At 37.7% G+C, this 61,857-nt stretch overlaps 1 protein-coding gene and 1 long non-coding RNA gene across 9 annotated transcripts; one reads left to right on the top strand and one right to left on the bottom strand.

Moving 5' to 3' along the window:
- Window positions 1-15,722: 15,722 nt before the first annotated feature.
- Window positions 15,723-50,021, top strand: LOC132050251 (pentatricopeptide repeat-containing protein At1g10910, chloroplastic). Of its 5 annotated transcripts, XR_009413306.1 has the most exons (13): window positions 15,723-16,044; window positions 16,174-16,258; window positions 19,611-19,874; window positions 20,321-20,623; window positions 23,158-23,262; window positions 35,593-35,692; window positions 36,585-36,904; window positions 38,011-38,187; window positions 38,274-38,402; window positions 46,772-46,831; window positions 47,763-47,954; window positions 48,205-48,406; window positions 49,319-49,455. XR_009413306.1 is itself a non-coding variant. In XM_059441409.1 (11 exons), the coding sequence occupies exons 1-11, from the start codon at window positions 15,806-15,808 to the stop codon at window positions 49,547-49,549; spliced, it is 2,013 nt and encodes a 670-aa protein (XP_059297392.1). In that variant the 5' UTR covers window positions 15,723-15,805; the 3' UTR covers window positions 49,550-50,021. The 5 variants fall into 5 exon arrangements, 2 of the variants coding, with proteins under 2 accessions (XP_059297392.1, XP_059297393.1); XR_009413308.1 differs by lacking the exon at window positions 46,772-46,831; XR_009413307.1 differs by lacking the exon at window positions 48,205-48,406.
- A 3,353-nt stretch (window positions 50,022-53,374) lies between these two features.
- On the bottom strand, window positions 53,375-56,675 carry LOC132050250 (uncharacterized). Of its 4 annotated transcripts, none has more exons than XR_009413303.1 (3): window positions 56,324-56,675; window positions 55,427-55,581; window positions 53,375-53,761 (listed from the first exon to the last, which is right to left on the bottom strand). It is a non-coding gene; the product is annotated as an uncharacterized LOC132050250 (long non-coding RNA). The 4 variants fall into 4 exon arrangements; XR_009413302.1 differs by having other exon boundaries at window positions 56,297-56,673; XR_009413304.1 differs by lacking the exon at window positions 56,324-56,675 and adding an exon at window positions 55,896-56,273.
- Between the last annotated feature and the right edge of the window lie 5,182 nt (window positions 56,676-61,857).

The raw sequence follows: 61,857 nt of genomic DNA, 5'->3' as shown, positions 1-61,857 counted from the left end.
TACCCCTAAGCCGCCCCCCCGGCGGTGGTGTCCTCCCAACTAGGCCGGTATAATCTATAAAAAAATAAGCATGCAGGGAGCCCAATCAAAGCTGCAATCATATCGAGTGACGTAAGGTCGGTGACCTCAGGTGTGATATGGAACATTCATCATCACTATGTCTCACCTTGAAGGAGCTAATATTATAAGGTGAGACAACAACAAGAAATAACATCAAGGGATTCATGAAATAAGATTGTTGACTCATAATAGCATCATCTCATAAGCTTCGGAATCTCTAAAAAATAGGATCATTATCATCATCATTATCATAGAACATATCTTGTCTCTAACTCATAAGGGACTCTTAATAATCTTAGACTTTCAACTTTGGAATGTAAGAAGGTTATGGAAATATAGAGGGGAAATCATAATATAGGAGTCATACCTTTGAAAGAGAGAGGACTAGCATTAACATACCTTTACGTCTTCTTGACCACTAAACGTTCTCCTTCCAAGCTCAAGACTCTACATTAAGAGAATTCGCACTAAAATTAGATAATTGAAGATACGCTTAAGTTTAGGCTAAAGCAACCAAAAGCTAACGAAAATTGGGCAGCATTTCCTTTGTTTCTACAACTTTTACCATATAGCAAAACAGCTCCCAAACATCATAGCAACACCCGCCAATATCACAAATCAATGGATTTCTCAAGTTAAACATTATACAATTCTCACAATTCCCCTTCAAGGGTATCCATAACCATAATTACAACACAACGTCATATTCATTCACATGTAATGCTTCTTCAACATCCTTAATATCATTCATAACAAGATTAAGCTCATGGCATAGCAAGAACTATGATTCATGTCATGTTACCATTCAAGAAGTTCACCTTTTTCCATATTTGCACTTCATACTCTATTTTCTTCTATAATTCAAGTCTTTCAACCGTCGATACTCTTAATAACATGAAATGAGCGAAAAACTCACCTTTGATTACATAGGAATGGTCTTTGGATGAAAACACTCCCTTGAGAAAAGCGACTTCGCACCAGAGGTTCTTGGCACGTCAACCCTAGTGAATATTCTTTCACTTGATTTCCCTTGATTATTGGTGTTGGATCTTTAATATCTCTTTAATTTGCGTTGGTATGGTGTATATAATATTCTAGAGTTCTTGAGAGGAGTGGGGAAGATGGAAAATGAAAAATTAGAAGTTGGGACTTATATTTATAATTGCAAAAATCTGACCCGTAATGATTTTATACGGACACTTATACGGTCCGTATAATTTTATACGGTCCGTATAAGTGACCGTATAAGTCCATTAGAGACTGGTCCATTCTGTGGCCGTTATACGGGCCACTATACGGACCGTATAAAGTTATACGGACCATATAGTTGGTCGTATAACTCACCCTTTTTCGAAAATATTCTCGTCGATTCGTTTGATCTCCGATCCTTATGGAACCTTCTTAACACTTGTCTAACACTTCATTAACAATTTAAGGAACCTTATAACTCATCCTCAAGACCTTACTAAATAATCGTTAGCTCGATAATTACAGAACCTTTCCCAAACACAACTTATACTTCACTTTTCTTTGACAAACTTAGTCTCACCAATTCATATAACTCCACATTCTTATCGCATACACTTTTAAAGCTACCAAATATCCTTCTTATGGTCATAAGAGCTCCATGCTCACCTTATGCTTACTCTAGTCTACTCGCGTGCGACACCCGATTTTTTCGAGGTGTCACGTGTCCGAGATGGTTGGGCAACATCACGCCCGAACCGTGGCCAGCGTAACACGGTACTCCTTTTGCGTGTGACCGAGCGAACCACGTGACTTCTTTGAATCATCGTCAGAGGTATATATGAGCGAAAATATAACATGAAACATGATGGGCTTGAAGAAAATACATTAAGTCATAATAATCTGTAAAATACTAGTTTAAACCATGAACACCGATAATATCATGACCGAGTCAAAATGGCTAACCGACTCTGAAAGTCTGACATGACATACTGGCTTGTCTAGTCTATGAAACTTCTAACATGAGTCTGAACATGAAAACATACTTGTGTCACGACCCGACTAGGGGCCATGACGGGTACCCGGGCCTAACCACCGAGCACCGCTCATACTATTACCCATCGTACATATCGACGTTCGTTCATTAATCTTATACTCGAAATCATGGAAAACCATTTTTTCACTTTGAACATAATTACCTTTATATACATAAATAGATACATAAAAATAATATACACACAATAAGGACATCGTGAGACCGTACTACTACACGTACGTACCTACGAGCCTCTCTTTAGAGTGCTAGACATAGGGACGGGACGGGACCCGCCCAGGTGCCCGAAAATACATATACACAAAACAATAAGCAATGGCACCTGGGAATAATGGAGTGCTCTCGAGCTTTGCTAACGACTCTGCAGTACGGATCATCACTGTTTACGTGAGCATGAACACGGCGTCCGGGAAAACGGACGTCGATCGAACATTGTGCGGTATGTAAGGCATGAATGAAATGAACATAATAGAGAAATCATAAGACATAAGATGAAGACATAACTTTGCTTAACCTTTAAGAGTGGATGCATTTCATACATATAACATAATCGTAGTACATATATCATCGTAACACATACATCCGCCATATCGTATATATACACATCATCTTTAACCCTCGTCGGGTAACCATCATACGCTTCCCCTAGTTGTGTCGTGCCGGCCTGCTAGGCTCGGTGTAATCATAAGCGGCCCGCCTTAGTGGTGACATGCCGACCATCTAGGCACGGTGGAATCGTATGCGGCTCGCGCCACGGTGACATACCCCGGCCATCTAGGCACGGTGGAATCACAGCGGCCGCCTTCACGGTGATATGTCGGCCGTTTAGGCACGGTGGAATCGTATCATCATGTGCTCATCATAGACTTATCATTATCATACACCTCGTAGACACGTCGTGACACTTATCATAAGCTTATGCGTAACCTTATCGTAAACTTAGCATCGTAAATACATTTATCGTTAAAACATATATTAGAACTTGAAGGCAACTATAGCTATGTCGGGGTGACGTAAGGTCGTGAACCCCCGATTACATTATGGAATGATCATAATCATCATATCTCGCTTGAAAAGACTACCATTTTAAGGTGAGTGTACACACATGAACAACATCAAGGGATCGTAAATAGGATCATTAACTTCATGGACATCATATCTTGCTTTAGAATCTCTAGGCTTAGACTTATCATCATTATTATCGTATTCATGACATATTTCTCATCTTTATCTCATAAGATGCTCTTTATCAACGTTGACTCATAGTTCTCGGAATGTAAGAAAGTCACGGAGAGGTAGGGAAAATAATATCATAGGAATCATATTAGGATCATTAGCTTCGTAGGAATGTCATATCATGAGCTTTAGGACTTCTAGACTTAGATTCATCATCGGTATTGTCAATACTCGTAACGTATCTCTTTTCTTTATCTTGTATGAAGCTCTTTATAATCGTAGACTCATAATTTTCGATATGTAGGAAAATCATGGAAAGATAGGAGGATTCATGCCATAGGAGTCATGCCTTAGAAAGAAGGGACTAGCCTTACATACCTCTTTCATTTAACGAGTTCCATCGCTTGATTGTTCTCCTTGATACTCGCGTTTCTGCCTTGAGAAGGTCGCATTAACATTAGCTAATCGATTATATGAACGTGCTTACTAAAGCTAGAGAACATTGGGCAGCATTTCCTTAGTTTATACAACTTTCCTCATATCATATATCAATTCCCAAACGTATGTAATAACATTCACAACATTGTGACCAACAATCTTCATTCATCTACATTACCCGCATTCCACGATTTCATGATTAAATCCATAATCATGGTCGTAGTATACTAATATGTTTTCTCACATATAATGCTTATCCATGTCCTTAATATCATTTATAGCATAATCATAATCACAATATATCAAGAATCATGACTGATACAAGAACGGATACGCGGAAACGAGAAATTAAGAAGACAAACAAAAGAAAAAGAAAAGATAGATATTTTGACACAACTTAAGATTCAATTTAGCAACCAAAGTTATATTAAAACTAAGACCTCTAAATTATCATCAAAAGAAACACCAAATTCTTAAGGTGACCTCAAGGGAAACAAAAGCAACCAACCTTCTCGACAAAGAATTCAACCAAAAGCTTGATAAGCTCTCATCTCTCATGCTCCCCGATGGAGTCTTACAATTTCACAATTTCAATATTTCATATCATAAAAGTCTCCCCTAATGAAATAAACTAAGGTAGTATTTATACTAGATAGAAAAGGAAGACAACTACATTATTACAATAATACCCTTAATGAAGTAAGGGACCTTGTTTGGTTAGTAGTCTTCTCAAAAGATGAGAAAAGGCCTTCTTCTCTCTACTTCATCCAAATGAGGCCTATACTTCCATTTTAGCATATTCTTGAGCTTCATGCCTTCAATCCAAGCACCTAGTAAGTCTCCAAAGACGTGATCCCTAGCTCGGCTTGATGTGGATATTCTTGATGAAGCTCGGCTTGTATCAATGACTCATCCCAAGCTACTAATCAAAATCTCATTATTCTCATCTTTATAACCCATTTTCTATCTCCTTTCATAATCTAAGTCTTTCAACCTCTCAATAGCTTAAACAATATGGAATGATCATAAAACTTACCTTAGATAGTGTGGGAATGAGCCTTGAGTGGAAAGACTTACTTCGGAGGCAAAACCACTGATTCTTTCCAATGGAATTTCTTGACTTGGATGAACTCTAATGAGTTTCTTACACTTGATTTCCTTGGTTTGATGAAGTTGATCCTTACTCTCTCTTGGATTCTTGTAGGTGAAGTGTGGAGAAATGTTTAGAGAGTTCTAGAGAGAAGGGGAGTGAAGGGGAAATGAAATGAAATGAACTTGATCCCATTAATAATACCTGATCTGTCCGTCTTGTTTACGGACCGACGTACGGTCCGAATAAATTATCTTGGCCCGTATGTCGGCTATAGATTTGGTCCGATGAATGCGCCAATGCGGGCTAAATATACGGCTTGTATAATTTATATGCTTGATATGTTGGGCCGTATAATCTCTATTCGATTTCATTCTCTTCGACTCGTTTGATCTCGATCCTTATGGAACCTTCTTAACACTTGTTTAACACCCTAATTAACAATCTAAGGGATGTTATAGCTCTTCTCGAAAACATCATTAAGTCATCATTAATTCGTTACTCATAAATCCTTTCAGATACATAACGTATGCCTTGCCTTTCTTGGCAAACTTTCTTATTACCTCGAATGCCTTGAAATCTCAATTAGGATCATCCAATGCTATTTCTTACTTATTGAAACATCGTATACTTCGTGTCCCTCGTTAGTCTATCCACTGTGCATCAACGAAAATTTTTTTGAGGTGTAACAACTTGTTGGAACAAGGCCCCCAGCATACCTTTAGATGCAAAATCTATTAAAGAAGGACAATATCTAAACCCCGGATGAGATGAGGTGCGCAATAAGGCGGGTACGTGCGGATCAATGAGCGGGCGTCGTCGTATAAATCGATACTGCGTCGTGAAATGCGAGGCCCCGGCAATAAAAGGGGATGTCGGTACTTTGAATGTACTTGGTATGTAAACACGTGAGAGAAATAAGCGGGCCGCATGTAATATATAGACATGAAACTGAAACTGAACATGAATGCGGCGAGATCGGCCGAACATGAACATGAACATGAATCGAAAACATGAAATAATAATGCTTCCCGAGATGAAAACATGATATCGCGCATAATGCGACATGAACCACCACGGGGAGAAACGTGGGTCGATCTCGGCTAGATCAACTAAGCGTCTTGTACCTTACTGGGTACGAGAGACAAAACATGACGTGAATGGATCAAAAATCCCTCGGTGGGGAAAACGTGAAGGAATCGTCCTGGCGGGGCGGAGCGATCCTTATCGTACGTTGGCATACGTAGTTTCGAGCTATCTGAGCCTTCTCGGTATTAATACAACTCCCGAACATGAAAGATAACTAAAGACAGCATTTCTGATTCTTAACATGAACATGGATACATAAAGACATGACAACAAATACATATATACAAGCTTTTCATGGAAATAAGTATAATATCTCATATCTTGTGTTATAGAACTCACGGGATGTAAATTATAGGTTTTTCATGGATTACAGACTGGGTCTCAATCACAAAAACAGTAATTTAAGACTAATCAATGGAATTATAACTGACAATATAATATATCATGGTTCAAGTGTCTAGGGTTTATCATGAGTATACCTAGAATCCTAAACCTAGTGTGTGTAAACATGGAATCTTGAAACATGGGGAAGAACAAGGATGTTCCCACACGTGGATGCGTACGAATGCACAGTAATGTTCCGATTTTGCAACAAAATCTGATCTTGGAAGAAGAATCCTAACCACTTGGTCTTGAATTCCTATAATTGGGTTTTCTTGAAAACCCATGTTAAAGCATGAGATACACTTAGGATTGAGGAAATTAAAGGGAATTCACTTAGGATAGTGTTAAGAGGCTTACCTTGATGCTTAGAGAAGGTTTGTGAGGAGAGAGTTTTCGTGTTAGGGCTTGAGAGGAATGGAAATAATGAAATAAAGCGAAATTCTGAATTCTTTTACATTTGGTCGTGGCACCAAATTCACCGACGATGTTACGGTCCGTAACACATGTTACGGTCCATAACACTGGATCGTAACATGGGCCAAAATTCCAGTGATGTCTGATTTTATGAGGTTATGATACGCTGCCACGTTACGGGCCGTAACACGTGTTACGGTCCGTAACGATGAACCGTCCTTTGGTCCAAAAGTTACGAGACGGTGATTTTCCAAGCATGCCTATTACGGTATGAGAGACAGGCCGTAACACATGTTACGGGCGTTCCCTTGGAGCGTAACACATGATTTTCTAAACTGAAACATATTTTCGATTCCAACACTCTCCTTCTTGGGTTTCTAACCTCCTGAGTCATGGATATGGTTTAGTACGGATTTTATAAGGTGTTACAGGAACATTATGTGAAGAGTAATTGGCCACCACTGGATGTCCTGGCCACAACCTTGGAAATTACCAAGAAGGTAGGGGTGAAGCTAGTTTTCGGGACATGACCTTAATGGAACTCGTAGACACTAGTGTCCAGATAAATCAACCTAGCATCAGGCTTCAACATATGAAAAGAATTGCTTAACAAGGAAACAAAGAGTATGCACTTGCTTATGGGTTTTGTTTGACTTACATCATGGAGCACTTTCAAGTGCTAGTTAACGTCTGGCAGTATCAGACTTCCAAGGATGTCATCGGGGTCTTGGAACAGGTTGTTCAATCGGATCTACTTGAAGGGGGTGGGGGGGGGGGGGTGGTGAGGCTACAAAACTTGAGAGATCAACTTGAAGCCAAGGAGGCTGAGATTGCAACACTGAAGGTTAAGCATCAGCAGAATATGGATCAGCTTCATATCAAGTATGATCTTGAGCAAAAAGGATTAAATGCTCAAATTCTGAGTCTGTAGGCTGCCCTAGACAAGGAGAGATAAGATTACACCAAGACTATACAGTACTTGGTTAAAGCATTTACCAAAGACTCTTTCTCGACCCCCAAGCCTTCCTCCCAACACCCCTGAGCCTACTCTTCTTCTATAGTACTTAGCGCTGCTTTAATGAACCCTATTCTATGTTTTTGATTGACCTGACTGTTTGCTTTTAAATGACTGTGGTTAGATGATACAATATCTTCAAATGGAAACTGTTTGCTCTCATATATTTTTGTGTAACTAAAATATTCAAGAAGATATAAATTGAGCTAATTTTTCTATTATGTGTAAATGCGATAGCCCCAGTGACCATGAGTTCTCTATTGCACAAGTTTATTTGATCCTTACTGATTTGAAGCAACTCTTTAATGATGCCAAAAGGGGGAAGATTATACTGTGTAATGCTTATAACCCAATTATGCTAACACGATTCAATCTTAGTGTTGGTGTTCATTTCTAGGCTGGGAGACGTTTGGAATAGCTTAGACAGAGGCTTAAGGGACATGCGTTTGTCATCATAAAAAAAGGGAAATTTGCATTAACACATGTATGTTTTGATGATTGACAAAGTGAATGAACAAGGGGAGTGAACAGGTCTGTGGACATATTCTATCTTAGAGACAGATACAAGGTAAAGTGAATGAACCAAACATAGATGCGAGATGAACAAGACGAATGAACAAGGTCTATGGACATATCTTAGACACTTATGCGAGATGAAATTGAATGGACCAGGTGCTTGGACATATCTTAGACACTGATGCGAGATGAATGGATCAGGTGCTTGGACCAGGTCTGTGAACATGTTCCAGCTCAGAGTTCTGCTACGAGTAAAACACTTGAAGTAAAAAGATTCTGTGAGATAAAGACTTGGCGGACAAGCTACAAGGATTTCTTGCCATAATTATCAAGATATGCTTTAGACTCCAAAGGAATACTAAAGCCGCGTGAAAGGAAGTGTCACGATGACCCGTGATAGTGACTAGTGCGAAATTTTGGGCACTCGTACGCATCCGTCAACTATAACCATACCATAGCAAACATAATAAGAACTTAAACATACGGAAAGGCACGGCGTCGCGTACGTATATACAAATCGTACATAAGCTTGGGAACATTTAAAACACAAACCTGTTGAACGGTGACTACCCGCGGCCCGCGTATGTACGGACCTAAGAGTAATAACGAGAATCATATGACGGGACGGGCCCGCCGTACCCACTGAATAGACATAAACATATACGACAAAGAGTACGTACCAAAATATGGGCTCGGAACAAGGGAGCACTCCCAAGATGGGCCGGATGAGAATCCTAAGCGGCGAATCACAACGTGTGTACGCCCACTGCCCGGGCATGAAACGCGACCCCGAAGAAAGGGGTCGGTGCGGAATATGTACGAGCATGTAAAGCATGGAATACGATAAACGGGATCATAGCCGGCCCCGGGCATTACAAGAACAAGTATGATAACCGAGAAAATCAAATGACTTGCCTTAGAGACATATATATCATGTCGATATCATATCATCGTATCGTATATATATATATATATATATATATATATATATATATATATATATATATATATATATATACGTGCCGACCTACAGTGAGGGACTCGGTGAATAAGATCATCATATCATCATATCGTCATGTCATATATATATATATATATATATATATATATATATATATATATATATATACCCGGCCCTACTAGTGAGGGACTCGGTGAATGAGATCATCATGCCCCGTCCCCGCCGTCCCCGTATCATCACGTCATCATACATATATATACGTGCCGGCCCTACAGTGAGGGACTCGGTGAATAATGCAGATGAAGCGTGCACGAATACATACCCGGCCCGGGACTCGGCGAAAGACATATTGAGGGCTTGCACGAGCAGAGTAGTGAGAAACCATATGCACGCATCATCATTACGGACTCAATGGATAAGTAAGTAGTCGGCGCTCGAGAGTTAAAACGGAAATCATATTAAGTTCTTTCAAAAAAAAAGTCGTTAGGACTATACAAAGGAAAATCTCGGGGACCACGGATATGCATCCAACCAATCCGGGCCCGCCCATGAAAGTTAACGTCATTACACGTTATAGAATTATTTGCGAGCATATCAAAGCAATCGGTTCAAGTCTATGAAAGTTACGGACGTTTTTAACATAAAAATCCTTTTTTGGAGCAAAACTCTTTTATACACATTTGAATTCAATCATACAAAGACATAAAGACCATGGTTCTACCATATTAAGAATGCTAACACTAAGAGGTGGATAAGGATCGTAAATATGCTCGGATCATAAGAGTAGAAGTTACCGAGGATCGTATCATAGCTTACTTACACTAAGACATGCCAAAAGAAAGAAAGGGTAAGCTTCGTATACCTCGTCCGCTTCCTAAGCTAATCCAAACTCAGTCTCGGGCTCCCCAAGATCTAAAATACGTCAATAAATACCAAACATTAGCTATAGGCACTTAGAATTCAATCCTAAGTTAGCATTTGTCTACGAAATTTGAGCGCATTTCCCTGTTTATATCGCCGAGCCCGAATTCTCAGATTGATCAACCAACAACACCAACAACAATACCAATAGTATTAACATCATTTCAATACCGACGTATGCCATAAAATAGCCATACCTTTTTTTCTAAATTTCTCAACCAACCAATTTGCGATATAACTATTTAATAATTTTATTTCAGTAAAGGAGTCGAAATTCATATGAACAACATCAATAACAACAGCCTTCACATTTTACAAGGTAAATACATTTATTTTCATCCAAAATTCTCTTCAAATCTCCTTCGTAATTCACAACACCAACACACGAATTTATCGGACTATTCCTGGTGCTAATCGTTAAATTCTAAATAAACTCGTTAACAATGAAAAGGAACCGTATTCATACCTTAAGCATGCAGCCCCCACGTTATCACTCTTATCTTTGGTTGATTTTAGCTCAAATTGAAGACAACGCGAAATACAACACTTTTCTCTTCATGGGCTTCGGAATTCGGGGCTCGGATTTTGGTCAAAATTGGTTTTTCTTCTCTCCAAGCTCTTCTCTCTCTCTTTCTAGAATTTTCTGGTGTTCTTGGTCTGAAAAATGAGAGGCAAGGGCTGAAATTTCACTTAAATAGGCATGGGTCATGGGCTTAACCGATTGGGCCGGTTTGGGCTAGCCAGCTGACACTTCCGCCTTAAAACGTCCATATCTCCTTATCCCGACATCACCTGTGGGTCAACGACCTATGGTTGGAAATCTAATTCAATTATCTACAACTTATATCTTTAGTATTTTTCCAAATTCTAAACTTATAATACGTTCGCCCCTCGAAGTCGGATCACGAAAACGTTACTTAAAAATATTTGCTTGGAGGACTTCCACTTTGATTTGGCTCAAGGGTCCTTCTTGAGTTATGTTTAACTTCACATATGTGATTCATATAAATTGTTGCATGTCCCAAAAAAAATCTCAATGTGTGGGCCCCCCCTCGGCTTGCGAATAATCGACGTACAAAAATACGAAATATAATAATGACGTGAGTTTAAATTATGAAGCAACAACATGATTGTCAATTTTTAAGCACGTTAATAAGGACCTTCAATTGGTTGGGCTGCTAGAAGAAAATAATTTTTGTGATCACTATTCATGGTCTTCCATCTTAGCTTGCCTTGGCCAAATATGGCTCCTTTGGTTTCTCAAAGTTTCTTGAATTTTCTAAGGGTGAGAATGATGAAGATGATTTAATTAGTCATCTTCTAATCACATATATAAAACATCCATGTGGCCCATGGCCCACGCCGATGTGTACGGCCACTTGGCCATTTTTTATTTCATGAATTTTAACTTTCCAATATTCACTTTTTACCCCAAATTTTTCCTTAATATTCCATGCCAACAAAATCATAAGCAACTCATGTCTTAAAACAAAATCGTAGTTAAAAGTCTCCACTTCGCCTCCCGGAATAGTCTTGTCCTTAACTTATCATGGTTAACTCGGATTGTCCCAATGTACCAAACACAGGATATAACAGGAAGAAACCCAAACCAACTCAAACCCTAACTCTCATAATGGGCCTCATTAAGTAGGGTTTGTGTTCAGCTGCGTGATATACATCAAAGCTATAGATATCCAAGTTCTTCCATGAAGAATCTAACGTACTCACATAGAGAGAAAATCAGAAATTGAGCGAAATCAGTCAACGCAATAATTGAGAGTTCTGATTCCTGAAGTGCCGCCTGGTACATAAAATAAGATTGAAGAGCCTATTTCATAGAGTTATGCTTTATAGTCATCAAGTCTAGAATTGTGTCTTAGGATTATTTATCGAGTTATACCTTTATTAGCTTTCTTAGAAGCAATTGTGTTAGGTATAAACAATTGTCAAATTCGGCTTCAAGTTGAGGGCAACTTGAAGTGGGCTTATTAGTATAGGGAGATTAGTGAGATAGGAATTAGGGTTTAGTTCCTATGTTACAAAGTTTGTAACTTGAATTTGCAAAGGCTCACGACTGTAGTAAAGTTCGGGAAAAATACTACAGAGGTGTAGGCCATGATTTTTTCACCCTTGTGAGCCGGGTGGTTTCGACGTAACAATATCGTGTCCTTACTTTCTTGCTCTTTATTATTCTGCAAACGTTAGCTTAGAACAGGTAGAGTTACGAGGTCCATCCTATAGGCAAAAATTTGGTATACTGTAGGATAGATATTTGGTCGTGCAAAATATCATTGGTATCAGAGCGGGTTCTCTTTAAAAGGTTAACACCTTAAGAGAAGATCACGATGAACGCTGCACAAGCAATTGGGGTTAAATATTGACAAGAAAATTCATGTGAGAACTATAAAAAATGAAACTATAAAAAATGAACATTCTCCCTTGTATATAGTAGTAATTCATTTACCAATTCTTCTTGAAATGTTAATTATTGAGATTAAACATCAATTAGTATGGATATTGTGGTAAAATATCCATATCAATTATTGTTTCTTAAAGAATGTGCAAAGTCCAAACTGGACAAGCAAAAACTATTCATGTATTAGTTATTCCTTCTTCTATCCTACATAAAGTTGTACATAGGTTTCGTCATAACCAATATATATATATATATATATATATATATATATATATATATATTAGTTATGCGGGATTCTAAATTGCAAACCGCACACGTTATCAGGTGTGTTGAATTTTATATATAGCAAATGAAAGCTACAAACATGCTATTACTTATACAATATCTAATACATGAATAACTTAACTCCTAACAACAACCAAACAACGCCTATGTGCTTAATAAGCACACTTTGACGGTGTCTGCGTTTAATAGGTAGTACATTAGTTGAGGTGCCTAAATGAAAAAAATTGAGAAAAGGCCTAAAATAGTACATTATCTTTGGGCTTGGACTCAAAATCATCCATATTCTTTTACTTGGAGCACTAATAGTACACAATGTTTACTAAAGTGGTGGACTTTTAGTCACACTCCAAAAATTTCGTTAAAATTAAACAAAGATGAAAATGGAGTCACGTGCTCATCATGTGAGATATTTTTCCAACAAAACCCAGCATTCATCTTCATAAAACACTAGTCACCAGTTCTAATTTACGAAAGAAAAAGAAAGAGAAAAAAGAGTTCTTGATGTTAGAGGTTGCCCTGAATTTCCTACCTTATTTGAATTTTACCATAATTGTGTTTTACTTGAAAACAGATTTCTTGGTAGAAAAGGTTTTCTTTGGGGAAAAGGATTCTACCATATTTATTCCTTTTCTTGTATGAGAAGATTTAGACTTCTATAAATAGAAGATTTGTTCTTCTCAGTCAGAACACAATAACATCCACAATGTAGTCTCTAAAAGAGTCTTGTTTAGGGGGACATTTTCTCTCAACAGTTTTTATGCTTTTCATTACTCCCTCCATCCCAAAAAGATTGTCTTAGTTTGACTTGGCACAAAGTTTAAGAAATAAAAGAAGACTTTTGAAATGTGTGGTCCAAAACAAGCCTTAGGTATTTGTGTAGTTATAAATCATTTCATAAAGTTAAATTGTTTCTAAATATAGAAATGTGCCAATCTTTTTGCGACAAACTAATAAGGAAAGTGAGACAATCTTTTTGGGATGGAGGGAGTAGTTTTCTCATATGTAGGCTAATAAGCCAAACCATATTAGAATAATATGCTTTATAATATTATGCCTTTTTAGTATATTTTTGTTGTTGTCTGATTTATCGTCGTTCAAGATCTGCAATTGTTAAGCTTCCGCATGACGCCCTGATTATTTCAATCCAGACACTTGAGAGTAATTAATGATTTAAACCTTTGTTGATAAGTTGAATTTGCATTACGGCTAAAAAGGTTTTAATTACTTGAAAGTCCAACACTAAAGAAAAGACTGGTTTTAAACAAAATCTTTGCTAGCTAAGGGAAACAAATCTTTAGTTGGACTGATTATTCTTTGACGGTAGAAACAAGCATGCGTGAGTATTGGCTTGGAATCAACTAATTAGGGTATAGAAGAAGCCTACTTTCGTGACTACGTCCCAAGAGCTCATCAGCATGAATGACTCGGGAATGAATACTACTAGTCCACCGCATCTGATGTGGAGCATGGTTCAGTTAGTTGAAAATCTTGATCCATTATCTCAGGAAGAGATTTTGTTATTGCTAATACAACAAGGAAAAGAATATACAAGTAATGTATGTGTTCCAAAGGAGAATGAGTTTCATCCCTTTGCTGCTTAGGTGATGTCTATGTTAAAACTTAACGGAACCTTTGGCTTTTGACTAAAAGTGCTCCACTTTAGTAAACACCGTGTACTATTAGTGCTTCAAGTAAAAGAACATACATATTAAGCATTTTTTTTTAAATGGTTAAGGCTCAAATATGCCCTAACGTTTGCGAAGTTGAACACATTTGCCCGTCGTTAAAAGGTTGGTGCAAAGATGCCCCTAACGTTTTTTTTTGCCATACATGCCCTTGAGTTAATAGAAAATATTGGAGGGCATATTTGTTCAGTTTCACAAACGTTAGGGGCATATTTAAGCCTTTGAAATTCACGAATATTATAAGACAAATAGTTCTCGATTTTTTTGTAGTGCACTTTATCTTTGCCAATGATTTATTACCAACTACGTTTTGAAACTCCACGCTTATCGTACAACCCCTCACTTTTCTCTCTTATTCTTTCATTTGTTTATGAAATGTCAGAAGCTTCGAGTTCTTCAAATAGTTGTAGAAGGGTTTGTGGATGTGGAGTTGTGGACGTGGAGTTACTGCACTCCATCTCACTTATGGACTTAAAATAATTCTACTAAATTTCGGTTATGCGTGAAATTCGCGAAAGGGCCAAACCACATTAAATGTTATGTAAGAAACCGTATAAATGCTTAAAATGTGATACTTTCTATTATTATTATCAAAATTTTGAGCAACTGGAGACATTTTTCATGTGTCATAAGTCTAATATAAGTTATCTCCTTTTTTATGTTTAGGTTTTATTGCAGCAATTGTTGCATCCATTATCGTGTAGATATTGGGACTGAGAAGACGAAAAATATCCAGAATAAACTATCCAGATCATTAACAAATTGAAAAATAAAAATGGTATTATCATTAGTAAAAAAAAAATCTTTTGAAAAGGGAAAATGGTGCTCTTCTTGTTTGTGAAAAGCACCCTTTAAAGATGGTTGTAATTAAATACAACTCTTTTAGTTGTATAATTTTGATGTAATGCAATGGTGGATGGATTGTAATTACAAATGTATTTTTATGTTTTGGAATGCAATGGTATTTTGTGCCATAATATTCAGGAATTTCAAATCTTTCAATATATCTGGCGTTTGCGGCCGAACAAATATCTTACTCAAATATTTTTAGTTAACTTCGGCGTGTATGGCCAAAAAAAAAAAAAAAAAAAAAACGATAGGGGCATCTTTGCACTAACCTTTTAACGACGGGTAAATGTGTATAATTTTGCAAACATTAGGGGCATATTTGAGCCTTAACCGTTTTTTGAATTACATGACTCTTTTTGTTATTTCATCAATCTGCCTTTTTAAAAAATAATAATTAAATAGCAGTAGTGCGGTGGTAGTAATAAAAAGGAGTAACAAACTTGGAAACAAAAAGGTTATCAAGAGGCCGCAAACTGGCCATTGAATATGGAGTTTTGCTGGGTGTTTGGGAACCGGTTTCAGTCGTCACCTTCGTTGTTTTCTTCTTCTTCTTTTGCAGCTCCCCAACGAAACAACAAGTTCCGGTGTGTAGCAACTACAAAGATCTCTATTCCGTGTACTAAGCTAGCCGAATTTCATGTCTCCCCAAGTGTTTCCCGTAGTGAGAGACACTCTGCTATTCTTCAAATTCAGGACTCATCTGACTTGCCTTCTGCTCTTTCAAGGTGAAACTCTCTCTTTTGTTCAATTATTAAAGCAAACTCTGATCCTCTTTTTACCAAAATGGACAAATTAACCCCCATTTCTTATGTGGGTACCCATTTTCTGGCATGAATTGTTAAATCGCTTTTCAGGCACGGTGAGACGCTTAAAGTACAAGATATGAATGTCATTTTGCGTTATTTCGGGAAGCTAAGTAGACGGCAGGAGCTTCACCAGGTTCTATCACCAAACTTTTCTTATTTTTGCTCATAATCATGTTCCAATGTACTATCTGTCTGATGGTTGTTAGCTAATCTAATCAGTAATATCAGCTCTAAGCCTTTTTTTTGTTGCTAAATCAGCATCTTGAAACTTTTCTGTCTAATAGGAACATTTTTCAGCATTAGAGTATGTGGAACAATTGTTATAGCTATCCGTGTAGAAACTTGATCACCTATATTTGAAGAGAATCCTTCATAATTATGTCAACCAAGGAACTATGTCGTACATATTGCTATCTAGGAACCACAAAACTCTACCTCCTTCCTCTTCTCTTCCTCATCTACTAGTAAAGGAAGTGACTTAATTGCTGAACATTCTTTTTACAGAAAAATAAATACATACCCATCCAAGTTGGCTGCTCCAAACCTAAATCCAACTCTAATCAAAGTTGGAGTCCTAATCCTTGTAAAATAAGTGTCTCTGTTGCCTTGTTCCATCTATCCCATTCTTGTAGGCATATATGAGAAAACTTATGCTCTACCATGAATGGCTAAGTTAATCATTTCAAAGGATTTAAAATAAACAACTAACTGGATAAGCTAAATAAAGAATTATGATTAAAGAAACAAGTGTTTAGACTATTATGCATTTCTGTTCTTCCAAATTTCAAGTATGCTTCAAAAAATATATTAAGGTGAACCAACGGGCTTCTTCTCTTTTTGTCTACTTCTATGCTATAATTCTGCTGTTTAAGTAATATATCTGTCCAAAATTTCTGAACCTCTACTCCGTGTCAATACATCTTTATTTTCTTAGCTGAATCCCCGCACCTGTATCCCTATCTTGATCCGCACCCCAGAATCTTAAAATTTAGATTTTGCCGAATCCGACACTCGGATCCGTACCTGCATCCGAGTCCGAGCAACTTAGGTCTAAACCACTTTTTGAAACTTAAAAAATTCATCTTCAAAAACTGCCCAAAAAATGATCGCTTTTTATAACCAAACAATGTTTTTAAAAATATTTTTGAAAAGAAGTGAAAAAACATTATGGCCAAACGGGAGGTAGATACTTCTAAGATTATCAGAAAACAAAAAACACCAAAAAAACAAATTTTAGAAGCGAAACATTCTGGACGCCTTCATCTATGGATATGAAATATGGAGCTACAGTTCGATCAGTACTTGTGATACTTTCTAAATCTTTCCAGGTTTATGTTTAATACTTACCAAATCAATCAACTTTCTATTGGCATTTGTTCTCTATCTAGTACCAAAATATGGTAACTTGTTTCTCTTTAATATTGGTGGCATCTGACTTAACGCATAAGTAGCATAGTAACCTCACTCAGACACATGAAAATAAAAAGACAAACTTGCAGTTTGTAATCCATAAATAGGACAGCAATGCCGGCTACTACAATAACAACAACAACATACCCAGTGTAATCCCACAAGTGGGGTAGAGGACAGCAATGCCAGCTGGAAAAAAAGAAGAAGGTAGAATGGATCTTTTATCCACTATCTACAGAATTGAAAGAAACTGCAAAGACTCAACTAATAATAATTCAAATTATAAAATAGAGCTATATAGACCCCAACTTCTCTTTTCAAGCTCTTTGGTTCTTCCACTCAAAAGAGAAAAAGAAAGTCATTCAAGGCCTTCCACCAATTCTCCTTAAGAATTGCTGCTACTGTCTACCAGAAGTCAGAACTCAGAGCACAACCCCTTGAATTCTTGCTTCTCTCTGTTTGGTCTGAAACATGAAGCACCGAATATGAGACAAAAGGACTATAATATTGAAGGTATGCCATTTCCCATGTCTTAAATCTGTTTTATCTTTCATTTTTGAGAAATCAAAATCTCAATTTCCCCCCCCCCCCCCCCCCCCAAATTTGTCCATGGACTCCGGTCAAAGTATTCGAAGTTGAGTGACCCTATCCAAGACCTATCCCGCACCGTGTCGAGACGGGTGCGGCAACAAAAATGAAGAGGCCGCGCAACTTAGGTTTAGACTAGTTTTTCAAGTTTTTGAAGTTTTCTACTCACAAAACTTCAATTTCTTTTAAAGTAAAATGCATGTCCAAACACAAATTCAACTTTCAAAAACCATTTTTCATCTCATCTTCAAAAACTCATTTTTTCAAGTTTCAACCAAATCTGTGTCCAAATGCTAGCTTATTTCGTATCTCTGCTCTACTGCGTTTCTTTGGGCTTCTTTAGGGAGTGATTAGTAATCATTGTATCAGATCATCAGTCCCAGACCCCACTTTACGGGATTACACTGGGTATGTTGTTGTGTTGTAGCAGACCATCAGTCAATGTGCCGGAAAATGTATCTAACATTTATTAACACTCAGATTGCTTGATATTGAAGTTTTTTTAATCAGCCAATTCCTCCGCAAAGTTCACTCTGTTTTCCATGTGTGAGAATATAACACAAAAAAAGAAATGAAGAATAACAACAACAACAATTATTACGCCTCAGTCCCAAACAAGTTGGGTTCGGCTATATGAATTCCCACTTTATCATCTTCTTCATTTAAGTTTATTTCATACGATTATACCGAACAAAAAAGCTCATCTCATATCATTATCATACTAAAAAAAATAAGGAAAGAAATCAAGGCTACATAATATAAATACGCAATATATCTCTATCTATTCCATTATCTTCCTAATCGATTCTAACTAATTTACACAATACTATGCACATTATTATTACTCAACCTCAAGTTGGTGCATACAAGTTGAATGTACCAAGCTTGTTATAGAAATGAAGCTAATTCAAGGAGCAGTAAGTAACTTGGTGAGAATACAAATAAAAAAAGCAACTTGGTGCTATATAGAAGGATAAGAATCGAGTTAGCTGCGCTGACAACAGACTGGCTGAAATGTGCTTACTGGAGGGGTCCTGTCCTTCTGACTGTGTTGGTTTGTGCACAAACACCTACGGAACGCAAGGGCCTTTGGATGGACAGTTTTCATATCGGCAAAATGACTGGTTTCTCAAAAATGCTCTGATACCATGTGAAAGATATAACACAAAAGAAAAAATGGAAGAATGTATTGCTTGATTATTCTCCAAAGTTTTTGGGTGTTTAAATAGTACATATATCTATTCTAAACTATGACAGAAATAAAAGCTACACAATTACAAATACACAATGTCTCGCTAATTGATTCAATATACACAATATTCTTAACTCCATGCAAATTTTAATATTTTTGTTATATTCGAATGTCAGGGCATTATGTATCCTTATGTTTAAATAGACATGAAATTGTTCAGATTCAGCATATGATATTTCCCTGCATGAAAGCTATTTCAATTTATTGTTCTATTTCGTATTTGTGTTATTACCAGGTGTTTGATTGGATGCAGCAGAATCAGAAGATCAATTTTGCATCGTACAGCAGTTATGTAAAGTTCATGGGAAAGAGCCTCAGTTCTGTTGAGGGTGTAGAAATGTACAGAAGCATCAAAGACAGGTCGACAAAGTTTAATGTCTCAGTCTGTAATGCATTTCTTAGTTCTCTAACCAAAAATGGAAAACCTGAGAGCAGTCTCAAACTGTTTACTCAAATGAAGCGAGATGGTTTAGTACCAGATGTTGTCACATATAGCACGGTATGCTGCTTCCGATTATAAACCATCCCTATTCCTAACAGTTACAGTCACCTAGTCGTGTTAAATAGGTGTTGGTTGTTGAATATAGAACTGCTTAATATGTTGCCTATTCAGGAACTGCAGTATAATTTAGGACCGGTTTGGCCATGAGAAATTTTCACTTTTTTTCGGAATATTTTTTCACTTTATTTGAAAATCAGTGTTTGGCCATGAAAACTCCAAGTTGTATTTGGAATTTGGAAAACAGCTAAAACCTTGTTTTCACTTTTTTCACTTTCATTACATTCAAACAACCAAATATTCTTTGCAAAAACTATAACCAAACACAACTTCATCTTCAACTCCAACTTCAAAATTCCAAAAAAAGCTGAAAAATATTTGGTTTTCATGGCCAAACGCCTACTTAGTGTTCAACCCGTTTTTAACTTTCATCTACCATGTCTTAGCTTCTTGCAGGCTGTGCCAAAGTAAAAGATGGATACTATAAGGCACTAGAGCTGGTTCAGGAGCTGATGTCTAATGGACTGCAAATGGATAGTGTGACTTATGGGTCGCTCCTTTCTGTCTGCGCTTCACATAAACAGTGCAATGAAGCTGCAAAGTACTTTCAGAAGATGAAAGCTGAAGGTCATTCACCTAATGTCTACCACTATAGCTCTTTGCTTAATGCTTACTCTGCTGACAGAAATTACGAGAAGGCTGAGACATTGATTGAAGAGATGAGATCTGCAGGCTTAGTATTAAATAAGGTTTGTCATTATGCGCTGTTACCTGTAAAGTAAATAAAATATCAATATACACATCTTTGTTTTTATGTATGTTTACTGGTTTCTGGATAGCAGATTTGAGAGCAACACTGGAGAATAACTCTTTCCAGTAGGCCTTCCAAGAGCCTCTTGTTGCTGTTGTTGTCAGTACTTTTGTGGGCAGGGTTACGTTCGTTTCCTTTTTCCTGCTCACAGTGAAAATAAGAGAGGAAAGAACTGCATGCTAGGAACCAAAGAGAGGTCACTATGCTTATGGCATGAACATAACAGCTTCCTCACACGCGGGCCTAATTTTTCCTCATGGCCGCATGTGAAAATTCTTTTTTACAGAGGGTGACAGTGAGACTTGAACTCAGGACTTTTGTCTGCCTGGTACAATGTTGAAGTGTGTGACCATCTCATTTAAAAGTTTAAGCTATTAGAGGGAGGGCTCTTTTATTTTACTTAATTATGTTTTCAACACTCATTTGTCTAAAAGAACCTCTCTGCCCTTATTTTCTTATATATTAGAGAACAAATTGAGAAACTCTTCAATAATCCAAAAAGTGGAAAAATTAATTAGTTAGTGGGGTGGGGGAGGTTTGGTACTGTAGTAGATTCAGGAGTTGTAGCCAGTCAAATTTGGTGCTTCCTAGCAGCTTGACGTGGTAATAAGTGCATAAAGTAGAGAATGTAGCAGCAGTACAGTTCATCTGTTCCTCAGAAGATAATGATGGATCGAGAATAAATCAAGAAGCAGAAAACGTTTGGATTTACGAAATTAACCATGAAAATTTTATAAGTAGAAGAGTAGGTCCAATAGCTAATGCTTTGTAGGTGTTGAGAATATAATTCAGTTAATAAAAGTATGCTCTGCCTAACAATTTAAGCTTTTAGATGAGATGGTCATACACTTCAACATGGTATCAGAATAGGCAGAGGTCTTGGGATCTAGTCTCGCTGCCACCCATTATCAAAAAGAATTTCTACGGGCTTGGCCCATGAAAAGAATCTGGCCTACCCGTGATGGGGTGTGTTGAATAATCTAATAAATAAAAGCGTGTTCTCTCTAATAGCTGAAGCTTTTAGATGAGATGGTCATATTTCAACAATAAGTATTGGATGTATATTTCATGCACAAGGATAGTTCATTATGCGACCTTGCTAAATGAAAAAATAGCTTAGAGTCTGACCCATACAATAAATGCTGGTCTAAGCACTATTCTGTAGAACTTACCTTTTAGTCTAGGTGGCACCTTCTTACCGTAAAGCACCCCGGAAGCGAGCCTTCATTTCATCCACCCTGCTCCAATACTGTGTGTGACATCATCGTCAATCTCCCCGTCTCCTTGTATTATGGAGCCAAGATACTTGAAGCTTCCTTTTTTGGTTATAGCTTGTGCCTCGATTTTCACTTCCACATCTGTCTCTTACATCACGTCACTAAACTTGCACTTCATGTACTCCGTCTTAGTCTTGCTTAATCTGAAACCTTTAGATTCTAAGGTCGTTCTCCAAACTTCCAGCCTATCGTTAACTCCACTGCGCGTCTCGTCAATCAAAACTGTGTCTCAAATAACATACAGCACGGCACCTCCTCTTGAATATGTCGTGTTAATTCATCCATCACTGAGGCAAATAGAAACGGGCTAAGGGCTGATCCCTGGTGCAACTCTATCACGACCGGGAAGTATTCTGAATCACCTCCCACTGTTCTAACCCGGGTCTTGCCACCCTCATACATGTCCTTAATTGTCCTGATGTAGGCCACAGGCACACCTCTAGACTCCAAACATCTCCAAAGAACAGACCTCCCAAGGGACTTTATCATATGCCTTCTCCAGATCGATGAACACCATGTGTAAGTCTCTTTTGGTCCCTATACTGCTCCAACAATCTGCTGACAAGATGAATAGCTTCTATAGATGATCGCCCCGGCATAAACCGGACTGGTTCTTGGATACAGACACATCCCTCCTCATCCTCATCTCGAACACCCTCTCCCGGACTTTCATAGTGTGGCTTAGCAGCTTGGTACTCCTATAGTTAGTGCAACTCTGAATATCGCCCTTGTTCTTGTACAACGGAATCATTGTACAATTCATGTTGTAGGTTTTCTACTTGTTTTTTGGTATACTTCTTGGATACGGGTGTTTTATGCCCAAACGTCAATAATATTACCTTATCAAAAAGGAGCAACATAACTAACTAATTTAATTTAAAACTTTTTTGGATTTGTTAAAATACATTAATACGATCTATTATCAAATTAATAGGCATACCTGGGAACCATACTCTATTTCGTTAGTCTAGTCTTCAAATGTTGGGTCTTGCTACTTGAAAATACTTTGCTAACGGAACTTGCACTTGTGGATATTGACTATTTCTATATGGTTGTAACACCACAAACTGAAGTATGCCTAGAGTCAAAGTGTTTATGGGAACTTAATTCATCTTTCCGTTTTAAATTCCAAATTGTCGCTACTAGCTTTCAAAATTTTCCTTAAAAACTCATTGCTCCTCATGATGTGTTTCAGGTAATCTATACAACTTTGTTGAAGGTATATGCAAAAGGAGGTTTGTTTGAGAAGGCAAAGGAACTACTAAAGGAGTTAGAAGCTCTTGGCTATGCTAAGGATGAGGTACATTTCTTCTTCCTTCAGGATTTCATGCGTTAAAAAACTTCCCAAATATTTCATTTCGCATTGTATTTGATAGTATATTTTTTGATAAGTTTATTGACATAAAGTGATAAACTCGTATAGAAGAAGTATATACTTTGAGGCTCTATGTTACATGGATTCTTGGTTATTGTCAGCGATTGGTGTATGCACAAAGGATTACGATATAGCTGTGTGTCATTAAATTCAAATATGGCATACATTATCCACAGTGCACCTCTCTGGTGTATTATCCACATGCAGTTACATTCTGGAAACATATCAACAGTCCATGAAATGAGTTTCAAGAGAAAAGAAAGTTAAAAGTTGGTGATGGCAGAAAATTAATTTTTGGAGGACAAAAGTGTCACAACCCAACCGCGACAGGGCACCTGACGAGCTACTACCCATACATGATTTACCCATCTTCGGAGCGTAGGTGCATGTCCAACTAACTAGCCTCTTACCTGATATTTTAGTGGTTGCTCAATCAAGTGATAATGAATGCTAAACAGCTAATCAACTATCACACATACTCAAATCAATAAGAAGTATCAAGCAGTTTGAAAACGCATATACAACCCTCGTGATTTAACTAGATACTTCAAATTTACCCAATCTAGCTCATGCTTGCCCACTCAGACACTCACCTGAACTTGATGTTGTAAATGCAGATAAGCATCAGATATAACATGCCTTTTGAGAAAAGCAAGCAAAATTCATCAGTAAACAGTCCAAATTAGTCTAGGACAGGTTACATTGTACATCACAATTATCAATTAGTTGGGAAAAATCCATCATCGAAGTCAAAGTCTTGACCTTACCTTTTTTAATCAAGCTTCAACAATGCCTTTTCCCTTTTCCATGGCCTCCAAACGTTCACAATCTAGCCAACAAATACAAAACAAGGTCAAATAGAGCTATCAGAATCAATCTCATGAGAAAAAGGTTCAATCTTTATCAATATCTCAAAAGTCAACAAAAAGTCAATCCCGAGCCCACATGGCCAAATCTCGAAATGAGAGTCTAATCCCGGTGACCCATAACCCATCGAGTTCAAATATGTAATTAGATTCTCAATTCGATTCCAATATCCCTCAATGGGGAAACATGAAGGAATCGTCCTAACTGGGTGGAGCGATCCTTATCCTACGTTGGCATACGTAGTTTCAGGCTATCTGAGCCTTCTCGGTAATCTGTGCAACTCCCAAAAGCATGAACATGGATATAGTTGGCTTAGAGGCCCATGAATTTCATAAACATGACTTGCAACATGATTTGTAGATATAATATAACATGAACATGGATACACAATATAACTTGTATGAAAACTTGGAGACATGTAGGATTTTCATGAAAATAAGCGTAAAGTTCATATCTTGCATTTAAGAAACCATAGAATGCAAAGTATGGGTTTTTATGGATTATGGACAGATTCTCAATAACCAAAATGGAATATCAAGAACACAATAACGAATTATTGATACAAACATGGTATATCATGGTACATGTACTTAGGGTTATCATGAACATGTGTAGAACCCTAGTTTTGGGTGAACTTCTATAATCATGGAAGAACGTGGCGTGGGGAAGAACAATGATGTTCCCACACGTAGATAGCTACCCTACATACCTTAATCGTTTCAAAACTTGAAGAAAAGATCTGAACTTTTGAAGAGAAAACCCAACAATCTGAACTTGAACCCTTGAGAAGAGTTCTTGTTGAAAACCCTAAGATTATAGTGTAGAATCTTGTTAAGAATCCATGTATACGTGTTAGAATTACTTAGGAATACATGGGAGAGACTTACCCTCATGTGGGAGGATGAAGAGAGGAGAGAAAAGTCGTGCTACGGTTTTGGAGGACTGAAAAATGGAATAAAAATTTGGAAAACCCGACTTTAAGTGACTTTCGGGGGCATCTACGCTGGCATCTGCTTCGCAGATGGCCTTCTGTAGCCGCAGATGCTAGGGCGTAACGAAACAGAACGCTGGGAACTTCGGGACGGAAATTTTTGCCTAAATGCGTTGGAAAATGCGTCGCAGATAGCCATCTGCGTCGCAGATGCGTGTCTAGCGGACTGCTCTGTGACCCTTAAGTAAAACGGCCATAACTTTTTGTACAGGTGTTCGTTTGACCTCCATAATATACCGTTGGAAAGGTATTTCAAAGGGCTACAACTTTCATCAAGGAAGTTTTCCCAAATTCCCAATTAATAAAGGGGTTATAGTCGCTTAAAGCTTACCCTTATGCAAACTCACTTGAAAACATGCTCCGTAGAGTGGCTTCCGCCTTTGCTGTGCTCAAAGACTCTTCTTATGACTTGATTAGTTTTTCATACACTTTCTATATTCCTTATATTGGTTCCATTATACCCCTGTCTTACGGGTCGAACTCTAGCCCGAATGCACGAGGTGTTACAATACCTCCCTCTTGGGATCATTCGTCCTTGAATGATGGGTCATTGTCAAGAATGTGACTGGACATGGCATGAGTGCGTGGACGTGAGGAAACATGACATGGAACATGGAGACTGAATTAACATGACATGGTTTTCGTGAAAACATGGACACTGAGACATGAGACATGAACATGAATGTGAAACGTGAGAGATGAATACGTAAGGGACATTACATGGATATGAAGGGTATTTACCTTGAATGCTCTCTGCTTGCTCCTCAAATAAGTGCGGATATCTGGATTTCATGTCTTCTTCGGCTTCCCATGTAAGCCTCTTCGACTTTCTGACTCCTCCATAACACCTTTACTGAGACAGCTTCTTTAGTTCTCAACTTGCGAACCTAACGATCAAGAATAGCTACGGGTATCTCTTCATAAGTGAGACCATCCTTAATCGTTATAGCATCAACAAGAACAATCAACGACGGGTCTCCCAAACACTTCCTCAACATGGATACATGAAACACTGGGTGTACAACTGCCAAATCTTGTGGCAACTCAAGTTCATAAGCCACTTGACCAACCCTTCGCAGGATTCTGTAAGGTCTAATGTATCTGGGACTAAGTTTCCCTTTCTTGTCAAATCTCATCACACCTTTCATAGGTGAGACGTTTAAGAAAACCCAATCCTCTACTTGAAGCTCTAAGTCCCTTCTCCTCACATCTATATAGGACTTCTGGCGACTCTGAGCCGTTTTCAGGCGCTCTTGAATTAACTTGACTTTTTCCATAGCCTGATAGACCAAATCTGGTCCTAACAATTTTGCTTCACCAACTTCAAACCAACCAATAGGTGATCTACATCTTCGCCTATAAAGAGCTTCAAACGGTGCCATTTTGATACTAGCATGATAACTGTTATTATAAGCAAATTCAATGAGAGGCAAATGATCATCCCAATTACCTTTGAAATCTAGAATGCATGCTCTCAACATGTCCTCAAGAGTCTGAATAGTGTGCTTTGCCTGGCCATTTGTCTGAGGGTGAATAGCTGAATAGCTGTGCTGAGGTTTACCTTGGTACCCAATCCTTTCTGAAAGGATTTTCAGAAGTTCGCTGTGAACTGGGCACCACGATCCGAAATAATAGATAAAGGAGTCCTATGCAATCTGACAATGTCCTGGATGTATAACGTGGCATAATCTTCTGTTGAATCTGTGGTCTTGACTGGCAGAAAGTGTGCTGACTTAGTAAGTCGGTCCACAATCACCCAAATCGAGTCATGTATGCGGGACCTGTTATGAAGTCCATGTTTATCATCTCCCATTTCCAAACAGGAATATCGATATTCTGGGCTAAACCACCAGGCCTCTGGTGTTCGACTTTCACTTGCTGACAATTCGGACACTTAGCCACAAAATCTGCTACATTCTTCTTCATATCATTTCACTAATAAATCTCCTTAAGATCATGATACATCTTGGTGGAACCTGGATGAATGGTATACCTGGAATTGTGAGCTTCTGACATAATTCGCTCTCTGAACCCATCTACATCTGGAACACATAATCTGCCTTGGTACCTCAAGGTACCATCATCTCCCCCTTGTTCAAAAGCCGTTGTCTTATGCTTGTGAATCGGGGTCTTTCAGTTGTAACAAGTAGGGATCACTAAACTGCTTTTCTTTAACTTCTACCACTAAGGAGGAATAAGCCCTGTTCTGGACAACAACACCACCATCTTCGGAGTCCAAGAGTCGAACTCCTAAGCTTGCCAAACGGTGAACTTCCCTTGTCATAATCCTCTTATCTGCCTCAACGTGAGCTAAACTTCCCATGGATCGTCGACTAAGAGCATTGGCTACTACATTTGCCTTCCCCGGATGATAGAGGATATCTACATCATAATCCTTAAGCAATTCGAGCCATCTTCTCTGTCTAAGATTCAGCTCCCTTTGCTTGAAAATATCTTTGTGCTTTTATGATCGCGTGAAAATATCAAATACGCACTCCATACAAATAGTGAAGTCATATCTTAAGTACAAAAACCACAGCTGCCAATTCTAAGTCATGAGTCGGATAATTCTTTTCGTGTGGCTTGAGTTGTCTAGACGCATAAGTTATAACCTTGCCATGTTGCATTAAAACACATCCGAGACCAATTCCAGAAGCATCACAATACACCATGAACCCTTCTGTTCCCTCTGGTAGCCTCAAAACTGCAGCAGAAGTCAATCTCTTGTTCAACACCTCGAAACTTCATTCACATTCATCTGACCATTGAAACTTAACCTTTTTCTGAGTCAACTTAATCGACGGGCGAGATGAGATAGCAAACGCCGTAATACCCAAGAAACTTCTTATGTCTAAACCGAGGCGGGTCTCGCCATTCTTTACGGCATCAATTTTCTGAGAGTTAACCTTTACACCTTCACCTGAAATTACATGGCTTAGAAACGCCACTGACTTGAGCCAAAATTCACACTTTGAGAATTTAGCATAAAGCTCACGGTCCTGAAGTGTCTGCAACACTATTCTGAGATGTTCTGCATGTTCAGTCTCACTATGAGAATACACCAAAATATCATCAATAAACACAATGACGAATAAATCAAGATACGGCTTGAAGACCCTGTTAATAAGATCCATGAAGGCAGCTGGTGCATTTGTCAACCCAAACGACATAACAAGAAATTCGAAATGACCATAACGGGTTCGAAAAGCGGTCTTAGGAATATCAACTTCCTTAACCTTTAACTGTCGGTAACCTGATCTGAGGTCAATCTTGGAATAACACTGGGCACCCTGAAGTTGGTCAAACAAATCGTCTATCCTGGGAAGAGGGTGTCTGTTCTTAATGATGATCTTGTTCAACCGATCTGCAGAATCAATGCGCGTACGCGCAAGAACCATCTTTCTTTCGGACAAACAAGACCGGCGCACCCCAGGGCGAAACACAAGGCCTAATAAATCCCTTATCAAGGAGAGATCTTTTTACCGGCTTTTAACTCTTTTAACTTCTCACAGAGCCATTCCGTATGGCGTAACGGATATCGGCCGGTCTTCCGGGAAGAGATCAATTTCAAAGTCTATCTCCCTATCGGGAGAACTCTGGGAAGATCCTCTGGAATAACTTCTAGAAATTTGTTAACGACTGGTACGGACTGGAGAGTTGGGGTTTGGGTCTCTGAATCCCTGACCCGAACTAAGTGATCGATATACCCCTTGGAAATCATCTTTCTGGCTTTGAGATAGGAAATGAATCCACCCCTGGGTACTACTGAGTTACCCTTTCACTCTATGGCTGGTTCGTTAGGAATTTTCTGCCTCCACCTCCCCCATGACTGAAGTTACCTGCAGACTTAGCTCTCTTATTAAATTCCTGGTCTTTCTCTTTCTGCAGAGCTTTCTCCTCTTTCATTCGGTCCTCAAGACCCTGAACAAAGGCAACCATCTTGGTGATAGTCATCTTGTCATTCTGAGCAGCAATATTCGCATCACCATACAAGCCGGGTGTAAGGCCCAACACAACTTGCAGACTTAGCTCTCTTATTAAATTCCCGATTTTTCTCTTTCTGCAGAGCCTTCTCCTCTTTCATTTGGTCCTCAAGACCCTGAACAAAGGCAACCATCTTAGTGATAGTCATCTTGTCATTTTGAGCAAAGAATATTCGCATCACCATACAACGGTGTAAGGCCCAACACAAATCTCTGAGCTAGCGGCCCCTGCGTGCCGGGAAGCGTATACTGAGCAAACTTAGACAAGGAAACAAACTTGAGATAATATTCGTTCACGCTCATACTGTTCTGCCTGAGTCTCTCAAATTCGTAGGCTTTCGCCTCTCTAACCTCAATCGACTGGAAGTGATCAATGAAATCATCAACAAACTCATCCCAAGTTGTTGGAGATGCATCTTCCCCGCGGGACTGTTCCCACGTCTCATACCAAATACGAGCGACATCTTCACATCGATAAGCTCCCAACTCTGTCGCTCTCGTCTGCGTAAAGATGCATAACACGAAAGACTGCGAAGCCCATCGATGAAGTTCGGGGATCTTCTCCTTTAATAGACCCGTATACAACCGAGGCTTCGTTCGAAATTCCTCGGGGTCCTGAGTCGTTCGACCTCCACTAGCACCTCGCGCCAGAGCCGTATCCCGACGTTGTGCCTCGATTAGCAACAATTTGGGTGGCGGTACCGAATGGCTCCCACAACATCGTGCGGCCGCAGTTGGGGGTGCGAGTAGCGGTGGGACGGGCCTCCGCAGGCCTTTTTGTAGGCTGGGTGCGATGCGCGCAACCTCTCGAGTCCGAGGCTCCCCTGCGGATAACGCCGGCGGTAGCCGTCGGTAGCCGCGGTCCTCTTGGAGTACTTTTCGCAGTATTGTACGAAATTCGTAATACGCACAAGTTAGAAGGATTCCTGAAAGCATAGCTCTAACTGCACGAACTACAGTATGAAAGAAGTGAGACAATCTTAGCGTTGGTGGTCAACTTTTTTATATGTGTGGGGCCTGAACACATATAAAAGTGACCTCACGAGACACGGTTTCATAGACTCCCTAAGACACTTGAACCTAGGGCTCTGATACCAAGCTTTGTCACGCCTCGAACCATGGCACTGGCGTAAACACCGCACTCGGTGCCTTACTTTGCCCGACCGAGCGAACGTGACACGCATCGAATCGCACGGGGTATAAACATGAGTGGAATATAACTTAAGCACGATGAGCCTGAATAAACATGGGCGTGTCATAATAGTAAATAAAATCTTTTGGATTAAAACGTGAATACGGATTGTAATATAAATGCCGACGAAGATGGCTATACGACTTCGAATATCGACATAACGACCGACTAGTCTATGAAACCTCGATACGAGTCCGATCGCTAAATCGTTTACGGGACGAGGCCCCCCCCCCGCATACCTTTACTACATAACCGAAATAAATATAAAATAAGATAGTAAAACCCCGAATGAGATGGGGCTCACCATAGCCGATACGTGTGTAGTCCTAACGAGCCGATCCGTCGTCCGTAATGCATCGTGAAATGCAGGCCCCCAGACAAATAAAGGGGAAGTCAGTACACTTGAATTGTACTGGTATGTAAAGCAACTGAATGAAGTAAAGCATGGCACATGAAATAATAGAACTGAAACTGTAAACTTAAACTGAACATGTAAACTGAACATGAATATCATGAGTAAAATATTCTAAGTCTGTAAAGATATTTGTGGGAGAGCATTAGTTTAACCGACATGTAATCACCACGTAAGAACGTGGCGCTTGATCTCTGCCGACCAGCTAAGCCATCCTATACCTTGCCGGGGTACAAGACATGAATGTGAACGTGAACATGAATGAATCCAATATCCCTCAATGGGGAAACATGATGGAATCGTCCTAACTGGGTGGAGCGATCCTTATCCTATGTTGGCATACATGTTTCAGCCGTTTCGACATCCCCGCAATCGGCAACTCCCAAAACATGAACATGGATATAGTTGGCTTGAAGCCCATGAATTTCATAAACATGACTTTTAAATACGACGAGACATAATATAAAATGAACATGGATACATAGTATAACTTGTATGAAAACATGGAGACATGTAGGATTTTCATGAAAATAAGCATGATAGTTCATATCTTGCATTTAAGAATGCATGGAATACAAAATATGAGTTTTCATGGATTATGGACAGATTCTCCATAACCAAAATGGAATATCAAGAACACAATAACGAATTATTGATACAAACATGGTATATCATGGTACATGTAGAACTTAAGTTACTCGGACTCTTCGAAAGTTTTGCCGCACCCGTGTTGGATCCTTAAAAAATACACTACTTTTGAAGGATCCGACATGCACCCGACGATATTTTAGGAGAGTCCGAGTAACTTAGTGTAGAACCCTAGTTTTGGGTGAACTTCTATAATCATGTAAGAACGTGGCATGGGGAAGAACAATGATGTTCCCACACGTAGATAGCAACCCTACATACCTTAATCGCTTCAAAACTTGAAGAAAAGGTCTGAACTTTTGAAGAGAAAACCCAACAATCTGAACTTGAAACCTTGAGAAGAGTTCTTGTTGAAAACCCTAAGATTATAGCGTAGAATCTTGTTAAGAATCCATGTATACGTGTTAGAATTACTTAGGAATACATGGGAGAGATTTACCTTGATGTGGGAGGATGAGGAGAGGAGAGAAAAGTCGTGCTAGGGTTTTGGAGGACTGAAAAATGGAATAAAAATTCGGAAAACGCGACTTTAAGTGACTTTTGGGGGCGTCTACGCTGGCATCTGCATCGCAGATGGCCTTCTGCGGCCGCAGATGCCAAGGCGTAACCAAACATAATGCTGGGAACTTCGGGACGGAAATTTTTGCCCAAATGCGTTGGAAAATGTGTCGCAGATGGCCATCTGCGTCGCATTTCGTAATCTGCATCGCAGATGCGTGTCCAGCGGACTGCTCTGCGGCCCTGAAGTAAAACGGCCATAACTTTTTGTACAAATGTTCGTTTGACCTCCATAATATACCGTTGGAAAGGTATTCAAAGGGCTACAACTTTCATCAAGGAAGTTTTCCCAAATTCCCAATTAATAAAGGGGTTATGGTCGCTTAAAGTAAGCCCTTCTGCAAACTCACTTGAAAACATGCTCCGTAGAGTGGCTTCCGACTTTGCTTTGCCCAAAGACTCTTCTTATGACTTGATTAGTTTTCCATACACTTCCTATACTCCTCATATTGGTTCCATTATAACCCCTTCTTACGGGTCGAACTCTAGCCCGAATGCACGAGGTCTTACACAACTCTTTCTAGATCTTCATATTTTATCTCAGCAACAACAGGCAACAATTGGGGAGGTATGGAGCAGCCAAGGATGGAATTTGATCTTTAGAAGATGCTTCAATTATTGGGAAATGGATAGGCTGACATAGTTCCTCAAAACTCTGGAGCCATTCACAGGAATCACAACTTCTGAGGATAGCATCAAGTGGCAAGGAAATACTCAAGGAAATTCTCAGTCAGATCAGCCTACAAGGAATTCATCCATTTCAACAATCAGATTGGGTGTTGTCCTTGGAAGATGATATGGAAAGTCAAAATTCCCTATAAGTATCTTGTTTTACTTGGCTACTAGCTAGAGGAGAATTACTCAAACAGGACAATCTTCGTAAGAGAGGTCATCATCTATGTTCCCGTTGTTTTCTATGTGGTGAGAAAGCCGAGACAATTAATCATCTGTTCTTCCACCGTAAACTGACTGAACAACTATGGAGGATGTTCCTGTATTTCAGAGCGATTCTCTGGACCATGCCAAGTGAGAGAGTTGATGTGCTAGCATGCTGGAACAGAGAAGACAGTAATGCAATTCAGAAAATGAGACGGAAGATTATTCCAGCTTGCATTTGGTGGACAGTTTGAGAAGAGAGAAATCAAAGATGTTTTGAACATAAATCCAAACCATTTCCAGAAGATTAAAATGAAGTGCTTAGGGCTGTTCTACTTTTGGTGTAAAGGAATAAGTTTAGAAGATCACAAATCAATATTTGATGTATTAGAATCCTTGTGAGATGACACAGGATCAGATGCTTATACTTTTGTAATCTGTATTTAAGGGGGACTACACAGTTTTGTGTAGTCTTTACATAAATATACGTACAAATATGTCTAAAAAAAGAATTATTCTGTCTTGTGTAGTTAATCTTGATTCAGACCTACAACAGTTAGGTATGGAAAATGCATTTCTTCGTGGAGATTTAAAAGAAGAGGTGTATATGGAGATCCCTCATGGATTGAGACTGAACAAGTTAAGAAAAGGTGTGTAGATTGAAGAAAGCTTTGTATAGACTGAAGCAATCCCTTAGAGCTTGGTTTGATCTTCTCCAAAGTCCAAAGTAATGGCCTCTTTCGGTTACCGACAAAGCAATGTTGATCGCACCCTCTTCATAAGACATCATCAACAACAACAAGAACATACCCAGTGTACGCAGACCTTACCCCAACCCTGGGAGGTAGAGATGCTGTTTCCGATAGACCATCGGCTCAAAGAAAAGCAACAAATAACAAAAGCAATTCGGAACAAGAAATAACATAAATCAAAGGACAAGAAACTATAAGAGTAGTACTACGACAGCGCTCAACTACCTACTACCCTAATCCTGTCCTCCATAATCCCCTATCTATGGTCATGTCCTCGGTGAGCTGGAGCTGCGTCATGTCCTGTCTAATCACCTCTCCCCAATACTTCTTCGGCCTTTCTCAACCTCTCTTGAAACCATCCATAGCCAACCTCTCACACCTCCACACTGGGGCACCTGTGCATCTCCTCTTTGCATGCCCAAACCATCTAAGCCTCGCTTCTCTTATCTTGTCCTCCACTGAGGCCACCCCACCTTGTCTCGAATATCTTCATTCCTAATCCTATCTCTCCTTGTATGCCCACACATCCATCACAACATCCTCATTTCCGCCACCTTCACCTTCTAGACGTGAGAATTCTTGACTGGCCAACACTCCGCCCCATACAACATAGTTGGTCTAACCATCACTCTGTAGAACTTGCCTTTAAGTTTAGGTGACACCTTATCACACAAGACTCCATATGTGAGCCTTCATTTCATCCACCCTGCACCAATATGATGTGTAACATCTTCGTCAATCTCCCAAGTTCCTTGGATATTAGATCTAAGGTACTTGAAACTTCCTCTCTTTGTGATGGCCTGGTATTGAGCCTCACCTCCAAGCTAGCCTTATGCGCTACGTCGCTGAACTTGCACTCCAAGTATTCTGTCTTGGTCCCTCTTCATAAGACATCAAAATTGGTAAACTCACTCTTCTCATTGTTTATGTTGATGACATAGTAATGACAGAAGATGATAAAGATGAGATGATCCGATTGAAGAAGCTGTTAGCACAAGAATTTGAGATAAAAAATCTAAGGAAGTTGCAGTATCTCTTAGGGATTGAGGTTGCTAGAAGAGTTGAGATTGTCTGAAAAAGGAAAACTTTCCTTATACTGCGACGACAAAGTTGCAATCAGTATAACTCAGAATCCCTGTTCAATATGACCGATCAAAACATATTGAAATTGATCATCACTTCATCATAGAGAAAGTTACTAGTGTTACCTTGAGTTTGCTTCATGTACTGTCAGAAAAACAGCTATCAAATGTTCTTACAAGCGGCCATCAACAAAAGGACTTACCATACTTTTGTTTGCAAGTTGGGCATGCGAGACATCTTTTCTCCAACTTGAAGTGGAGTGTTGATTGTGTTAATTGATTAGCATGATTTTAGGAGATTTTATTTTTCCTTTCCAAAGCATAATTATAGGAATATAATTAATTGTCTTTCCTGGTTTGAGTACCATGAGGTCCTAGGATCAAATCCCAGCGGCGGTCAACAACACTAGGTGATTTCGTCCCATCTATCCTAGCCTTGGTGGACAAAGTTACCTGGTAATACCGGTGAGAGGTGGCAGGTATCCCGTGGAATTAGCCGAGGTGCGCGCAAGCCAGACATCACAATTATAAAAAAAATTGATTTTCTTACTGTTTCAGATGGGATGTAAAGACATACTTAAATACAAAGAAGTCTTTTCTTCTTTCTCAAATTCTACACCTAAAACCAGAATAGTGCTTGGTTTTATTTTCCTGAAGTAATGGCATTATAATAGCATTTTTATTGCTCTGAAGTTAAAAATCTTTTGATCCGAATGTTTTCCTGATTTCTTGCCTACTTTATGGCTCCTAATGTTGAGAAAGTGCTTCTGATTTTTGTCACTGATCTACTGAAAGTGGTATACCTGAAGTTCTTCACTTACAGATTGTTTGCTCTTACTTTAATTCATGTTGTACCATTTTAATGTTCTGTGGCTTACAAAATGCTACTTACAGATTCCATTTTGTCTCCTAATGGATGGCCTGGCAAAGTCTGGACATCTTCTTGAAGCAAAATCGGTATTTGATGAGATGATGGGAAAACAGGTGAAAACTGGTATATATCTTTCATACCATGGACTGGCCATTGGTCATTCTTAAATTTCTAATAAAAAATGTGAGAGGTAGTAGTGAAATGAATGAATGAATATGTGTTCTTTAGCTCTTCAATTATTCAATGTTTCTCAGATCAGATCGGAATATACTTGGTGCCTTTTGCTTTATGTGTCTATTCAGCCAAGATATACTTTTGCTGGTTTGAGCACATTATTTTCATACTCCTTGATATGTTGAAGCTGGTCTAATTACTTTGCGATATTTCATGTGCTGCGGCTGCACGGATTCTCTATGCTTTCAAACAATGGGTGTCTACTAGTGCTGCTTCTTCTTCTTAATTTGCCTTTACTATCAGTAGGTAGTAGTACATAGTTTTCTCTCTTCACAGTGGTAGGGCAGATTCTAGTCTGGAGCATCTATCTGTTCCCTTACCAGTATTATTACTATTATGCTAGCATCATCTTGTGCTTCAATTTTATTACCACTGTTGTTTCTTTTACTTTGGTTATCTTTAATATTTGTACAGTCAATACTTTTCTTCCTTTTGCTCTTGCATTTCTTTCAAACCATTTTCTGAAAAACGATTTTCTTGAGCCGAGGATCTATTGGAAACAACCTCTCTACCCCACAACGGTAGGAGTTAGGACTGCATACATCCACCTCCCCAGACCTCACTTGTGGGAATATACTGGTTATGGTGTTGTATCAATTTAGTTTTTCCAAGGGATGGTTGAAAGTTGTAACCTAAGATTACCAACTCGATGTGGTCTTCCTTTCCTTGTTGCCTCACTATATTTGAGGGGTTCCTGCGCATGGCGTAGAGTTTTATGCTCCGTGTTATTTTGCTTGTAATATATATTAATTTGATTTGTTCTTTTGGTTTATATGATCAGATGGCTACTCCTATAGCATTATGATTTCAGCATTCTGCCGCAGTGGGCTTCTCGAAGATGCAAAGAAATTAGCTTTTGAATTTGAAGAAAAATATGACAAATATGATATAGTTATCTTGAATGCGATGCTCTCTGCCTACTGCAGAGCAGGAGAAATGGAGAATGTAATGAGCATGATGAAGAAGATGGATGACTCTGCAATTAGTCCTGATTGGAATACCTTTAATATTCTTATAAGATATTTCTCCAAGGAGAAACTATATTTGCTTGCCTATCGTACCATGGAGGACATGCATAGAAAAGGTCACCAGCCAGAGGAGGTAAGCAGAAGTTAAGAACTCTCACTATTTTTTGATCAATAAAAGAAATGAAAGTGGCACTAGTAGCAGGGTTAACTGTTATTGGTCTTCTGTGCACGGTTTAACATTCTAGAGACCCCAGACCAGCATTCTCACCAGATTAAGATAACCTCCTAAACTACTGTGTGTTACCTGGGTTTGTGGCCCAGTATTTTAGAAAGAAATATGCTCAACTCAGATGCTTGCCTGTGTGGGTTGATGTGAGTCAAAAGTGAACACATATGGGGTTGCTCAATGAGACATCAAATCATAGAATGAACTAAAATGCAGTACATCAGGGTTAGGTAACCATCAAGCAGACGCAATAGTTGTGACAGAGTAACCTGTAGTAGCTTGAATTGGAATAAATTTGATTTTGCACTCCACAGAGAATACATGGCATCAAAAGTTCTTTTGTTTTTATGGTTGCTGTTACTCAAAAGTGAACGCATACGGGGTTGCTCAATGAGATATCTAATTATAGAAATGAACTAAACTGCAACGCGTCAGGGTTACGTCAATCATCCAGCAGGAAAAATAGTAGCGGCGGAGTAACCAATAGCAGCTTGAATTGGAATAGATTTTGTTACGCACTCTGCAAAGAATACATGGCATCAGAAGTTCTTTTTGTGTCTTGTTTTTTTTTTTAATAGCAACAGTCTCAAGTCCTCTATTTTGGTGACCCAGAATTGCTGACGTTCTGCCTTTGTTTTTGTTAGGTGTTCCCCTTTATTCTGCACTACTGCACAACTAACATAAAATCGCTGGATAGCGGGTAGAATTATTTGTCTTTTTTCCCGTTTGAATAGAATAATTGAGTTCCTATTTCTCCGTTTAAAGTATTCTTTCTTCTTCTACCTTGGAAAAGCTAAAAAAGTTCCAGGTTGCTCTGTTATTTATATTCTCGACCCCATTTGTGCTTTAAGTTTCACGTTAGCTTTCTCACGGCATTGTTGAATCTATGATGATGCCTGAAAAATTTGCATGGGGTGCTAGTTGTTACGCTATACATTGTTGATTATATTGAAAAAGATGAAGTAAATGTTGTCCATAGTTCTCACTCTTTGTCTAATTTCTTCCTTTTTCAGGGACTTTGTTCCTCTTTAATTTATCATCTTGGTAAGACAGGTGCATATTCAGAAGCATTTTCTGTATACAACATGTTGAGATATAGCAAAAGAACCATATCCAAAGTCCTTCATGAGAATATTTTGCACATTTTGATTGCTGGGCGCCTCCTCAAAGATGCTTATGTGGTAGTCAAGGTACTCCATACCTTCTTTTCCTTGCAATTTTCAATGTGTTTTGCTGTTTCTTATGAAAAATCCTAATCTAATCACTAGCTATACAGGACAATGCAGGATTCATCTCCCAACCGGCTATCAAAAAATTTGCTGTCAACTTCTTGAGATCTGGCAATGTAAACCTAATCAATGATGTGATGAAGGCCATGCACAGCTCTGGCCACAAGATTGATCAGGTAATAATTAGTTTCAATTCTCCTCTATGATTATTGTACTAGATAAGCGTCGTCCTCTAAAATATCAGGGAACTTGGACTTAATTAATGATGTGATGATAAGGTCATCCAACTTTTCTGGAGACAACCGACAAGATCGATTAACTGTTTATCTGTTTTAGACTGAGTGCGCCCATTGATATTACCGTACTAAGTTTGGTCTTTTTTTTTTTTTTTTTTTTTTTTTCCTGCACTCGCTTCTGACGTTCTAATATGAATCATGGAACATATCTTAGTTGGCATAACCTAAGTTCGTTGGGATAAGAAGGTTGCATATGTCTTCTCTCATAAGTTATCGTCATGAGAGGAGGTCACCACACTTTATTTCTAGAAGTGTAGAAACTGAAATAAAAGAACCAAATAAAGATGAAATCAATTTTGTCTTGAAATGAGAAAAGGATGTATTAAAGCAAACATGTCAATGGGCCATCAGTATGGAGATTGTATTTTTCTATATATGGGAAAATCGTTATAGCCGAGCATGCTGCAAAGATATGGGTAAGTTTAAAAATTAGGGTGAACAACACAAACATGAGAAATTTATTTTCGATATGTTTCCTAAATCTACCATAAAATATTAATAACCATCTAACATAAGACCGAGAACCAAATAATAACTAGCAAACATAAGACACAGAACTTACTCGTCAAATTCAAATATAAATTACTATCAAACATAAGACACAGAATATACTCGTCAAATTCAGCGATTCCACCTTTGTTAACAACAGATTGAATATGTCAGCATCTCTATATTGATTAAGACAATAAGGGAAGGCATTAGAAATACAGGGATTAATTATGAGGGAATTTATGAATTTATGTATTATCTTATGCAGGGATTATTTATTCAGGGTTTAGTTATTTCACCGTCTATCCTGCATAATAACAGGGGTTGGGAGGGGTACCGGGACTCACAGAGACGGTAAAAGACTCAGCAGAGATAGAACTAAAATACTAGCAAACGAAAAGTACCTTGGTAGAGAATTGAATTACCAGTGCAAAAGTACCTTCGTAGAGATCGAATTGCTCGCGCAAACTTACTTTGGTAGAGATCGAATTGCTTCGCATAAACGTCTTCCTACAAGGTGGGTGTTGGAGGCTCACAAAGGCGTCCCTCGCCACAAATTGCCGTCGACAGCGAAACTCGGAAAACCCTTGCACTAACAACACAATACAACTACCGAAATAATTTTACACTGACAACGCAACACAACTACTAAAGTATTTTGCACTCATAATGCAATGCAACTACTAAGATATGTTTCCTCTACTACTATAATAATTTTTCTCACCTACTAAATTATTTTAAGACTACTCTCAATACTAAACCAGCCATATCCCCCACCATTTGAAGGAAGAAACTATAAGAGACTTAGCTAGAAGAAGACATCTTTTATTGCACAAATATTTTTACAAGAGAGAGAGCTAAATTGGAAATTGGATGTCTTCCAGTTACATACAAGGCTCCTATTTATGTGAGTGGAAAAGCTAGTACATGTACTACACCTATTTACAACACATAGTACAAGTGTCACATTTAAACAAGAAAGTAAATACAACAAAACAAAAGTTTTACATTGTAAGCCATTTAAAAGGCTAATAGACAAAGCATAGTGCATGATGATGAACTAGAGAAAAAGGGAATAGTATCTTGCATGGCTTTGGGTTTTGGTAAAGGTTTTGTGATGCAAGGAAAATAACAAAGATAGAAAGAAGACACAATTTGAATAACAATTGGGCAACAACTAAGGGAAGCTTACCTTAGCCACCTCCCAAAAGGATCAAAAGGCACCTATCCTATTCGAACAATCCTCAAGAGAATAGTCATCTCTTGCAAACTGTTAGATCAAACGGGAGTTGTTCAATTTGGACTCCACCAAATTAACAGTAGTCATTCAAGACTAAAGGGTTTCAATAATATTCAATATTCAAAGATAGGTATCTTTCAAATGAATTACAAGCACCTTTAAATGAGGCTCTTAAAATATACTAGTCAAAAGAAATAAATGGAAGTGTAGTCTTCTAGGTGCATAGAAGACTACAAAATGCATACTCCTAGAAGCCTCGAAAGCTACTACACATTATGAAAGTCAAAATAGCCTTTAATAAGCCTAGAAAACACAAAAAGGGAAGCTTTCTTGTTCACATTAGACCAGCTCCTCATGTTCACACTAGAGCTTGCTAGACTTGTTCTTTCTGTGGGGCAGATATTGGGCTTCAATCCACCTCCTCTAGGGCTTCAATTTGGGTCTCCTCAGCTTGAACACTTGGGTCGTCACCATGGTAATTTGGATTGCATCATCCTCCCTTTCTTGGAAGAATTTCGTCCTCGAAATTACAACATTAATATCAACCTCGACCGCAGCATCAACCTCAACCACATCATTATGGCATACTTGGACATCATGGCTATATGGACTACATCATTCTCCCCCTCTTGAAAAGAATTTGTTCTCAAATTTGATCCTTGCAAAACATGGACGAGAATTTGTATGTGTAGCTTCCAAGTCTCAATCGGGTAATAATTAAGTAGCAACATGAGTGAATAATCACGATATAAAATAAGAGTGCTACAAAACTGACCAAAGATAATAGAGATTACCGTCATGGATTTAGAAAGCCCAAGAAGAAGCATGAGCCAAGAAAACGTCTTCATGGAGTTTGCAAGTCGTGGTCGCATACCACAATGATGTCCAGGCAGGATCTTTCCAATGGCTCTCCACCTGATTCACCTTAAAATACACCAAAATTCTTTCCAAGGCTAAGTACAAAACAAGTAGAATAACTCAAGTTCCAATACCGAAGTAATGTACCAGCCCACCCCAAAGTCATCAATTCCAACAAGTTATAAACCTTGTGATCAATTCCGGGGTCAAAAACAAAAATGGTCAACACATTAAGCTTAGCATATGTCTCTCGCATATCAACTAGTAACTCGAATAGTAACAACAAACAAGAGTGACAATGATGTATCCAATTACTACAAGAGTACTCCAGAGAAGCATGAATCATGAGGTAAGAATAAGTGCCATCATCGATCTTAGAAACATCAAAGGGATCAAACCATGTGTATGACCAGATTTCTCATACCTCTCTCGTCTTTTCCTTTGACAAGAACTCACACAAAAGTCAAATAAGCAATCAAACTTATCAAAAGGAAGAATTTTACCTCTTAGATCATGACTACTATCCCAAGATTCAAATGCATTACTTCCACATTTCAAGCTAAGGAACTTGGTATAGCCTATCTCAAGTGAGTGATCCATGTAAGGATCACAATAAGTAAAGTAATAGACTAGTGAACTAGCATCCACCATTCTACTTTCCTTTTCCGCTTCAAGCTTATTCACACCTAGAGATTTCAACTCAAATTCTACTCCTAGTGAGAACTTATCCTCAAATTCTTCTTTACTATTAAAGAATTCTGCACTACTTTCCCAATCCTCTTCAAGATCACTTCCTATATGTCTAGCAAACTCAAAGTCACACTTTAAGTCCTCAACATCACAAAAGCTCCTAAAACAATCATGACCCTCATCATACGCAAACAAATAGTAAAGAAAAGTGCTACTTAAGGTCACTTCATCATCAGTAAGTTCACTTTCACAATCATGAATACTATTAAGCACAAGATCACGATTTGGACCACACAAAGAAGATTTATTACTTAAGCAACTTCCCACACTTTTCTTTCCAAGACAAAGTCCTCTATCAAGTGAACTATCCAACAAGGAGTTAATTCCATCACAAGAAAGAGTATTAAGAAACTCAAACTCATCATTAAACAAACAAGCATCTCCAAGTAAAAATATTTTCACAAGAAAGGTTGCTCGAGTTCACATCATTATTGAAGTCCACATGTTCAAACTCATCATTCAAGTCAATTTCATTATCATGCGCAGATTCAACATTAGAAAGACTCAAAGATGAAGTGCTTTCTTCCCTATCAGACATGGGTGGTGTGCCTAATTCCAAACAATCACATTTATGGCCAACAATTCCATCATATCTAGAATAATCATCAACTAATAATGGAATATTACTCACACACACAAAAGGTTCAAGATTGCTTTCTAAAGACAAGACATTAAAATCAATCAACTTGTTTTCACTCTTTTCAACCATAGAAGTTGTGTCTTTTGCATTAAGACTCTCATCACAAGTGTCAACACTAGTTTTCATCACATCAAACTCACAAGTACTTTCAGTTTCAGGATCATAACCGAGAACAACTAGTGTATCTCCACAAGATTCATTCAACTTATCATCACAAGACAAAGAAGATTTTAAGCTTACACAAGATAATTCCTTACTCATACTCACACAATCAACATGCTCAACATTAGCATCTAAAGCAGTGAGTTTAGCCAACTTACCTTTAGGCTCTCAAGATTGATCTTCTTTACCTTCAAGTCCCTCTTTTGGACAATTCTGCTCTTCCAGAATTGTTGCATCCTTTTCATGAGTTTCCATTGTATGAGGCTCATTCTCAAGATTGTTTCCAATGGCACCTACAAAAAAATTCAAACAACTAGAGGAAAAAGAAACATTGTGAGTGTTAGAGTGAAGAACTTCATCTCCCTCATTATTTTTCTTTTCTTCTTTCTTTCTCTCATGTTCTTTTCAATTCCATTCTCTTGTTTCTTTTGTGGCAGCCCACTCACTCTAGTCAATCCAGACCTCCTATTTTGCATGGCATTACACCCCCTTATAGGCATAGAAGAGAAATATGCACTATTGGGATTTTCTTTCGGAAGTGGGAATGGAAAGAGAGGCCATCCTTCCTCGTCCATGACATACCTTATCCAATCTCGTACATTTGGAACGTCGTGTTTTTAAAACCAGGGCTGTCCAAAGCATAAGTGACTTATTTTTAGGGGAAACACATCACATCGGACCGTTTCAAGATAATCTCCATAAGATATTACCACCTTGACCATCCACTTAACTTGATACCCATAATATTCATATGGATATCTCTTTTTAACCCATGTCAAATTCAACCAATCAGCCGCATAAGGAGAAATGAATGTGGGGTCACACAAATCGTCAAGCTCTAGATCAAAGCCATTATACCCACAAACATTCACCTTCAATTTTTGAAACCTTGGATTAGGCAATCTCTCTCCTTTTCTTGGAAATAGTGGTCCTCTCCTTTGTGTATGCCATCTAGTTCTTACTTCCGATTGAACGGGCTTAGTTCTCATTGCACCTTGGGCTATTGTACCTGCATAACAAAGCTCAAAGAAAAGGTTATGAGTTAGAAATCATCTTACTCACTCCCTTACTTTATCTGGGTGTCGTTCGGTTCACTCAATGATACAATAGGTTTGGTTCACTCCGTCTTGTAGTATTTGGCTTTCTCGGAATTGACCAACTCCTATTCAATCTTCCAAATTATACAAAAGATGCTACCTCTTCGGGATTAGAGTAAGATTATAGGACTCTATAGTCGGATGACTCTTTTAATTGTGGCTCACTTGAGTCAAACAATTCACGACGAGTTAAAACGAGAAAAGCTCGAAAAGAATTAGCACGAAAAAAAGTTATAGCTCAAGAACTAGTAAACTTTGAGTAGGTAATTACTCAATGTGTACTAGCTAGAAGTTATGTCACAAAGAAAGGATTAAGAAGATTCCCAACCCCCCTTAAGATGTGCTAGGCAGCCCCCTAAGTCTCACTAATTAATCTTCTTTGACCAACTTGTCTTGGAATTTAATTACTACAAGTTCCAATGATAGCTTCTCGTCTTCCCAAAAGATGACTAGGGACTTGCACACTTGGCTTCTCGTTTTCCCAAGAGGTGATTAGGAACTTGGACACTCTTTTCTCAAGGTGACTTTTAGTCTTCCCAAGAATTGACTAGGGAACTTGTGTCAATTAATGGTTTGACTATTCGTTTGCCTCTACACCCTTTCACACCCCAAACTGATTTTTGACTTCCCTTAATGAGTTCAGCCCCCTTCTCCATGTTTTGGAGGGGTTCAATGCACCAACTCCTTGGAAATTAACTCTTGGCTAGCTCTTTTGACTTTCAAAACAGCTCTCACACTCCCTAACACCTTGAAAGCTTAACTTATCACCAAATTAGATCAAACAAAGGTAGTAAATATGAAATTATCAAGAACACACATGAACATTCACAAAATATTTATGAACACTCAAGAACACAAGTATTCAAAACATTTCAAATGATATACCAAAACGACCATCTTGATGTCTAGTTTCCAAATATCACCACGGATCACCCAAGACACCTAAACTAATGGCACGATTGGAGACTTTAGAAACAATAGTTCATGAACTTCTTCTTGAACTTATGAACATCCAAGAACACAAGTCTTCAAACACCAAAATCAGATTCACCAATAGATCAAAAACTCCAAATCTTCCCAATTTTTTGGATTATTGACCTTCTTAACTAGGAGAGATCAACCCAACTTTTTTCAACCCTCAATTTCTACCTCTTCTATAAGACCCACCTTGAGTCTTCAAGTTTCTAGGTCTAACAATGGTGGGAATTGAAAACCTAACTTCAATTGACTCAAAACTTCAGATTTAGAACCTAAAAACTCTAAGGAACTCGAATCTAACACTAGAATCAACAATAAAACAAGGAATCAAACGAATTTTGGATTTTTTTTTCCGCTTTTTTTTTTTTTTTTTTTTTTTTTTTTTTTTTTTTTGTGAATACCAAACCCAAGACTAGATTTGTTGGTTCTATACTGGGCTCTGATACCAAATGATGCAAGTAATTGAATAACAATTGGGCAACAATCAACTGTTCGTATATTATACGTAAGGGTCAACTTGATCCTCTTCCCCAGAGATCTCAGATGAGGGAACCCTGGGAGAGCCGCCGACTCCAACTACCGTCCATGTACGATCCATACTAGATCTGACCAACTGCCCATCCTACACCCCGCAAATTTCTATTTGTTCGAGTATGTAAATAAATTGCAAATACGATCCAAGTAATAAACGCCCAAGTTGGACAGGTAAGGAAATTTCTTGTTGAGCTAAGTACTAAGGGAAACTTACCTTAGCCACCTCCCAAAAGGATCAAAAGGCACCTATCCTATTTGAACAATCCTCAAGAGAATAGCCATCTCTTGCAAACTGTTAGATCAAACGGGAGTTGTTCAATTTGGACTCCACCAAATTAACACTAGTCATTCAAGACTAAAAGGTTCCAATAATATTCAATATTCAAAGATAGGTATCTTTCAAATGAATTACAAGCACCTTTAAATAAGTTTCTTAAATAAATAAATGGAAATGTAGTTTTCTAGGTACATAGAAGACTACAAAATGCATACTCCTAGAAGCCTAGAAAGCTACTACACATTATAAAAGTCAAAATAGCCTTTAATAAGCCTAGAAAACACAACAAGGAAAGCTTCCTTCGTTAGAGCAGCCCCTCATGTTCACACTAGAGCTTCTAGAAGTCCTAATCTCGTTCACATTAAACCAGCCCCTCATGTTCACACTAGAGCTTCTAGAAGTCCTAATTTGGGCTGCTAGACTTGTTCTTTCTGTGGAGCAGATATTGGGCTTCAATCCATATCCTCTCGGGCTTCAATTTGGCTCTCCTCGGCTTGAACACTTGGGTCGTCACCATGGTAATTTGGACAGCATCATTTTGTGATGGCAAAGGGGCCCTTGCATAGTGTTTGCATGGCATGGAAATTTGGAAATTTTATGGCTAGATATTGATGACTTTATTTTCATGACAAAGGGGACCCCTAAATAGTGTTTGCATGGCATGGAAACCTGGGAAATTTATGGCTATACATGGGTGGACAACTTATGGTGGTGTTTTTTGGATTTTCATGGTAAATTAAGGTGGGGTAAAGTGATGAAAAGGTCACAACCTTGTGCAAATTTTTTTGTGTTTCTATGATGATTTTTGTGTGGGGTGGAGTGAAAAAGGCATAAAATGTAGGCTCATCGGTCACTTCGGAAATTTTCGGCTCTGTGGCTTGATTCATGAAAACGGGCGGGAGTTTCTTTTCTGAGGAATCCTGTGAAGAATCAGTACTTACCTCAGAAGCATCTTCCGTTGAAGCTTCTTGGACAGAAACATCGGAATATTCCTCTATTTGTTGGGTGTCGGACCTTGGCATGTCCCTTCTTCAGGATCACTTTGTGATTGAGCCATGTAGAGACTTGGGGCTTAAGGGGTAGAAATCATTAAGTTCTCATAATTAGCATTTTTTGGTCTTTCTCCTACCTCTCTTTTCTTTCTTCAATGCCTCTGGGTTGCAAGTGCATCTTTTCTTTCCAAAACTAATCTTTCCCAAACTAATTTTGCAATGTCAAATTCAGGTTCTTCCACAGTTTGAGAAAACGGGTTTTGGAAAGCTATTTTATTCCTTCTTTGGACAGGTGAGAAGCTAGAAAAAGAATATTCTTGCTGGGGAGGGGAATAACTTTGAGCTAAAAAAGCACTTATGGGAGGAAGGATAGTGAGTTGAGAACTTTTGGGCTTTTGAGGCTCCAAGTGACCATTTTTCAACAGATTTATTTGGTCTTTTAGAGAAACCATTTCTTTTTGCTGTTGCTGGAAAAAATGGAAAAGAGAAGTACATATATTCACTCATAACTTGTACATGTATTAGTTATGCGGGTTTCTAATTCCGCCAATTAAATACCGTATTAATTTTATACATGAATAACTTACCTCCTAACCCGCTACCAAACGTGGCATTACTTATGCAGAATTTGGTAGGGTGTATAAGAACAGTGCTGAATAGGGTGTATTAGTAATGGAAGGATTAGTTATCTTTGAGATTATATCTTATCGACTATTTGGTGTGGTGTATACGTTTACAAAAATATCCTCCACATTCTTTAGCTTTGAGGGACTTCAAGGGCAATTTTGTCTTTAATCGTGCTTATGCATGTATTAATAATTTTGGTATTGCTATGACCATGGTTTGTTTTGTCTTAGTTATACATCGGATAATACCAAATAGGGTGTATTAGTTATACATAGGTTGAAAAAGTGTACCAAACAAGGAATTAGTAATAGCAAAACTAATACATGTATTATTTACTCTAATACATCCTACCAACCGACTCCCAACTTAAATAGTACCAACAAGATCATATAATGCCGTCCAAAATGGCTAAAATCTAAACTAAAACTTAAAAAGGAATAACATGTGTCTAAATTAACTCAGTGTTACGTAAGATGAATACGAAAGAGGCATCAAGTGAAAATCCTATTTCATTATTTTTAACATCATCATAAGCATCTCTCTTTTGCTCTTGCTTGTAATGGTTCGTGAAACTTTCAAAATCAACAATAAACTAGGTGGCCAACCTGAGAAAGTGGAGCAGCCAAAGTCCAGCAAGAGAAGACACGAATCGTTGCAAAGCGGGGTAATGTCTTGTTGGTGTCAAACGGAATATAAAAGCATCCAAAGTGGTTTATACAAGCAGCTGACGTTCAAAATTAAAGGAGAAGAACCTGTTTCAGGTGGATTGTTGCGAGCATCTCATACAAGTTTCTCCCTTATATACATGTTGACATAGTGTCACGCCCTGAATTCAGGGGTCACGTGACCGCCACCCGACAACATAACCCCCGCGGGGTCCCGTAGCATCAATATGGATAAACAATCAAAGCTTAATTTGTAACTATCATATTCATGACATGTCCCAACAAGGGACGACATTCTAAGCATATCCCAAAATACACATTCTACTCCCACAGGATAATACTTCTAAAAAAAATAACATGACATCGAATGCAGCCCGGCTATCCAGAGAATAGAGAAGTCTATATCACCACACTCTCGCATTGGGTTCATCAAGAGATAGGAAGAGGAAGAGCCTAGCTCGATACACCTTCACATTGAGTGCCTACAACTGTGGGGAAAAAAAAATAGCCAACAACAAAGACGTGATGTGAGTACATAAAGTTACTCAGTAAGCCTCTTCGACTCCCTCCAAAAGGTGAGACAAGTCTTTGAAAAAACATGCATGCAATATCTCAAAATCATATAATAAGATATTTCTTTTATAATGAATGCATTATGTCATTTCAACATAGATTCAGATTTGGCATGTCATTATAAGTTCACTTGAAATCATCTTTTGAAAATCATAGCTTGGCTCACACACCTTCAACATAACCCTTTCCTTGTTCATACAAATACATTTGCTTAAAAACAAACAACAATCATGTTCATAAATCATTTTTCCGCAATCCCTTTTTGCGATTGCATGTACTTTCTTACGGTCGTGGAGGTTGGTAAAATAGCCCTAACTTTTTATAGGTAAGTCCAAATGACAGTCGGTCTGAAGCATTGGAAACTATACTTTAAGGCTACAATATCAATTTAGAAACCACAACCAAATTCTTCCTACATTAAGTGATGTACATTTTTGAAGTGAGGTATGTTTAACTTAGGCATCATCACCGTTAGCATGTCTATATCACTCCAACTAGATTTTATACATCGCCAACACACATATCAGAATCCCAATCGCATTTCCAACATCATACTCAACCACCAACACATGATATCAATTAATTTGCATAAAACAAAGTAACAGCTAAGTCCAAATATGTTCAAAATTTTCGGGGTACCACATATAACTCCTATTGACTGGCGATTCCTTTCTTATTCAGGTGAAAAAGGAAATTTTATTTTATGATTTTTGATATTTCGCCGATGCTCAACTTTGTTTCTTAGCCTCTCCCTTTTATGAAAGAGAGAAAAGAAGAAAAGAGAAGTAAAAATGAAGCGTCTCTTCCACGTCAATGTTGAACCCTTGATTTCGAGGCAAACATAACTTTAACTTTGTAGGACCATACCTTGTCAAAGATACTAAATCACCTATCTCTTGAAACACTCTTCTCAGGAATTATTTGATATGGCTATATCACGCTACGTTGCAAAACCAGAAAAGAAGGAATTACTTATCCGGTTACTGAAGTGGATGCCTGGTCAAGGTTATGCTATTGATTCATCAACTAGAAATTTGATTCTGAAGAATTCTCACTTGTTTGGCCATCAACTTATTGCTGAGTCATTATCCAAGCAGCTTGTGATGTCAAAAATTGTGAAACCTCACAAGGAAAATGCAAGATAACGGAAGCTGGATGGCTAAGTTGGACATTAATTTGCTGTAAAGAGACCTTTGATATGCTGCAGGTCTTAAGCTGATAATTTTGTTCCTGAGGCAGCTATATTTGCGGAAACAATTTACACTACTCTTAGCTTAATGACAAATATGGCAATGCATGTGACAACTTGAATAAGATATCTGAGGGTGTCACAAGTTTCTGACGAAGCATGCCAATGACCAGCACCAGCTTGTCTCCATTCATGTTGGGATAATCATTCGAATTTCTCATCATATTTAATTGAGCTATGACATTCGCAGTGCCTTGTGTAGAGCCATTCGTGATTGTGACAGACAAGTTTCGAAATATCAGTTACATTAATGCATACCTTCTACGGTGGATAGCTTCAAAGGCACAAACTTTTAGGAAAAGGTACTTCCTTGCACTATATTTGTTCCTAGATCTGAGTATAAATGAAAATCCTCTTATAAAATAGTATACCATTGTTGCCTATGCATATTACCATTCATGTCTTTGTTTTTGCAACCCATGTTATGCTGGTTGTAGGAAATGCTTTGATGCACAAACATCAACATATGTGTCAGCTGCAAGCTATTTCTTTTCTGGTATGGGTATTCAAGAAGTCACTAAATAATTTTGTTCATTTCCTGGGCCCGGCACTTCCTTGACCACCGGAAAAGCAAGCGAGCTTCCTATTGTTTCCCTGAAAAATATGACTAGTACTACATTTATAAGTCCTGTAGAATAAAAATAAGCTATATCTATCTATTCTATAATAAAAGTGGGAAACTCTAAACCAAAAAGTTGAAAGACCAATGAACCCTTTTAATAATATATATTTGTATTTAATAATATTTAAATAAAAACTGAAAAATATTGATTTATCTTGTGTCTTTTCTAAATAGTTGTGTTCTGTTGTTAGTAACTAATTTTTAAAGAAGCTAGTTGGCCGTTAGAGAAAAACTTTTCAAAGACTTATTTGTTTTACTGGAAGGACACAACTCTTCGTAAGAGAAATACACGTGTTTATTTTACAGTATGATTATTAAATAATACTACTCCCTCCTTTCCTTTTTTGTCTGTTTCAAAAAGATTGTCCCCTTTCTATATTTAGAAACAATTTAACTTTATGAGATGATTTACAGTCACACAAATATCTACGGTTTGTTTTGGATTACACATTTCAAAAGTCCTCATTTATTTCTTAAACTTTGTGCCAAGTCAAAAGAGGACAATCTTTTTGGGACGGAGGGAGTAACATATATAGGTAATTAATGTGGTTTTTTATGGTTAATATTACAACAACAACAACATACCCAGTGAAATTCCGCAGGTGGATCTAGGGAGGGTAGAATGTGAGTAGATCTTACTCCTTGGGAGGTAGAGAGGTTGTTTCCGATAGAACTTCGGCTTTGAATAAAACAATAATTATAGTTAGCTTTTTTTTTTTTTTGGGGTTTGGGGATGGTAGAGTGTACACACATCTTTCAATACTAAAGTTTGTTCCATTTGGAAAGGAAAAAAGAATCGGAATATATCACCTACTACAAAACAAACACAAGAAAGCAACATAAGAAGGTATTTCATAACTTCATATTACTTTACTACTATATATAAGTAAGAATAAGGAGCTTTTGTAGTCCTTACAAGGTCATTTTTGTCAATTTGCTAGAGTTTGTTTGTTTGTTTTTTTTTTTTTTAAAAGAAAATGACGTATGTTGTTTGACTTCTTATCCCTCTTTTATGTTGCCCTTGATTTAGTTCATTACTACTATATATAAGCAAGAAGAATAAGGAGTTTTTGTAGTCCTCACAGGGTCATTTTTGTCAATTTGCTAGAGTTTGCCTTTTTTTTTTTTTTTGAAAGAAAATGACATGTGTTGTTGACTACTTGTCCCTCTTTTATGTTGCTCTTGATTTAGTTCAATACTAGATAACGGTTCCGTAAGAACGTATTTTTTAAATAAATTTCATGATATGAGCATAATAGAATATAAATAGCAAAACAAGAGCTTGACAACTTATGCAAGCATACAAATTCAACAGTCATCAGCCAACAACACATGAAAGTCGCCGGAGACGGCTGGAATTCCAGGATTCTTGAGATTGCGAGAGACTGTCTAGCGAAGGGGAGTGAGAGAGTTAGGCCGAGAAACGCAGGTTTAACTGTTTAAGACTAGGAATGAGCAAAATATCGAAGGGGATGTATTGGGATTTGTGCCTGGGCAATAAAGTGTATTACTCTTTTAGAGTATACACAATTCGGTTTGTCGGTCGGTTCGGTTCGGTTTGTAAATATAACCAACCGTATCCAAATCGGGGAATCATAATAGTTTATAATTGAATTCGTACACCAAATTCGAATTGTGTTATTCAAATTGCTTCAAATTTGTTCGGAAATTCGTGTTGAACTGATTTGTGCACAGGCCTACCCCCACTTCCTCGTTTGCGTTGCATGATGTTTTGTCACTAATTTTTCAAGTGGTAAACAAATATGTGTTGCTTGTATTTATTTTATTTATAAGCTTTTGTCCACAAAAAAATAATCTTAAAATATATGATGATTCATGTAGGAGTGCAGCTATCCAAGTAATAAATTAGCTAATAATTTATGTGCTTTTTGTGTAGTTTTTTAATAGGTTAATATTATTTTAATGATTCAAACTTACTACAAGTCGACATAGTTAATAATTCAAAATATTTAAAATAAATTAGAAAATTATAGTAAATGAAAAACAATTTGATCACTCAAATAATAATGCCTTCACATAAAATGAGACGGAAGGTACACTTTTTATCCTTAACAAACGAATACTGTCAAGCAACATATTGCACTACTATTGCACATAGACATTGTATGATTCAGTCTTGTGAGATAGGTATCACTAACATAGATATTTTCAAGTTTATTTGTAGATTCTATTCTTCTATTTTAAGTTAAAATTTTAGATTCAGCTGCCATTGTTTGTGGCACTTCATATAAGAGTTTAACATTATCACGAATAATTTGTGGAGTTCTGATATGATGAGCTTGCTATTGAAAGTAATGACTTTAGGATAAGCAATAAAATCAGTGAATATAGTTTTGTGTTTATCAATTTGAGTTTAGAATCGACCTTCGTATTTGTTCTTTGTTCTCTAAATGTTTTGTAAAAATAATAAACTAACCTATTTAATTATGAGTTTCAACAATAAATATTAAAAATCCGTAGTGCGATAAAGCAAAATAAGGAAATAATTTGTAAATAAATGATTAGCTTCGTCAACAAACTGTTGCTTTGTAATGCATAGTTTCGTTGCACATTATAATGTCACCTATTCACTATTAATAAATCATACTCCCTCCGTCCTAAAAAGATTGTCCTCTTTTGACTTGGCACAAACACTACAAAAAAAAAAAAAAAAACAGCATTTAGCGACGGACGATTTCCGTCGCTAAACAGCATATTTCCGTAGCTAAATCAATTTAGCAACGGATTAGCGATGGATTCACGGACGTTACTATTTTGCTCGTAGCTAACCCTTCAGCGATGGAAAAATCAAATCCGTAGCAAGATCATATCCGTCGCTACAGAATAATCCGTCGCTATTTTAATCCATTTTGTCACTAAATTGAGAATAAATTTTGTCATTTGTCTTTATTAGTGACGAAACTTTCCGTCGCAAAATAATTTGAGTGCCAATATAGCCTAATTTTAGAGACAGTTTCTTTTATCGCTAATCCATCGCAACAATCGTATTCTTTAATTTAACATTTTAAATATACCCTATTCAAGTATATAGCATACTAGAAATAATTACAGTTAAAAGTAATTGAAATTCATATAAACTAGTAATATTTTACAATGAAAATGCATATCACAATTATATAGTCAAATTGAATACATCTACACAACCAATAAAGTTGAAATAAAAAAAAAGCCTAACTAATGCAAGGCTAGAGAGTTACAAGGTTCAGCTAAAACATTATTAAGTACCAATCAATTCCTATCAAACTAGAAAATTAGAATTTGAATGTCGAAAACCAAATTGCAATTTGCCCACAACTTACTCCTTGAGAAGCAAACACTTGGTAGAATGTAGGAGAAAATCCTTTTCTAGGTAGCGAAGTCTATTTGTCACATTCAGCAAGCCTAAGTTACATTTTTGCCCTTCACATTCCTGGATCAGAGTCATCAAGGGACTCGCCTACACATCCTTGCATGGTTTGCTAGCACCTAACACAAAGTAATAGATTAGCTTCACATCAAACAAAGAGAGATCTATAATTTGGAATGATACATCCATCTAATGACAAGAAAAGAGAAAATTGAAAGTAACTAAGTTCTGTGGATTTTGTATATTTCCAACAGTGAAAATAAATTTATTGGCAACTCATTAGTTCGCAAAGACATAGAAATTGATGAAATTTGTTAGTCTACATTGTACCAAAGTAGAGTTAAAAGATGCCAACCACGCCAATTGAAATGCATTTTAGAAGAATTACTTATTGCTGGATTCTACACATCTCAATAATAACATAAATTAAGAGACATCTAACCTATCATACTCATACATACAATTGTTCTCTAGATTCTCAATGTTCCTAAGCTACTGTAGGTAACAACTTCTATAAGAACAATGCACAACCTAATCAAACCAAAATACTGCTACATTTGTTATTGGTTTTTACCAGGTTAATTAACACTTAGGTTATTAGGACAGGAAAGTTACACATTTTACAAGCCAAATATGTCTGCAAGTATCTCTATTTAAGGAGTGGAGATGCTACTTTTCAACTAGAAGAGTGGTTCTTTGGAGAGATATCATGTTCCATAAACTTAAGTTCCTAAAACTGGACTAGTTACATAGTCTAAGCTATGTCAGTAATACATCTCAGAATGATTACAATGCTAGATTGAACAAGTTATAGCTTCTGAACATGGTTTCTATCAAGCGCAAAGTGTCTACAATATGCAAACTTGAGGATGGATCAATCAGGTACACATTTAAGGTAAAAGACATCATTCTTGAGTTTACAATTGGGTCATAATCATCTAAGAAAACATCAGTTTTTTTTTTTTTTTATTACTTAAACATCTATGGATACCCTTTGCGTACATAATTAAAAATCTATAAAACACTATATAGCTTATGGATGAGATTTTTTTTTTTTTTTTTTTTTTAAAGTTTATGGATAATATATATATTTTTTAAAAGCTTATGGATAAGATAGCCCACTGTAGATTAGGAATTATAGGCAATGGTTATGAAGTAATCATACTTCTAATTATTTAAAACCTAGTTAAACATCAAAATCCTATAGGAATTGATACCATAATTGCTGATAATTCTACCATCGAATTTAAATCAAACACTGAAAGCAAATGACAGCAAAATTCCTAGAATATGGTAACGAGCTAATAGAGAGTTGCACTTAAACACATAAGCATGAAGCAACTAACAATAATACCTCAGACAATAAATCAATGTGAAGAGGTTACATGAAAATTAGGAACCGTTAACTAATGAAGTCCAATGTAGATGGAAGCTACAAAATCTCCAGTAAACGCATTAGCAAATGCAACGAATATTTGAAGCATAAAGATGTAGTTATAGCCATTCATGAGATTTTCTGCAATTGTACAATGATCTAATCCTACTAAGTCATACATGAAGTCATAAAACGTAGAAGAGGTCTGATGGGTCATGAAATTCATTAACCCTTACACATAAAAAATATCTCAAACTACGGACAGATGGATGTGAAGAAATGTCTTAGGAGCCATCTTGTCTATCTTAGCTTATTCTGTTGTATGCTTTTTAAAATTAAAAAAATATAAAGGAAATTGGAAAATGAACAAACATCAGAAACTTTATAAGACATCAAGAAGAAGAAGAACCTCATTTTCCATTCCCTTCTCAAGATCGGTCTCACTAATCTTATTCTGAAGTTGCTGCTGCTCGTTGAGAATGCTCGAGATTTGAGAATTGCACTCCTTCATCTTCAGACGAGCTCCCACTGGTCCAGGCCATGATCATCTTTCAACAAAGCAACCTGCAAGAGGAAGTTCATAAAATTTACAGAGAGTTAAGGGGGAAGGAACATAAACATTCTGCTTAAAAACTCCCTCAAACCTATCATACATCCAATCACGCTCTAGATTCTCAATTTTTCCAATTTAATAGTGAAACAAACAGGACAATCAGAGTGTTTACTAGCAAGGGCTCGCATCAATTAAAAAAATTAATAACGGAAGTATGTGCACTAATCAGCACAATTAAAGACACATCTATAAGCTCTACGAACTTTTTTTTTATAAGGTAAATGTATTATTAAAAGAAAGGTACTAAGAAGGTACACCAAATTACATGAGAAAATAAGCTCTATAAGCTCTACGAACTGCTCCCCTTCACAAATGAAAAGGACAACAGATTTTGTTATTACAAATTTATTTCATATTGATATGATGAATCACATCCAAGTCTTTCTCAGTTCCAAAGAACATAATTTAGAAGAATCTTGTTAAAAATTAGGAATTAATTAGAAGTTTGACATAGCATTTGAAGAATTTAACCTCATTACACCTGGAGACCAAGGACACCACAATCTCACCATAAGCAAGGATAGAACCACATTATCTAACCTTCCTACGTATATAGGCAACCATCTTTCAGTAGGGCAGGACTAGAATATTAAGCTAAACTTTGGTAACAGTAGATCTATTAAACATGAGAAGTTCATCGCATAAGATTATACTTGAGTCGCTTACATCAGGAATCAATATCTTCCAGTATACCTGGTACATGGAAACATCTGATTGCCATATCTATATTGCATAAATGAATCCTTAAACATCTGAAAGTCATAGATGTCATTCATTAGTCACAATCCCTACCAAGTCAAATAGTAAACCTCCTTAGCTCAATCAAATAAGAACAGTTCACTTAAACTAAAGAATGAAGTCAGATTTCTCAATTAAGAGCCAGAAATTGAATCTCACATCTAGAAGCAATAGAATTTTATTTTTTCAAACTCAGTCAATAGAGGCAGAGGTAAAATATAGTTTTTCCGTAGGAACTCTCACACACAAAATAAAAGTTCATAAACCAATTTCATAGCAAAAATATGGATGTCAATACCAGTCCCAACTATAAGTGATATCTAACTTTTTTTTTTTTTTTAACACAAACTTATATAGTACCATCACAATAGAAGTATACATGGAAGCAAAAGTGTCACGACCCAAACTGATGGGCCGCAACAAGTGCCCGATCATTGCCGGCCAAGCACTCCTATGTTTGCATTTACTTCTCACTGACTATCCACAGGCCCATATACAATACAGAATCGTGCTAAAGCGTCTCCCGAACAATCAACATAAAAGACACGTACACGGAACTCACGGCCAATGCATACATATAAACATAAACACTGAGAATAACAGCGTGAGCCGATTTGGCCGCCACACATATATATTGTACAACAAAATACACGCCGACGAGGCTGCATAACATCACGACTACATATCACTGTCTACAGACCTCTATGGAGTACAAACTGTAGAAATGACTGCCGTACCCATATATGTACATAACCGAATAAAGATATCAAAAGGAGTGTAGCTCGGATCAATGGAGCGTCTTGACAACGAGGGGAGGTCCTCTCTTGCTGCGAATCGTCCGACCGGCTCCTGCGGGCATGAACGCAGCGTCCACAAGAAGGGACGTCAGTACAAATAATGTACTGAGTATGTAAGGCATGAATAGTAACATAATAGGGGATGTAAAGTATGAACAATAACAGAATGGAAATATAGAGCATATCGTGAGATAAAAGAATAACTGTACATGTGAGTGCCTCTTAGGGCGGATGCCATGCATGCTAGCTTTCTTTTGAAAAACATTTCTTGTTCATATATACAGAAAATAGAACATATCATATTACCGAGGCGTCGGCTCCGATCCATTTAACCACATATGTCCCGCGTCCGTGATGAGATCACATTATACCAACTGATCAGGTGGTTACGCGTATACAACGCTCTGGCCCTTTTTCCCATATTCCCCATTTACATATACATATATCATATAAGCAGCATGCAGGAAAGCCCAAGGAAAGTTATAACTCTATCGGAGTGACGTAAGGTCTGTAACCTCTGATTATTTTATGGAATGATCATCGTTTTGTTTCACCTTGAAGGAACAATTATTATAAGGTGAGACTATCAATGGAGAATAACATCAAGAGAAAACATAGAATAAGGTCATAAATCTCATAAGGCGTCAATTCATATACTACTTTGAAGTCTTTAGAAAATAGAGTCATTATCAAGGAATAAAATTGAGGATCAAGAAATAGCTCAATATTCTTATATTCAGATTGAATCCACAACTTGAGACTTTCACACATGAAACCATTCTCATCATAATCATCATAGACATATTCTCATCTTTGACATCATCGTTGTCATTACAAAAACATGTCCGTCGTTGTAGTCATAAAAGCTTACAAAATCATAAACCTTTGTTTTGGAAAAATACGGACATTTTGGAAAACATTTACGGTTTATCAGGAAGGGAATCATGCCTTGGAATCATAGACCTCTAACTTTTGAAAACAAAGAAGTTATGAAAACACTTATGAAATCGTACCATAGGAATCATGCCTTTGAAAGAAAGGGACAAGCCTTAACATACCTTTTTGGTCGCCTTAACTTTAACTATTCAACGCTTGGCCTCCCAGGCTCGTAAATCTATATTCAATAAAATTTATACTATTGTTAGACTCATTTTCATAGGCCTGTCTAAGCCCTCAAACTAACTCTTTCTAGAATCTGTAAATTTCAAGAAAGATCTCCCCCCTGTTTATATATCTAGCCCGAAATTATAATTCAGCAACCAATAACAACAACAACAACAATGTCACGACCCAACCCCATAGGCCGTGACTAGTGCCCTAGCTGGGCACCCAAACACATTTATTAACCAGAATCGCATACAGATGACTTACACGTAGACAAATATCAGATGCTGTCTCAAACTGTCTTAACACAAACATATATATATATCACAGAAGCCGGGAATGCTATCATATGGCGCAACGGCCCAAAATATATACAAATGCAAGCCGACAAGGCTGCCACGGCGAATGGGATCGCCCAGAACATATAACATACGAACACACCTGTACAGTAATAGGCACAACCCACATGTACGTCTACAGACCTCTAAACAGAACAACAGAATCATATGACGGGACAGGGCCCCGCCGTACCCCTGAACAAACAAATACATATGCAACGGAAGAATATATACCCAAAATGTAGGCTCCGGAATAAAGGGAGCACTCCAAACAGCAAAATAGGTATCCTAGACTGGCGGATCACCGAACTGTGCGTCTGTACCTGCGGGCATGAAACGCGCCCCCGAAGAAAGGGGTCACGGAATATGTACCGAGTATGCAGCGTAAGATACAAATAGAACAGAACTGAGTCATAATCGAAACAGAAGCACAGAAAATAAGTGAAATATTCAAAATACCAAAACGTTTACTTTTAAAACACAAACCATGCATGGGGCTCAAAGATACAAATCAAGATACAAATGTCACGACCCAACTAGGGCCGCGACGAGTACCCGATACTTGTACCGAGCACCCCTTATTTATCATTTTACCTCTATTACTGAGTGGGCCGTATGCACTGTAACTTTTTTTTCTTTTTTTTTTTTCCATTACACTTAACATTGACATCAGCAGCGTAATTATAAACATAGGCTAATAAACTTTGCTTGCACATTATACAACGACGAGGACAATCAAAATACAAAACATCTAACGGTACATATCTGTCTACGAGCCTCTAAACATAGTACACATATACATAGGAAGGGCCGAGTACTGCCGTGCCCGAATATATATATATATATATACAAAATAGTACCAAAGAACTGAGGCTCCGGAACAACTGGAGCGCTACAACAACATCTCGACAGAGCTCTTAAGAGTCAAGTCCGTCCGCTCCGCCGACCGCGCGGCATGGAACGCAGCGTCCACAAGAAGGGACGTCAATACGAATAGTGTACCGAGTATGTAAGGCATAGAAACTAATAATCCAAGTAAAGACACAAAATATGAATAATCATGTCATGGTCCGTAGGACATATAGTGGGATGAGAGAAAGTAACCTGCACATAGGAATACCCTTTTCAGGCTAGATACCATGCATGCTTGTATTTCTCTTTTGAAAAAAAAACGTTTCTTTTTCGTAGTCATAGCAAACAGAACTTATATCATGTCGTGTCCTATTATAACATATCATGTCATATCTTATCATGTCATACTGTATCATATCATAGCCTATCGTATCATATCCTGTCATGTCGTATCATATCGCGTCATATCATATCATGTCGTTTCATATCATACCATATCGTATCATATCGTGTCATATCGTATCATATCATATCATATCGTGTCATATCATATCATGTCATATCATATCATATCATATCGTATCATATCGTGTCATATCGTATCATATCATATCATATCGTGTCATATCATATCATGTCATATCGTATCATATCATATCGTATCATATCGTGTCATATCGTATCATATCATATCATGTCATATCATATCATGTCATATCATATCATATCATATCATATCGTATCATGTCATAGCATCGAACAACGTCGCTCGCCCACATAGCGCCGGAAATACGTCGCCGCCCATATATCCCGCGTCCGGGCATCCCGCGTCCGGGATGATAACGCCAGCTGACCAGGTGGCAATGAAACATGTATCCCTTTCCTTTCCCCATATATCCCTTCCCCCACCCCATGTACATATACATATCTCATATACATATGCCTCATCTTAAAGGAACGATAATTATAAGGCGGGACTATCAACATAAAATAATATTAAAAGAAAACGTGAAACGAAATCATGGACATCATAAACGTTAATTCATATGCTTGAAATACTTAGAAAATAGTATCATAACCAAGGAATAAAATTAAAGATCATAAACTAATTTAACACTTTCATACTTGCATTGGATTCTTGACTTAAGGCTCTTGTCATAGAACCATTCTTGTCATACTTACCATCATAGAATTATTCTCGTTAAACTAGTTACAACACCTATCGTTTGATCAACGGAGCAATGAAGGAAATCCAGGAACAGTGGGCCCACCTCAAATCAAATGAGGTGGCGTACATAATTTACGTATGTTACATTCTATGACGCCCCTTATGAGAGTTTCAAGATAGTCGGGTCCTGTTTGTACAGGTTCTAGATGTTTAGGTAACTTTCCAACATTTTATACAAACTTTTAATTCAATTCTATTGAATGAAAAAGGGTTAATTTCAATCTCGGATTTCTAGGGAGGGAATTGTCCCCGAGGCCCGTGTCCAAACCTATTACGTCTAAGACATGCCAAGGAAAGAAGGTGAGGCCTTACATACCTTTTTCCGCTCCTTGTGCTACTCCAATTTCAAGTTGCAAATCCGCCAAAATCTACAATTTGGTCATGTTTACCAAATATTGATTAGAGCATTTACAAGTTGAATCTTAAGACAATACTTGTCTACCGAAATTTCAAGAAGACTTCCACTATAAATACATCATCCCACCAAGTTCAACTTGGCCAATTTCAACCATCAACAATCCCGGGAATTCAACTCGGCCAAACTATCAACAACAATGCCAACATTCATACTAACGATCTCGATAACCAAACCGAAGTACATTCTAACAATTTAATCAACATATTACTTCCTTCAAGACTTTCCGACTTCCAATAAAACAATAATAACCTTATACTATATTTTCCAACAACACCATACCAATATCATTGTCTGCCATACATGTAAGAACATAATATTCAATTTACATAACTTCAACCACAAGTCTCCAACTTCTATCATTTCCCAAAAACTACTAAGCTCTTATTAGCAATATAAAATCCACACAACAACAACCAATATACTAAATAAAATTAACTCATTTTCCTCCACACTTCAACAATTATACACGGCCATGCATACATTATGCAACTCACGGCCAACATCATACACACATGGCTACAACTTCTCCAAAATTATTCAACTTCCATTATCAACATAGCATCTACAACAATAACAACCAAACACTAGATAAAATAATTAAAACATAATTCCTACACACACATAGACATACACGGCCACACACCCATATTCTTGTTCTTCATGAATCTCACTCACTTTTGCATACTACAACATGCATAAACATCCATAACATATAAAAGAGTATAAATTCTTACCTTTTCTTCTTGACTTCC

The sequence above is a fragment of the Lycium ferocissimum genome, chromosome 3 (assembly GCF_029784015.1).
Source record: "Lycium ferocissimum isolate CSIRO_LF1 chromosome 3, AGI_CSIRO_Lferr_CH_V1, whole genome shotgun sequence".
NCBI classification, from domain to species: Eukaryota; Viridiplantae; Streptophyta; class Magnoliopsida; order Solanales; family Solanaceae; genus Lycium; species Lycium ferocissimum.
This window is presented reverse-complemented; position numbering and strand designations above follow the sequence as displayed.

What these genes read in the sequence shown, in the direction of transcription:
- LOC132050251 (XM_059441409.1), top strand. Translation starts at nt 15,806, where the DNA reads ATGGAGTTTTGCTGGGTGTTTGGGAACCGGTTTCAGTCGTCACCTTCG. An exon ending in CAGGCTTAGTATTAAATAAG is followed by an intron (nt 20,624 to 23,157) that starts GTTTGTCATTAT and finishes GATGTGTTTCAG; the next exon opens with GTAATCTATACAACTTTGTT. An exon ending in GGGAAAACAGGTGAAAACTG is followed by an intron (nt 35,693 to 36,584) that starts GTATATATCTTT and finishes TTATATGATCAG; the next exon opens with ATGGCTACTCCTATAGCATT.